The following is a 52,915-nucleotide window of genomic DNA, read 5'->3' as shown; positions in this document are numbered from 1 at the left end:
CGTGCTGTTGTTCCAGAGGTGTAAATTTGATGAATTGTATTTCAGATAGGGCTGCTCGATTATTGAAAAAATAATAATCACGATTATTTTTGTCATAATTGAAATCACGATTATTCAAACGATTATTTGTTGCCTTTAAAAAAATCCATCAAAAAAGTGACAAAAATCCAGCAGAAAAAAGACAAAAATCCATCAAAAAAGTGACAAAAATCCAGCAGAAAAAAGACAAAAATCCAGAAAAAAAGTGACAAAAATCCAACAAAAAAAAGACAAAAATCCAGAAAAAAAGTGACAAAAATCCAACAAAAAAAAGACAAAAATCCAGCAGAAAAAAGACAAAAATCCAGAAAAAAAGTGACAAAAATCCAACAAAAAAAAGACAAAAATCCAGAAAAAAAGTGACAAAAATCCAGCAGAAAAAAGACAAAAATCCATCAAAAAAGTGACAAAAATCCAGCAGAAAAAAGACAAAAATCCATCAAAAAAGTGACAAAAATCCAGCAGAAAAAAGACAAAAATCCAGAAAAAAAGTGACAAAAATCCAACAAAAAAAAGACAAAAATCCAGAAAAAAAGTGACAAAAATCCAACAAAAAAAAGACAAAAATCCAGAAAAAAAGTGACAAAAATCCAAAAATTTGAAAAAAAAAATTGAAATTTTTTTTTTTGAAAAAAATTAAAATATATATTATAATCGGTTTTTTGCGATTATGCTTATTTTGTAATCGTTTACTGTTGTAATCGAAATCGTCATCGGATTTCGATTAATTGCACAGCCCTAATTTCAGCCATTGTTTTTTTTAAGAATCCTATAGGTGAATGTCCCCGTGTTTCCCATGGTCTGACCTGGGGGGGGGGCACGATCCGAATGAACTGTTATAATGGGGGTCGCGGCTCCAAAAGGTTGAGAACCTCTGCTCTAGATCACTCCGCCGCCGCTGTAGCTCATACAACCACGAGCTGACGGACACAGACGTTTATAAGGTGAGTCTCAGGTGCTCTGTGGGTCACACTGTTTTTCATGCAGGCTAGCTGATACCATAGACATGCACTAGCCTAGCATTAGCCTAGCACCATGAAACTCTTCAAACATAAGAACTGCATGAATTACAGATAAAAAAACATCTCCATAAATCAGCAACACTCTGGATAACGAGGACATGAGTCAAACATCCTGAAACATCCCTTTAAGTAAAGCCTGGGTTTGTTTCTGTCTCACTACAAAACTACAAAACTACAGAATACTGCACTTTTCTCTGTGTGACTAAAGTAAAATCGACACAAGCACCAAATCCTTCTGCAACTTTTCAGAAATGTTGCTCAAGTTATCGGGAAAATCACTTCCTAAATAGTGCAAAAATAAAAATAATAAATACAAAAACACTTTTCCATAATTCCCTCGATACAAACATTACAAAATGAACCAAAAACGTTAAAATAAATGAACGAAGCTAAACAACTCCCTGTGACTATGTGAGTGGGAATTAAAGTGCACATGACAGGTTTTAATGATTTTGAAATGATTTGATTTAGACTTTTTTGTTTGAGTGAAGCAGCAAATTAAAGGAGCTAAACCTGATTGTTTTCTTTCATAAGGTGAAATGATTTTTGCCCCATAAAAGTATGTTGTAAAAGTATGTTGTAAAAGTCAGCCTGATGACGTTAGCGCCGTGTTATGATTCGTCGATGTTGTGCCTGGTTCGCCCAAACAGCCAATGACGCCGAAGGACAGTCGGCCATGACGGTAGAAACAACCTTTTCGCCAAATTTGGACTAAAAAGGTTCAAAATGAGGTGTCGTCCCTTTAATGAAGAAATGTTAGGCAGAAAAGTATTTTTATTTTATTTGAAATGTTAAGTTAACGACAGGAAGTGACATAGACGTTTGTTAGTGATGATGTCATGGCTCCACTTCCGGGTCCGGAGTCGTTTTCACTACAATGGGGTTTGGCCGATGTAGAGCCGACTACAAAGAAATGTAACTTTACTCCACATTTTCTTTTGTCTTTTCTGAACTTAATCAAATTATTTTTTTCCAAACACAATGAATTTATTTGGAACAAAAAAAAAAAACATATTTTTTCTTTGTGAAATAGTGATTTATATGATTCTACTCTGGTCTTTTCTCTGCTGTTGTTTCAGGAGACTCGGATAAAGTCGTGTTTCTGGAGCTTTAACAGTCGGAACCCGGAAGTAACGAGTGAATTTCTCCATCGTGAGATCAATAAAGACGATCTTATCTTATTATTGTGTGTGATGTCGCACTTAAAGGTGCATTATGTGACTTTTCATGTGTGAAAAAGGTTGATATTTGTGTGTTTGACCTTGTAGTGCCCAGTGGCGTGTGCGTGGTCCGTGTGGCACCTTTATCTTCAGTCAGTCTCTACAACGCTCCAGGATCCACTGTTCGGAAGGTTCTCCTGCTGCTTTCCTCACCAGGAAACCTACAGAACAATGATCCTGGAGTGTGTAGAGACCACCGTGGTCCAGGCGCCACGCGGACCACGCACACGCCACTGGGGCACTACAAGGTCAAACACACACACTGCAAAAAGTGAATATCAAGCATTGGCTTAAATGACCTGAATTGAGGAAATGTTTCTTGTTTTGAGCGGTTTTCACTCATTTAGACACTTTTCCTGATCGGACCGAGTTTGCTTTGCTTGTTTGAGGACATTTCAGACCAGTTCTCGGGTAAATCTCGCTTGAAATAAGAAAGTAAAATTGCCAATGAGATAAGACCAATGTTCTTTCCCCATTGGCAAAGAAAATGACCTGAAATAAGGACGAAATGTATCGAAACGAGTCAGAAACATCTCAGAACAAGTGAAATAATAAGAACTTCTTAACTCGTCAAAACAACAACAAAAAATTATTATTATGCTCAAACTGAGATGTTTATACTGGTCTAGTTAATTACTTTTTGCACAAATATAAAGTCCGGGATGAAAAGTCGTATAAAGCACCTTTAACAAATGTGTTGGACTCACTCACTTCCCATTGACACGGTCGGCACGGCAACAGTTTAAAACTGTTTGCCTCGGTCTAGGTCACTTCCTGTCACTTCCTGTCTGTGTGCAACAAGGAAATGAAACTCTAAACGTCTCAATAACGGACAAACTAAAGAAAACTGTAGCAAAATCTTAAACATAATTGTGTCAATGTGTCGTATGCACTTTAACCAGGCCTTAAACTACATTTATGTTGGAATAAACTGGGATAAATAAAGGCGCAAACTGACAAATGTGACTCATGATTCCAGGCCAAACTCAGGGTTTATTAGTCTAAAGTTAGCCAGTATTTAGCGCTTTGAGAAACTTGGTAATACCGGCTTGTGCAAGTGTAAGGCATTATATTATTATTATTATTATTAGACTGGGTTCTGGTGGTTTAAGGTCCAAACGTCCTTTGGCAACAATGAAGGGATTTGTGATGAACTTGTTTATTTCTTGCCTCGTGAGTCACTGTTAAACAATAACCTGAGAGGTTCATCGCGTGAATCAACAGTTTGCACAGTAAAAATGAGCTGATTTTATTCCATCATATTTCAGGGGAATCCCGGCCCCTGAGGAGAGCCTATTGTACATGTTTTCTGTGGTGGGAAAACCGGAGCACAGAAGCAGAACATGCAAACTCCACACAGACCCTCACAGCGACTAAACATCCACTTCCCACGGGGTCGTAGTATTTATACTGTGATCCGCGTAGTATTTATACTGTGATCAGCGTAGTATTTATACTGTGATCCGCGTAGTATTTATACTGTGATCAGGGAGATTTCAGAAGTAACTCGTAACTGCCGGGGACGCGTTAAAACAGGGCCGTGGGAAGATGTTTGGGCTGGGGGGGCTGAGAAACAAGACTGCCCCCCCAAAACGCCATTTCTTTGCTTATTTCCTATTTATTTAACCTCTTAACTCCCGCCTGAACCGAGAGCATTTTCTCCAGTTTGGCTTTACCCCAATCCAAAAGCTTCTGGAAAAAAGGTGAGAGAATGGCAACAAAACTGAGACGAAAACAGTGATGGAAATGTGACAAAAAAAGACCAAAAAAAGACAAAAAAGACAAAAAAATAACAAAAAAAATTACAAAAAATAACAAAAAATGACAAAAAAAGACAAAAAAAATGACAAAAAATGACCAAAAAAATGACAAAAAAGACGAAAAAATGACAAAAAAAGACAAAAAAAATGACAAAAAATGACCAAAAAAATGACAAAAAAATGACAAAAAAAGACAAAAAATAACAAAAAAAGACAAAAAAAATGACAAAAAAATGACAAAAAAAATGACAAAAAAATGACAAAAAAGACGAAAAAATGACAAAAAAAATTACAAAAAAAGACAAAAAAAATGACAAAAAATTACCAAAAAAAATGACAAAAAAAAATGACAAAAAAAAGGACAAAAAAAAAATGACTAAAAAAATTTACTAAAAAATGACCCCCCAAAAAAAAAGCCCCTGAGTTCCCACGGCCTTGCGTTAAAACGATGTACCGCACACATAAGCAGCACGTCGTGAGATCAAGGTCTACTTTTTTGGTGGTTCGACTGTGACACCATAACATAAACAAATGAGCCGCTGCAGTCGGGGAACTAGTTTCAGATAAAGAAAAACTATAATATCTAGAGCCCGGGACTCGATCGCCCACAGGAGGCAGGTAAGTGCTAAACGAAGCGGTTTACGGGACCGTGGTGTAAGCAGAGGAATCAACTCGGAGCAGTGCATTACAGGTTTAACTTCAGTTCTCCTCGTCGTTCAATCCTTACGCATTAAAAAAGCAACAAACGCTGTAGTTCAGACCTGCTCTACAAATCTGAGATGCAAGTTATTCTCTACATTGGTTCAGCAGATCATATTTCAGTCTTCTCCTAAACCCAAACACTTGCAATTAGATATTTTCCCCTTAATGGACAAGACAGTACAAAAAATAACGAGTTTAAGCTTCTAGTCTAAGTAAAAAGTGCAAAAAAAACGGTTTGACATTCTTCCCTTTAGACATTATTCCAAAACAAAACTCCAAAATGATTCAATTATAAGCGCTCGCTGCGAATCTGAAATTGTTTTGGGTCAATGCTTTCGATGGATGTCCTCACAAATACAGACGCACGGGTTTGTGTGTGTGTGTGTGTGTTTGTTTGTGTGTGTGTGTGTGGGCTATGGCTCTGGAACAAGTGCAAAATCCTACAGGCGAGAGATCGAGAGGCGACGGCGCGAGAGGCGGAGGCAAACTGCGGGCGAAAGGTCCACGGCGGCTCCGCTCATCGCCACTAGGAGTCACTGGAGCTTATCCCAGCAACTGCGGGCTTTAGGCGGAGCGAGCCGCGGGCAGGCAGTAACAGAATACAAGTGTGGAGTTTAACACGGAGGCGGATACACGGCCTGGGCAGAAGCTAAACTCTGCCTGTGCTACGCTAACAGCTAACAGGCATGCTAACAGCTAACAGGCACCCGTTTGGATAATTACTGCTGGGTTAGCAACGCAGCTAAAGGAAAGTCGTAAAAGTGAATGTAATCTGGCTCATTGTGCCAATATTAAGGCCGTTATGGGAGTCACAACAACATTTTACCCTCTCGATTCCCGCCTTAACCAAGCGCATTGTCTCCAGTTCAAATGTACCCAAATCTAAAAGGTTAAAGGCCTGTCATTTAAACTGATCTCTTTCATTGCTTCGTCACATTTTCCTTGTTCTTTTTGTCCTCTTACTCTTATTCTTCGGTTGCTTTTTTGTTTTGCGTTTTCATCCTCGTTTCCTTCTCATTTTTGTCACTATTACGTCGTTAGTTTTTCGAGGAGGTTAAAGATTTGGGTAAAGCCAAACTGGAGAAAAGGTGCTCGGTTCAGGTGGGGGTGAAGAGGTTCATCTACGGCTCATTTAGCTCCAGTTTTAGCTGAAATCGAACACATTGTTTTGCTCAAATGTTTCTCATCGTGTCCGGTTCGTGTCTGAGGATCATAATTTCCCCCGATCCCCAGTTCGACTGAAAGTTTGCAAATCTCCAGAAACGAAAAATGCAGCAGCAAAACACGCCAGCGATGCCGAACTCGTAACAGTCAGACTCCGGCAAAGCAACTCAGTCTGTGGTTATTCAGAACTAAGCCTTTGGAAAAGATCTAATGTGTGGCCAAAAGATAAAATCGAATTCTTTTACTCAGTTTGGAGATTACGAGTTTAATCCATTTTATTGGATGGATCCTGATCTTTCACATGAAGAAAACTGCTCAGAGTTCTTCTCATTAATATTAAAGCAGCACTAAGTAACTCTTGCCCCTAGAGGCCATAAGCGCAACTGCAGGTGTCGTAGCAAGTTGAGATATTTTAACTTATTAATTGTCTGTGAGAGTAAATCCTGCGCTGACAGGAAAGGCGAAGGGACAGAGATCATTATTTTCACTCAAACTTTGAACTGTAAATACTGTTTAAAGTGACGTTAGCCCACAGTTAGCTTTGCCCCATAGCATGTTAGCTTCTTCTTCGTGATTCCATTAGTGTGTATTGGTGACTCTGACCCGGTGGCAGTTAAGTTCCCAACATGGTTTTCTGTCCAGAGACACCAGGGGGCGATGAAAGACCCCCCAGTCATCCCCTAAACACTTGTATCACCCCCACAGGGACCACGGGGAGGGTTTATTAAGGTAAACACGTTACTTAGCGCTGCTTTAAGATTCATAACACAGCCGACAATAAGGCCCATTAAACATGTCATTTCTGTTTGTCTGCTCTCAAGAGTAAAACTTCTTAATAAGCCTTTAGTTTTATCATCCTGGAGCTCAGCTGTGATTGACAAGCGTCTCCATGGAGACTCAGCGTGAGAGAAGAGACGCCGACCGGGGGAAACTTTGCTTTAGCGGAAAAAACTCGAAAACGCAACACGTGGCCTTGGTGAAGCCGATCGTTAGAAAGTCGCAGGTTCCACTGGTGTCATTTACAAAACAGTTCCTATGAGAGTCTGACACGCATCAGGCGGACGCCATTTTACCATTTTACCATTCAGCCATTTTACCATTCAGCCATTTTCCACATCAGCTGTTTCTAAAAGTATCAGCCAGCCCTAACCTAACGTATTTAAGACAAATAAGATTCAATATAGTTCCCCCTTTTATCCGCTTAGAAAATCCACATTGTTTAATTGTGTGTAATTATACTTTGTAGTGGAACACTTCACGTAACCATATTTAAATAGGGGAAACGTGGAAGAGCTTGGTAGCTTCTATCTTGACCTGTTTTGGAGCTACAGAGGAGAGAGGGAGAGGCTAAATGCTAACGCCGTCTGCGCTGTGTTTACGTGACTGAAGATCAGACAGGTCCTAAAGAACTCGTCACAGCTCAGGTAAGAACATATCTCAGTGTGGAAAAACACTGGCCTGTTCCTTTAAGCTATAATGTGCTAAAAAAAATTGAAAAAATAAAGTTTTACAACACGATTCACAGCGAAAATAATCGTTAGTTGCAGCCCTGATTTAAGATCAATGTTTAATTTGGCCAATATTTCCCCCTAATCAAATAAAAGACTGTATTTTATTGTATCTAAAGGGTAAAGCGTTATCTGGCCACAACATGCAGTAATTATCCAGCGGGAGCTCATGTTCGCAGCTGAAGGTCTTCTTGCAAAGCGGAGACTTGTTTCGTTTTAATAACTGACAGAATCGGGGACAGTTCGTGATTGTCTTACAATGTAAAGCAGGAGCGTGACATTATTGTGCAGAAAATATCACTTTTGTTTCCCTTTTAGTCGCGCGTTCAAATAAAACAGTGAGCCAGCAACATGAGGAGGAAGGCCTGACGAGTGTGGAGGAAGCTAGCGTGTGTGAAGGGCCACCATGTTTTGTTTTATGAGATATAATTACTCCAAAAAAAACACAAAAACACGGGCTCTTTCGAACGTGGGATCCTGTGAGTGTGAATACTGAAACGCCGCCTTCAGTTTGCGTCGCCTCTCGCGTTGCCGCCCCGGAAACCTGCCCATAAAGTCCATAAAAATCTTTGTTAAAACGACGACACATTTCTACTGGACTCCATTGATAAAAACACAACATTGGACCAATTAAAATAGACGTTTGAAGAGGTCCTCACACACAGAAGCACATGTGGGAGTCTCGGCTCGGTTCAGATTTTTTTTTTTTTCTTTTCTCGGTTTTATTTGCGGGGTTAAAAGTGAGGGGGGGCGGAGGTGGAGGTGGGGGGCGTGTTTTCGTCCCGGAGGTTCTCCAGGATGCGCACCAGGCTCTCGAGTCCGAACACGTAGCCTCGGTCGGGGCCGTCGTGCACCGCAGTGTCCCCCCGGAAGCCTTTGAACGTGGAGTGGGCGAAGTCGATCATCCGAACGTCCACCAGGGGAGCGGCGGGGGAGGGGGCGGAGGCCGGGGGTTTGGTGGGGGGAGGGGGCGTGTCCGTGGCACAGTGGGCGGGGCCTGTGTCGGCGGGGGCGGGGCAGCAGTGGGGTTCTCTCTGGTGCCGGGAAGAGTCCTGCGTTTCCTGCGGAGGCACAAGGGGAGGATGAGGAGGAGGTTCCACAATGATTTCAGATACTTTTCTTTACCATACACTAGGGCTGCTCGATTATTGAAAAAATAATAATCACGATTATTTTTGTCATGATTGAAATCACGATTATTCAAACGATTATTTGTTGCCTTTAAAAAAATCCATCAAAAAAGTGACAAAAATCCAGCAGAAAAATGACAAAAATCCATCAAAAAAGTGACAAAAATCCATCAAAAAAGTGACAAAAATCCATCAAAAAAGTGACAAAAATCCATCACAAAAGTGACAAAAATCCATCAAAAAAATTACAAAAATCCATCAAAAAATTACAAAAATCCATCAAAAAATTACAAAAATCCATCAAAAAATTACAAAAATCCATCAAAAAAGTGACAAAAATCCATCAAAAAAGTGACAAAAATCCATCAAAAAAGTGTCAAAAATCCATCAAAAAAGTGACAAAAATCCATCAAAAAAGTGACAAAAATCCATCAAAAAAGTGACAAAAATCTATCAAAAAAGTGACAAAAATCCATCAAAAAAGTGACAAAAATCCATCAAAAAAGTGACAAAAATCCAGCAAAAAAAAGACAAAAATCCAGCAAAAAAAAAGACAAAAATCCATCAAAAAAGTGACAAAAATCCATCAAAAAACTGACAAAAATCCATCAAAAAAGTGACAAAAATCCATCAAAAAAGTGACAAAAATCCATCAAAAAAGTGACAAAAATCTATCAAAAAACTGACAAAAATCCATCAAAAAAGTGACAAAAATCCATCAAAAAAGTGACAAAAATCCATCAAAAAAGTGACAAAAATCTATCAAAAAAGTGACAAAAATCCATCAAAAAAGTGACAAAAATCCAAAAATGTGAACAAAAAAATTGAAAAAAAAAATTGAAAAAAAAAAAAAATTATAATCGTTTTTTTGCGATTATGCTTATTTTGTAATCGTTTACTGTTGTAATCGAAATCGTAATCGGATTTCGATTAATTGCACAGCCCTACCATACACAGGTCCCGGTTCACCTGATTCCACCCGCCCCCCCCCCACCTTTGTCTGGGGAGGGGGAGCACTTCCTGTGTGGGGATTTCCATTGTTGTCAGAGTGAAATTGAAATGGAAAAAAGGCAAAAAAGCTCAAAGGAAACACGTTGGCCAATACAGTGATACTTTCTGTTCACTCTGCATTGATGGTTCGACTGTGACTCTTCAGAAACGAAGCCCATGAGACTTAAAGGAACACTGCGGAACATTTTGGCTTATGTTACACAGTTAAAGATACAAAACATGCTCCCAGCGACTCGTTCAACATAGAAAATGCAGCGGGTCAGAGCCGTGGGAGGATGTTTTAGTTAGGGGGCGCTGAGGGACAAAACTTACCCCCAAAATACTTTTCCTGTGCATAAATCCTGTTTATTAACCTCTTAACTCCCGCCTGAACCGAGAGCATTTTCTCCAGTTCAGCTTTACCCAAATCCTGTAGGCCAGTGTAACGCCTCATTTGAAAGACCTACAAAACTGAATGGATCTTTTTCCTCACGTCACATTTTTTTTCATCGCTTTTTTTGTCGGACAGTCGACTCATTTTCGTCAAAATATTCGCATTTTTTGGTCAAATTCTTATCACTTTTTCGTCACTTTTTTCCTCAAGTTTTCGTCAAAAATTTCTCACTTTTTTGTTCATTTTTTGTCATTTTTTTTGGGTCATTTTTTGTCACTTTTTTGTCACTTTTTCGTCAATGTTTTCTCACTTTCTTCACATTTCCATCCTTGTTTTCGTCTCAGTTTTGTCGCTATTTTCACACCTTTTTTCCAGAAGCTTTTGGATTGGGGTAAAGCTGGAGAAAATGTGCTCGGTTCAGGTGGGAGTTAAGGGGTTAATATTGCCTGCAGTTCACAAACTATCCACCAGGGGGTTCTGCAGCGCCATCAGCACCCTGGGCTCCCACGGCCTTGCAGCGGGTTATCAAATAATAGATTTGGACGGGGAACTATTCCATACTAAACCTATTTAAAAGTGTATTACTGTCATTTCCAGCCTTTAAGCTCCTACTTTTCCCCCACACTTTGAACCCTGCGGCCAATATGACGGTGAGCGGCGTCTCTGGGCCGCTCTGAGCGGAGGCACGACAGCACGATGAAAACCTGCGGCTTATGTTCCAGTTAGGCCTGTGTGTGCACCAGGCCGCACAGTTAGCTGCCGTGGCTGATAGTAAAGAGCCCTTATCTGGCTGAAATTACAGTATGTAACTTTTAATACTGAAAAAGTTCATAGTATTGTGTATTTCACCGTTCAATGAACCCACGACTATGGGGGGTCTTTTGATCCTGATGGCCTCTATGGAGCTCCAGGTTCTATTGTTTTTCAGGTAGTTTTTGGATGGAACGGATCCGTAAACATGGAGACAGATCGATAGTGAAAGCTTAAAGAGGGGGTGTTCTGCTTTAAAGAGGGGGTGTTCTGCTTTAAAGTGGGGGTGTTCTGCTTTAAAGAGGGGGTGTTCTGCTTTAAAGAGGGGGTGTTCTGCTTTAAAGTGGGGGTGTTCTGCTTTAAAGAGGGGGTGTTCTGCTTTAAAGAGGGGGTGTTCTGCTTTAAAGAGGGGGTGTTCTGCTTTAAAGTGGGGGTGTTCTGCTTTAAAGAGGGGGTGTTCTGCTTTAAAGAGGGGGTGTTCTGCTTTAAAGAGGGGGTGTTCTGCTTTAAAGAGGGCGTGTTCTGCTTTAAAGAGGGGGTGTTCTGCTTTAAAGAGGGGGTGTTCTGCTTTAAAGAGGGGGTGTTCTGCTTTAAAGAGGGGGTGTTCTGCTTTAAAGAGGGGGTGTTCTGCTTTAAAGAGGGGGTGTTCTGCTTTAAAGAGGGGGTGTTCTGCTTTAAAGAGGGGGTGTTCTGCTTTAAAGAGGGGGTGTTCTGCTTTAAAGAGGGGGTGTTCTGCTTTAAAGAGGGGGTGTTCTGCTTTTGTCAGTCCCACAGCACCAGTCTATATCACACTACAATGATGACAAACCTTCTGCTGGTCTGTAAATGCAGTAAATTAGAATAACTGCCTTGTATAAAATGTCTCTCTCAAAATGGCTGTAGTGAATGTCTTGAAATAGGCCTCTGTCTCTTTAAGAACCTCTGAGCCTTTAGACACGCCCCCTCCACACGCTGTCTGTGGCATCAGTGGGGAGGGGGTTCTGCTGAGGAGCAGTGGTTGGTTACTCGGCTGGTGACCAAAGCTCGGAGGCGTCTCCAGGAGGTGGGGGCGTTCCTAGGAGGACTCAGGCAAACCTATCCCTAAAATGGCCGCCATCAGAGTTTTTACAGATGACTCAGAAATACGTGAATGTGCCAAGGCAACACTTCAGCCATGTTTTTAACCTCTTAACTCCCGCCTGAACTGAGAGGATCTTTTTCCTCACGTCATTAGATTTTTTTTCCATCATTTTTTTGTTGGGTTTTCAACTCATTTTTGTAACTTTATTTGTCATTTTTTTGTCAAATTTTTATAATTTTTTTGTCATTTTTCATCAATTTTTCGTCACTTTTTTGTCACATTTCCATCATTGTTTTCATCTCAGTTTTGTTGCTATTTTCACAGCTTTTTTCCCAGAAGCTTTTGGATTGGGGTAAAGCCAAACTGGAGAAAATGTGCTCGGCTCAGGTGGGAGTTAAGGGGCTAATGAGGGAGTGACAGAATAACATGATGGAAAGCTTGAAAAAGTCCATTTTGCATAACACCCCCCCTTTAAGAAACCTTAAACTGACAACTTAAATTGATCCCGGAGCGTCCTAGACGCCACCGGGATTAAAAGTAAGTGCTCACCACCAATACAGTCAGTTAAATACACTTATATCAACTTTTTTTCACCTATAATCTCATATTTGGCTTTGGTTATCGTCTCTATGGAGATGAACTGGAGACGACCCAGTAAAGTCACAGTCAGGTCTTGGGAGAGGTGAGCCGCTCACAGCAAACACACTCCTGTCATTTTAAGCTGTTTTTTAATAATAATATTATTTGTAATACAATAAATGCTTGTATTCTATTCTATTTATTGGGTGTGTGGCAGAGTGGCTTTAAGGTATGTCGAAAATCAATCAATATCATATATTAAAGGGACTGGATGCCAGTTGTTTCATTTTATACTCACTACTAGGTCTTATATTATAGCTTCTAAATTAAGCTTGTGGTTGACGGCACTTCGGACCTGAACTAACACCTTTCTGAGTGACAGGATTGTAGAGGCCGTCGTGGTGAACAGGTCTGAGCTCCTTCTACACATCAGGACATGGAGGAACATGTAGGAAAACAGATAATTTTAACATGTTTAAACTCCGTATAGTCCCTTTAAAGCCAACGTCAGCTGAAGGTGGACCTGCAGTTTGGCCACGAACACACGATGGGAGTCACCTTTGATAAAGGTACATCGCTATGGTAACAAGCCCTGGAGCCGGACCAGTGCGAGGTTAAGTTCAGGCACAGGATGAAGCGGCTTTTTGACCAATCACAGGTGAGAAACTGAGCTGTAAACCTTCCCCAAACGAGCTGTTGCTGTGCAGAAGGGGGGGGGGGCCTCAGGCGGTGTGGAAGAGGGGGAGGCAGTCGCTGACATATCAACGAGGGCCCGACTGCATGTGTGTAGCTTCAGAGCCTCAAAGGCCTGCGCTGTGTGTAGCAGAGGTCACATTAACTGAAAATTCTCCATCATTTACGGAATATTTTTTACTTTGACGGAAAATTTCAAAGGCCGTCCGTCATTTTGAAGGATTGAAAATCAAGCCGTAACGAAAATAAAGACGCAGCTCTGCTGTTTTTCAGAGTGCGCGGGGCTCTCTCTCTCTCTAAAGTTTCACACTGCGTCTTACAAGTTCTACCACTGCCTCGCTCGCTAACTTTCCTGACCCGGGCGCTAACAACAACACGGGGAAGAAAACCACGATGCAAACGCGGTTAAAGACGATTAATATGGAGCCGCTCTTCTCACGTAAGTCTCAGGATGAGCCACTCTCTCTCTTTCTTTCCCTCCCCATGTGGTAGCGGCCCGTAGTTCAGTGATGGAACTGGTAAACATTGTCCCGTTCACCCACCGTTTCTTACATTCCGTTAAAATAAAAATAAAAAATGCAAATAATAAGCTCCAGTTTACATTTGTCTGAGCGTAATCTGAGCCTTGATGTTGATGAGCAGTGACTCTGAAAGTCGTCTCCTCTCAGACTTTTACGCACGAGTTTATGCACATTTCTGTTGCAAAATGTACCGTGACTGTTCAGATCAGGTTTAGTTTAGCTCCATTTATCCTGCAATCTCACATTTTTACTAACATATATAACATGCAGCCTATATATATATTTATAAAAAAAAAAAACGCTTATGAGAGATTAATTCATGAAGGATAAAAATTGCTAATGACGGATTTTTTTCAACCCTGTCCTTCAAAATGAAGGAGAGAAATTATCCCAGCGAAACCACTGGTGTGTAGTGCAGCTGCCTGATTCAGCACTCGTTCAGACTTCATAAGGTTTATTGTTTTGGAAAACCTCCTCTAACGTTCTAATGAATGATTTCCCCACGCGCAGCCGCCCTCTGACCGCTCACCTTTCCCTCGTAGATGATGAGCAGAGAGGACGAGTAGAAGCGGTAGGAGGCCTGACGCTCCAGCACGGCCTTCAGACTGCGCAGCTTGTTGAGGATGGATTCGAAGAGGTCCCGTCTGAGCGCCTTCCCGTTGTGGAGGTACTGATGCAGCGCCTCTCTGAAGCCCTCGTTCGACAGACCGCGGCCGTAGTATTTGTTTCTGCAGAGGTAGTGCCCCGTGTTCAGCTGGTACACCTAAACAACAAGGAACATCAGCCTGGGTACAGAACATGCACAACAGTTGATAAGTCAGAGATCAGCGACCGAACCTGCCTATAAAGCACATATGCATATATATAATAGCCACTACACTCCTCCGATGATCCAAACGTGCTTATTCCCTCTCTTTCCCACAGGCAGGTGCGACCCAATGCCCACTGACTGCTCTGCTTTGCTCCGCCAATGCTGTAGTACCTCCATATGCCGCTTCCCCCATAAGAGCCTGGTGCCTGGTGTAGTTTTAGGGAACTTGACACAGCCAGATGTTCCTCCTGTGATGATGCTGGGTTACTATGAAAACCAGCCTGGTGCCTTTTACTGAGAGAAACATTTGACAAATCTCACACTAATGAGGCTCGGACTGTTAGCATTGGAGCAGCGCGAGCTACACGTCACACGAGGGCGGAGTCTACTCTGGATGGATGGATGATGGATGGATGGATGGACTGCTGTTCTAAACAGGGATTTTGTCGATATTGGCATTCAGTGCAACTTTAGCAGGATTAGCATAACATTAGCATGCTGCTTACCTTCATGTTTCGTATTTTAGCTGTTTTAACCCCTACCAGAAGGCAGCATTTGTCCACATTTGTTCTCATCGGGGCTCACAAAACCTTTATGACTGTGCTGCTCATCTGTGGGGGCGCGGGTGTGTCGTGCTATACTGGGTAGAGTCGATACGTGATAATACGGGCACATAGTAGAGCCGTACTATGTGTAACAACGGCTAGAAAGAACTCCAAAGACTGGCTTTGAGAAATTGTCTCATCTCTTTGTCTGTCTATATAGGGATTGTTTACGAGGAATGGAAAATAGCTCTGCCAAAACCAAGTGAAAATGCTCATAGAATGTGATCCAAACAAGCGGAGCTCCTCTGCTTTCAGTGTACTCTGTTCCTCTGATTTCAGCGTACTCTGTTCCTCTGCTTTCAGTGTACTCTGTTCCTCTGACTTCAGTGTACTCTGTTCCTCTGATTTCAGCGTACTCTGTTCCTCTGCTTTCAGTGTACTCTGTTCCTCTGACTTCAGCGTACTCTGTTCCTCTGCTTTCAGCGTACTCTGTTCCTCTGATTTCAGCGTACTCTGTTCCTCTGATTTCAGCGTACTCTGTTCCTCTGATTTCAGTGTACTCTGTTCCTCTGCTTTCAGCGTACTCTGTTCCTCTGATTTCAGCGTACTCTGTTCCTCTGATTTCAGTGTACTCTGTTCCTCTGATTTCAGTGTACTCTGTTCCTCTGACTTCAGCGTACTCTGTTCCTCTGCTTTCAGCGTACTCTGTTCCTCTGATTTCAGTGTACTCTGTTCCTCTGATTTCAGCGTACTCTGTTCCTCTGCTTTCAGTGTACTCTGTTCCTCTGCTTTCAGTGTACTCTGTTCCTCTGCTCTCAGTGTACTCTGTTCCTCTGCTTTCAGTGTACTCTGTTCCTCTGATTTCAGCGTACTCTGTTCCTCTGATTTCAGTGTACTCTGTTCCTCTGACTTCAGCGTACTCTGTTCCTCTGCTCTCAGTGTACTCTGTTCCTCTGATTTCAGTGTACTCTGTTCCTCTGATTTCAGTGTACTCTGTTCCTCTGATTTCAGCGTACTCTGTTCCTCTGCTTTCAGTGTACTCTGTTCCTCTGCTTTCAGTGTACTCTGTTCCTCTGCTTTCAGTGTACTCTGTTCCTCTGCTCTCAGTGTACTCTGTTCCTCTGCTTTCAGTGTACTCTGTTCCTCTGATTTCAGTGTACTCTGTTCCTCTGCTTTCAGTGTACTCTGTTCCTCTGCTTTCAGTGTACTCTGTTCCTCTGCTCTCAGTGTACTCTGTTCCTCTGCTTTCAGTGTACTCTGTTCCTCTGATTTCAGCGTACTCTGTTCCTCTGATTTCAGCGTATTCTGTTCCTGTGATTTCAGTGTACTCTGTTCCTGTGATTTCAGTGTACTCTGTTCCTCTGCTCTCAGTGTACTCTGTTCCTCTGATTTCAGTGTACTCTGTTCCTGTGATTTCAGTGTACTCTGTTCCTCTGCTTTCAGTGTACTCTGTTCCTCTGCTCTCAGTGTACTCTGTTCCTCTGCTTTCAGTGTACTCTGTTCCTGTGATTTCAGCGTACTCTGTTCCTCTGATTTCAGCGTATTCTGTTCCTCTGGTTTCAGCGTATTCTGTTCCTCTGATTTCAGCGTACTCTGTTCCTCTGATTTCAGCGTACTCTGTTCCTCTGACTTCAGCGTACTCTGTTCCTCTGATTTCAGCGTATTCTGTTCCTCTGGTTTCAGCGTATTCTGTTCCTCTGACTTCAGCGTACTCTGTTCCTCTGATTTCAGCGTATTCTGTTCCTCTGACTTCAGCGTACTCTGTTCCTCTGCTTTCAGCGTACTCTGTTCCTCTGACTTCAGCGTACTCTGTTCCTCTGATTTCAGCGTACTCTGTTCCTCTGATTTCAGCGTATTCTGTTCCTCTGGTTTCAGCGTACTCTGTTCCTCTGACTTCAGCGTACTCTGTTCCTCTGTTTTCAGCGTATTCTGTTCCTCTGCTCTCAGCGTACTCTGTTCCTCTGACTTCAGCGTACTCTGTTCCTCTGATTTCAGCGTATTCTGTTCCTCTGATTTCAGCGTACTCTGTTCCTCTGATTTCAGCGTACTCTGTTCCTCTGCTTTCAGCGTACTCTGTTCCTCTGCTTTCAGCGTACTCTGTTCCTCTGATTTCAGCGTACTCTGTTCCTCTGCTCTCAGCGTACTCTGTTCCTCTGACTTCAGCGTACTCTGTTCCTCTGACTTCAGCGTACTCTGTTCCTCTGCTCTCAGCGTACTCTGTTCCTCTGACTTCAGCGTACTCTGTTCCTCTGATTTCAGCGTACTCTGTTCCTCTGCTCTCAGCGTACTCTGTTCCTCTGACTTCAGCGTACTCTGTTCCTCTGCTTTCAGCGTACTCTGTTCCTCTGACTTCAGCGTACTCTGTTCCTCTGATTTCAGCGTACTCTGTTCCTCTGATTTCAGCGTATTCTGTTCCTCTGATTTCAGCGTACTCTGTTCCTCTGATTTCAGTGTACTCTGTTCCTCTGCTCTCAGCGTACTCTGTTCCTCTGACTTCAGCGTACTCTGTTCCTCTGATTTCAGCGTACTCTGTTCCTCTGCTCTCAGCGTACTCTGTTCCTCTGCTCTCAGCGTACTCTGTTCCTCTGATTTCAGCGTACTCTGTTCCTCTGATTTCAGCGTACTCTGTTCCTCTGATTTCAGCGTATTCTGTTCCTCTGGTTTCAGCGTACTCTGTTCCTCTGACTTCAGCGTATTCTGTTCCTCTGGTTTCAGCGTACTCTGTTCCTCTGACTTCAGCGTATTCTGTTCCTCTGACTTCAGCGTACTCTGTTCCTCTGATTTCAGCGTACTCTGTTCCTCTGCTTTCAGTGTACTCTGTTCCTCTGATTTCAGCGTACTCTGTTCCTCTGACTTCAGCGTACTCTGTTCCTCTGACTTCAGCGTACTCTGTTCCTCTGACTTCAGCGTACTCTGTTCCTCTGACTTCAGCGTACTCTGTTCCTCTGCTCTCAGCGTACTCTGTTCCTCTGCTTTCAGCGTACTCTGTTCCTCTGACTTCAGCGTACTCTGTTCCTCTGGTTTCAGCGTACTCTGTTCCTCTGCTTTCAGCGTACTCTGTTCCTCTGCTTTCAGCGTACTCTGTTCCTCTGCTTTCAGCGTACTCTGTTCCTCTGCTTTCAGCGTACTCTGTTCCTCTGCTTTCAGCGTACTCTGTTCCTCTGCTCTCAGCGTACTCTGTTCCTCTGCTTTCAGCGTACTCTGTTCCTCTGCTTTCAGTGTACTCTGTTCCTCTGCTCTCAGCGTACTCTGTTCCTCTGACTTCAGCGTACTCTGTTCCTCTGCTCTCAGCGTACTCTGTTCCTCTGGTTTCAGCGTACTCTGTTCCTCTGCTTTCAGTGTACTCTGTTCCTCTGCTCTCAGCGTACTCTGTTCCTCTGACTTCAGCGTACTCTGTTCCTCTGCTTTCAGTGTACTCTGTTCCTCTGCTCTCAGCGTACTCTGTTCCTCTGATTTCAGCGTACTCTGTTCCTCTGCTTTCAGTGTACTCTGTTCCTCTGACTTCAGTGTACTCTGTTCCTCTGCTTTCAGTGTACTCTGTTCCTCTGACTTCAGTGTACTCTGTTCCTCTGCTTTCAGCGTACTCTGTTCCTCTGCTCTCAGCGTACTCTGTTCCTCTGACTTCAGCGTACTCTGTTCCTCTGATTTCAGCGTACTCTGTTCCTCTGACTTCAGTGTACTCTGTTCCTCTGCTCTCAGTGTACTCTGTTCCTCTGACTTCAGCGTACTCTGTTCCTCTGCTTTCAGTGTACTCTGTTCCTCTGCTTTCAGTGTACTCTGTTCCTCTGACTTCAGTGTACTCTGTTCCTCTGATTTCAGCGTACTCTGTTCCTCTGCTTTCAGTGTACTCTGTTCCTCTGACTTCAGTGTACTCTGTTCCTCTGACTTCAGCGTACTCTGTTCCTCTGACTTCAGCGTACTCTGTTCCTCTGCTTTCAGCGTACTCTGTTCCTCTGACTTCAGCGTACTCTGTTCCTCTGACTTCAGCGTACTCTGTTCCTCTGACTTCAGCGTACTCTGTTCCTCTGACTTCAGCGTACTCTGTTCCTCTGATTTCAGCGTATTCTGTTCCTCTGGTTTCAGCGTACTCTGTTCCTCTGGTTTCAGCGTACTCTGTTCCTCTGCTTTCAGTGTACTCTGTTCCTCTGCTCTCAGCGTACTCTGTTCCTCTGACTTCAGCGTACTCTGTTCCTCTGGTTTCAGTGTACTCTGTTCCTCTGCTTTCAGTGTACTCTGTTCCTCTGGTTTCAGTGTACTCTGTTCCTCTGCTTTCAGTGTACTCTGTTCCTCTGGTTTCAGTGTACTCTGTTCCTCTGGTTTCAGCGTACTCTGTTCCTCTGACTTCAGCGTACTCTGTTCCTCTGATTTCAGCGTACTCTGTTCCTCTGCTCTCAGCGTACTCTGTTCCTCTGACTTCAGCGTACTCTGTTCCTCTGATTTCAGCGTATTCTGTTCCTCTGATTTCAGCGTACTCTGTTCCTCTGATTTCAGCGTACTCTGTTCCTCTGCTTTCAGCGTACTCTGTTCCTCTGCTTTCAGCGTACTCTGTTCCTCTGATTTCAGCGTACTCTGTTCCTCTGCTCTCAGCGTACTCTGTTCCTCTGACTTCAGCGTACTCTGTTCCTCTGACTTCAGCGTACTCTGTTCCTCTGCTCTCAGCGTACTCTGTTCCTCTGACTTCAGCGTACTCTGTTCCTCTGATTTCAGCGTACTCTGTTCCTCTGCTCTCAGCGTACTCTGTTCCTCTGATTTCAGTGTACTCTGTTCCTCTGCTCTCAGCGTACTCTGTTCCTCTGACTTCAGCGTACTCTGTTCCTCTGATTTCAGCGTACTCTGTTCCTCTGACTTCAGCGTACTCTGTTCCTCTGCTCTCAGCGTACTCTGTTCCTCTGACTTCAGCGTACTCTGTTCCTCTGATTTCAGCGTACTCTGTTCCTCTGGTTTCAGCGTACTCTGTTCCTCTGATTTCAGTGTACTCTGTTCCTCTGCTCTCAGCGTACTCTGTTCCTCTGACTTCAGCGTACTCTGTTCCTCTGATTTCAGCGTACTCTGTTCCTCTGCTCTCAGCGTACTCTGTTCCTCTGGTTTCAGCGTACTCTGTTCCTCTGATTTCAGCGTACTCTGTTCCTCTGATTTCAGCGTATTCTGTTCCTCTGGTTTCAGCGTACTCTGTTCCTCTGACTTCAGCGTATTCTGTTCCTCTGGTTTCAGCGTACTCTGTTCCTCTGACTTCAGCGTATTCTGTTCCTCTGACTTCAGCGTACTCTGTTCCTCTGACTTCAGCGTACTCTGTTCCTCTGACTTCAGCGTACTCTGTTCCTCTGACTTCAGCGTACTCTGTTCCTCTGACTTCAGCGTACTCTGTTCCTCTGCTCTCAGCGTACTCTGTTCCTCTGCTTTCAGCGTACTCCGTTCCTCTGACTTCAGCGTACTCTGTTCCTCTGGTTTCAGCGTACTCTGTTCCTCTGCTTTCAGCGTACTCTGTTCCTCTGCTTTCAGCGTACTCTGTTCCTCTGCTTTCAGCGTACTCTGTTCCTCTGCTTTCAGCGTACTCTGTTCCTCTGCTTTCAGCGTACTCTGTTCCTCTGCTCTCAGCGTACTCTGTTCCTCTGCTTTCAGCGTACTCTGTTCCTCTGCTTTCAGTGTACTCTGTTCCTCTGCTCTCAGCGTACTCTGTTCCTCTGACTTCAGCGTACTCTGTTCCTCTGCTCTCAGCGTACTCTGTTCCTCTGGTTTCAGCGTACTCTGTTCCTCTGCTTTCAGTGTACTCTGTTCCTCTGCTCTCAGCGTACTCTGTTCCTCTGACTTCAGCGTACTCTGTTCCTCTGCTTTCAGTGTACTCTGTTCCTCTGCTCTCAGCGTACTCTGTTCCTCTGATTTCAGCGTACTCTGTTCCTCTGCTTTCAGTGTACTCTGTTCCTCTGACTTCAGTGTACTCTGTTCCTCTGCTTTCAGTGTACTCTGTTCCTCTGACTTCAGTGTACTCTGTTCCTCTGACTTCAGTGTACTCTGTTCCTCTGCTTTCAGTGTACTCTGTTCCTCTGACTTCAGTGTACTCTGTTCCTCTGCTTTCAGTGTACTCTGTTCCTCTGCTTTCAGTGTACTCTGTTCCTCTGACTTCAGTGTACTCTGTTCCTCTGCTTTCAGTGTACTCTGTTCCTCTGCTTTCAGTGTACTCTGTTCCTCTGACTTCAGCGTACTCTGTTCCTCTGATTTCAGCGTACTCTGTTCCTCTGACTTCAGTGTACTCTGTTCCTCTGCTCTCAGTGTACTCTGTTCCTCTGACTTCAGCGTACTCTGTTCCTCTGCTTTCAGTGTACTCTGTTCCTCTGCTTTCAGTGTACTCTGTTCCTCTGACTTCAGTGTACTCTGTTCCTCTGATTTCAGCGTACTCTGTTCCTCTGCTTTCAGTGTACTCTGTTCCTCTGACTTCAGTGTACTCTGTTCCTCTGACTTCAGCGTACTCTGTTCCTCTGCTTTCAGCGTACTCTGTTCCTCTGACTTCAGCGTACTCTGTTCCTCTGACTTCAGCGTACTCTGTTCCTCTGACTTCAGCGTACTCTGTTCCTCTGACTTCAGCGTACTCTGTTCCTCTGATTTCAGCGTATTCTGTTCCTCTGGTTTCAGCGTACTCTGTTCCTCTGGTTTCAGCGTACTCTGTTCCTCTGCTTTCAGTGTACTCTGTTCCTCTGACTTCAGCGTACTCTGTTCCTCTGGTTTCAGCGTATTCTGTTCCTCTGGTTTCAGCGTATTCTGTTCCTCTGGTTTCAGCGTACTCTGTTCCTCTGATTTCAGCGTACTCTGTTCCTCTGACTTCAGCGTACTCTGTTCCTCTGGTTTCAGCGTATTCTGTTCCTCTGGTTTCAGCGTACTCTGTTCCTCTGGTTTCAGCGTACTCTGTTCCTCTGCTTTCAGTGTACTCTGTTCCTCTGACTTCAGCGTACTCTGTTCCTCTGGTTTCAGCGTATTCTGTTCCTCTGGTTTCAGCGTATTCTGTTCCTCTGGTTTCAGCGTACTCTGTTCCTCTGATTTCAGTGTACTCTGTTCCTCTGACTTCAGCGTACTCTGTTCCTCTGATTTCAGCGTATTCTGTTCCTCTGGTTTCAGCGTATTCTGTTCCTCTGGTTTCAGCGTACTCTGTTCCTCTGATTTCAGTGTACTCTGTTCCTCTGACTTCAGCGTACTCTGTTCCTCTTATTTCAGCGTATTCTGTTCCTCTGACTTCAGCGTACTCTGTTCCTCTTATTTCAGCGTACTCTGTTCCTCTGACTTCAGCGTACTCTGTTCCTCTGCTTTCAGCGTACTCTGTTCCTCTGCTTTCAGCGTACTCTGTTCCTCTGGTTTCAGCGTATTCTGTTCCTCTGGTTTCAGCGTACTCTGTTCCTCTGATTTCAGCGTACTCTGTTCCTCTGATTTCAGCGTATTCTGTTCCTCTGGTTTCAGCGTATTCTGTTCCTCTGGTTTCAGCGTACTCTGTTCCTCTGATTTCAGTGTACTCTGTTCCTCTGACTTCAGCGTACTCTGTTCCTCTTATTTCAGCGTATTCTGTTCCTCTGACTTCAGCGTACTCTGTTCCTCTTATTTCAGCGTACTCTGTTCCTCTGACTTCAGCGTACTCTGTTCCTCTGCTTTCAGCGTACTCTGTTCCTCTGCTTTCAGCGTACTCTGTTCCTCTGGTTTCAGCGTATTCTGTTCCTCTGGTTTCAGCGTACTCTGTTCCTCTGATTTCAGCGTACTCTGTTCCTCTGATTTCAGCGTATTCTGTTCCTCTGGTTTCAGCGTATTCTGTTCCTCTGGTTTCAGCGTATTCTGTTCCTCTGACTTCAGCGTACTCTGTTCCTCTTATTTCAGCGTACTCTGTTCCTCTGACTTCAGCGTACTCTGTTCCTCTGCTTTCAGCGTACTCTGTTCCTCTGCTTTCAGCGTACTCTGTTCCTCTGGTTTCAGCGTATTCTGTTCCTCTGGTTTCAGCGTACTCTGTTCCTCTGATTTCAGCGTACTCTGTTCCTCTGATTTCAGCGTATTCTGTTCCTCTGGTTTCAGCGTATTCTGTTCCTCTGGTTTCAGCGTACTCTGTTCCTCTGACTTCAGCGTACTCTGTTCCTCTGATTTCAGCGTATTCTGTTCCTCTGGTTTCAGCGTATTCTGTTCCTCTGGTTTCAGCGTACTCTGTTCCTCTGATTTCAGTGTACTCTGTTCCTCTGACTTCAGCGTACTCTGTTCCTCTTATTTCAGCGTATTCTGTTCCTCTGACTTCAGCGTACTCTGTTCCTCTTATTTCAGCGTACTCTGTTCCTCTGACTTCAGCGTACTCTGTTCCTCTGCTTTCAGCGTACTCTGTTCCTCTGCTTTCAGCGTACTCTGTTCCTCTGGTTTCAGCGTATTCTGTTCCTCTGGTTTCAGCGTACTCTGTTCCTCTGATTTCAGCGTACTCTGTTCCTCTGATTTCAGCGTATTCTGTTCCTCTGGTTTCAGCGTATTCTGTTCCTCTGGTTTCAGCGTACTCTGTTCCTCTGGTTTCAGCGTACTCTGTTCCTCTGATTTCAGTGTACTCTGTTCCTCTGACTTCAGCGTACTCTGTTCCTCTTATTTCAGTGTACTCTGTTCCTCTGACTTCAGCGTACTCTGTTCCTCTTATTTCAGCGTACTCTGTTCCTCTGACTACAGCGTACTCTGTTCCTCTGACTTCAGCGTACTCTGTTCCTCTGCTTTCAGCGTACTCTGTTCCTCTGCTTTCAGTGTACTCTGTTCCTCTGGTTTCAGCGTACTCTGTTCCTCTGCTTTCAGCGTACTCTGTTCCTCTGCTCTCAGCGTACTCTGTTCCTCTGACTTCAGCGTACTCTGTTCCTCTGACTTCAGCGTACTCTGTTCCTCTGACTTCAGCGTACTTTGTTCCTCTGACTTCAGCGTACTCTGTTCCTCTGATTTCAGCGTATTCTGTTCCTCTGGTTTCAGCGTACTCTGTTCCTCTGGTTTCAGTGTACTCTGTTCCTCTGCTCTCAGCGTACTCTGTTCCTCTGCTTTCAGTGTACTCTGTTCCTCTGCTCTCAGCGTACTCTGTTCCTCTGACTTCAGCGTACTCTGTTCCTCTGCTTTCAGTGTACTCTGTTCCTCTGCTCTCAGCGTACTCCGTTCCTCTGACTACAGCGTACTCTGTTCCTCTGCTTTCAGCGTACTCTGTTCCTCTGCTCTCAGCGTACTCTGTTCCTCTGACTACAGCGTACTCTGTTCCTCTGCTTTCAGCGTACTCTGTTCCTCTGCTCTCAGCGTACTCTGTTCCTCTGCTCTCAGCGTACTCTGTTCCTCTGCTCTCAGCGTACTCTGTTCCTCTGCTCTCAGCGTACTCTGTTCCTCTGCTCTCAGCGTACTCTGTTCCTCTGACTTCAGCGTACTCTGTTCCTCTGCTTTCAGTGTACTCTGTTCCTCTGCTCTCAGCGTACTCTGTTCCTCTGACTACAGCGTACTCTGTTCCTCTGCTTTCAGCGTACTCTGTTCCTCTGCTCTCAGCGTACTCTGTTCCTCTGACTACAGCGTACTCTGTTCCTCTGCTTTCAGCGTACTCTGTTCCTCTGCTCTCAGCGTACTCTGTTCCTCTGCTTTCAGCGTACTCTGTTGCCTTGTAAACACTGGGAGGCCTTCCTCCTGATGGTTATACTTCGTACCTGCATCCCACAGACTCGGACCCCCAGCGTGCCGGAGGTGCTCTGCTCACACTTCTTCATCTGCCGGGCGGCCTTCTCCTCCGAGGCGTCGTCTCCGTGCTGCCGCGTGCCCATCTTCAGGTCCAGGATACAGGGGAAGGAGAAGTGATGCACCACGTTCTCCAGCAACAGGAACTCTGGGAACGGGCGGTCAAGGAACGACTCATCTAGAGCTTTGTGTCTGTGTCCTTTTCCAGCATATCAGTCAGACAGTATTGATTATAGTAAATAAATGTGCTTTCACGGATGCAAAGTCCAAAAAAACCTAATAACAAGTCCATGTCTCTCCCCAGGTGTGGGCATGTAAACAGGACTCGCTCAGCTGTGTTTTTGAAGCTCTACATCAGAAAGTGAACTATGACCTTCTGCTGAGTGAATCCAGATGTGCCAGCTCTAAAGGAACAGCTGCACACGGCTCACAGACCAGTGCAAGTGAAACATTCAGGCAAAACTAAGATATTATAGGTTGTTATGGTTATCATTGTATAAAGCAACAAGATGGATTTTCATGGCACAACGATTTCGTGTGGTTAAGTCATGTGTCATTTTCATTGTTGTCTGTTCGAAATGCAGACCAAGCCAGTCCTCACTCGTAAAGCGTCTCTTCCACACGTTATTTAAGGCGAGACACTTTAGGTGAAAGTATTGATGTTTCCCGCAGTGGTGGAAGTGGAGATTTGTATCTGTTTTCCTCCCTTTACATCTTAGTTTTCATGTCAGATATAAAAATGATGATGTTTATTTGATGATGTTTTGTCTGCGAGGTGGGGGCGACCCGGAAGGAGCTGCTGCGCCGTCATTTTTTGTCCCATTTTTGTCATTTTTTTGTCACATTTTTGTCATTTTTTGTAATTTTTTTGTCACATTTTTGTCCAATTTTTGTCATTTTTTTTGTCCAATTTTTGTTTAATTTTTGTCACTTTTTTGTCACTTTTTTGTCCAATTTTTGTCCAATTTTTGTCACATTTTTGTCACATTTTTTGTCACATTTTTTTGTCACATTTTTGTCACATTTTTGTCATTTTTTTGTCATTTTTTTGTCCAATTTTTGTCCAATTTTTGTCACTTTTTTGTCACTTTTTTGTCCAATTTTTGTCCAATTTTTGTCCAATTTTTGTCCTTTTTTTGTCATTTTTTTGTAATTTTTTTGTCCATTTTTTTGTCACATTTTTGTCACATTTTTGTCACCTTTTTGTCATTTTTTTGTGGGCGTAGAAAGGCCGTCTTTCCCGCGGGTTTTCATTCATAAATATTGACAGATTTGACATCCACGTGTCCTGCTAAGGGGCCCCGTGATGACGCTTTCACCCAAATATGGTGTTTTTCCTCCTACGAGACGCTGGAGCGGAAAAGTGGAAGAACGGGCCGAGCATGCGCACTCGCTACAAAACTTCAGGGCTGGTTTTCTCTGAATGAGAGAAGCCGCACTCGGGCAGAGCCTGAGCCCTTATAGAAGCTCCCACAGACTCCAAACTTTACAGGCTGAGACACAACAACATTCTGAAGGTTTTTTCAGAGGGATTTTTTAATATCTAATTCCTAGCCTGATTTATTCAGCTTTGAAACCACCTTTTTTGTCATTTTTTGTCAATTTTTTGTCGTTTTTTTGTCAATTTTTTGATGTTTTTTTGTCATTTTTTTGTCGGTTTTTTTGTCATTTTTTCTGTCATTTTTTAGTCATTTTTTGTCAATTTTTTGTCAATTTTTTGTCGTTTTTTTGTCTTTTTTTTTGTCATTTTTTGTCAATTTTTTGTCGTTTTTTTGTCGTTTTTTTGTCGTTTTTTTGTCGTTTTTTGTCAATTTTTTGTCAATTTTTTTGTCATTTTTTGTCATTCTTTTGTCGTTTTTTTTGTCATTTTTTTTGTCAATTTTTTGTCATTTTTTTGTCATTTTTTGTCATTTTTTTGTCATTTTTTTGTCATTTTTTTTTACAGTCTGAGGCCTAACAAGATTCTGAAGGTTTTTTCAGAGGGATTTTTTAATCTAATTCCTAGCCTGATTTATTCAACTTTGAAACCAAACAAACAGGCGGAATTTGAGTTTTTACAGATTTTTTCACTGATGATTAGTTTATTGAAAAACTAAACAAAATATCCAAAATCCCCTCTGAACAAATCTTAGTCACTAATATGTCAATAAAATAAAACCATTTAATCAATTCATTATTTTGATTTCGTTGCCCAAAATATAGGCAATTTTGGCCATTTTAATGCTCAAAATGCCTTATTTTTATGTGAAAACATAAAATGACAGAAAAAATGCAACACATTTTTTCTCATATTTATATCTGTGATGTTCAGCAGAAGCTTCAAATTGACGTCTCTACATTATGTTTTTTCCCCTATTCACCTGCAGTGTCTCGCCTTAAAATGATAAAACATGAAATATCAATGGTGAGGTGCCTAAACTCCTGAGCTCTGACAGTGCAGTGAAGAGTACAGTGAAGAGTGCAGTGAAGAGTGCAGTGAAGAGTGCAGTGAACAGTAAACAGTGCAGTGAAGAGTGCAGTGAAGAGTGCAGTGAACAGTGAAGAGTGCAGTGAAGGATACTGAAGAGCTTGCGGTCCTTGGACTCGCTCCTCATGCGGCTCAGTTGTTGCTTGTGGCAGCGCAGACTCCAGGGGTTAAAACTGATCTTCTCTGAGCTCAGGCCGCTGTTCCAGTCCAGCATCTGAAACGGCACCTCGGAGTGAAGCTTCGGGTCCAGACGGGGGCTTTTCAGCTCGCCCAGACTGAGGAGGAGACACAAGTATACACATCACATTAATATGGACAAGCTAAATCCATGACAAGGCACGAGCCAAAACAATAGAAGAAGTTAAGAAAACAGCGTGTCATTACTTCTCTTGTGAGTCCTGGTCGTGCTCTCGCCGCTCCGTCCTCTCCTCCTTGTTCTCCTTGTACTCCTTGAGCTCTTTGTGCTCCCCCTTGTGGTCGGAGGAGGAGCGGTGCAGGCTGCGTCTCGAATGCTTTCGTCGGGGCTGCTCTCTCTCCGGGGCGTCCCTCTCTTCAGGCTCCTCCCCCACGCTCTCCACGTACGGATACGCCACCAGGTTAATGTAGCCGTCCGAGTCGCCCTCGAAACACACCAGCACCACCCCTGGAGAAAGCAGGAAGTCTGGATGAACATGTCCCTGAGTGTAACCCCCTGCAAGTTGGCGTCTGGTCTGAGATCTCCACAGGCTTCTAGCTTGATTTAATGCCTCTAAAATCAGCTTTTGATAAGATCCATCTCAGCGGTGAGTTTCCTTGTTGCCTTATATTCGGCAGCTGTGTTACGCCGCTGTATATTTGTTTGTTTTCGGTACGGCCGTGGTTGTGATACACATTGCTCGATTGTTATGGTAGTAGCCTAGCGCTCGTAGCGTCGACGGCGTGTTGTGCTATGAAATATCCTAATGAGTTTTTGAACGTACGTACGTAAAGGATTTGATTATTGATTATTGAATGACTGTGTAATTTAGCGCCTAAATTACTGAAATAAAGATGATGAATGGACTCTGGTTTGTTACCGGTAACTGAACTGATGATTTTTCCCTGTTTTTTGACCTTATTTCCAGGTCCGGTTTTTTGTTCACCCTGAAACTCCCATGAACTGAACTGATGGAGCTGGCAGGAACCACCGTTTGTTTTGTTTTACCACGAGGGTCCTCGGATTATGGACTTGTTTTTTATTCCAACTACTCCGATAAGGGTTACAAACCTTAACGAAGGATTACAAACTACAAACTGAACATTTGAACCACACTTTTCAATATTTTCTTGGTCGCTCTTTGCTGTCTGACACTATTATTTGAACTGAACTTTATTTGTGGTTTAAAGTCCACAATATTTTCTTTATTTAATCCTTCTTGGTCTGTCGTTTTTCCCACACCCCCTAAACTCCATAAACCACCGGTTCTCCTGAGTACAGTCATATTATCTAGTCCTAAAACACATAGTGCTACATGAGCAGTAGAAGTGACAGAAGTGTGAGCTGTGGCACCTTTGTACTCGGGGGTGAACTCCTTCATCTCCGGGGGCAGAGACTCGTAGAAGCGCTGCTCCCGGATGATCAGAGGTTTGCACACGGTGTGGTCGTCGTAGCGCATCATGCTGGTGTGACCCCCCACCTGCGCAGACACGGGGGCATCAGTGACATCACAGTGACATCACAGTGACATCACAGTGACATCACAGTGACATCAGACACAGTGACATCACAGTGACATCAGACACAGTGACATCACAGTGACATCACAGTGACATCACAGTGACATCACAGTGACATCAGACACAGTGACGTGACGTATGACAGGGATGAGCCGCACTCACCTGGTGAATGAATGGCTCCAAAGACACGCCCCCTCTCTGAGACGCCCCGCCCACAGACCCCCCCTGTAGTTTGGCTTGGTCCATGTTGTGGCTGTGAGGGGGGCACATGGCTCCTGACGGACGCGCCACACCGCCTGCTGCAAAGGACCATGGGAAACATTAAGATAAGCTGCATTTGTCCCACAGTAGCTACAGCGTCAACAGGAAAACAAACAAAACCAGTGACAAAAACATAAAAATGTACAATTAATGTGGGGAGTCCCCTTCTTTCTTTGTGTTCCTGAACGCAGATATAGTGTCGATGTTGAGCTTAGTATGAGCCCACTTTCAGATCTTGCTCCTTTAAGGCGAGACACTGCAGGTGAGCAGGGGAAAAAGATAAATGTAGAGACGTCAATTTGAAGCTTCTGCTGAACATCACAGATATAAATATGAGAAAAAATGTGTTGCATTTTTTCTGTTATTTTATGTTTTCACATAAAAATAAGGCATTTTCAGCATTAAAATGGCCAAAATTGCTGATATTTTGGGCAACGAAATCAAAACAATGAATTGAGCCAGATTAAATGGTTTTATTTTATTGACATATTACCAGTGTTAATGTCGTCGACTAAAATATTTAGTCCTAATTTTAGTCAAAGTGATATTTTTGTGACTAAAATTGGACTAAAACTACATTAAAAGTTTCTCATGAGACTAAAACTGTGACTAAAATGTCCAGATATTTGAGTCGACTAAAATCAGACTAAATAAAAATGAAAAGGAGAGACTAAAATCATCCAAACTTGTATTGAGCGTCTGAAAGAGCCTCAGATCATGTTTAAAGGATCAGCTCTGAGCTTTGTTCATGTGGAGCAGAAACATGAAGCAGAGGAACAACATTAAACATGATTAGAATCAATATTATCAATGCAAAGTCCACTAGATTAGTCTGAAATTTAGTCGACTAAAACTGGACTAAAATTAAATTGCATTTTAGTCAAAAGACTAAAACTAAAATAATATATGTTGTTAAAATTAACACTGCATATTAGTGACTAAGGTTTTCTCAGAGGGATTTTGGATATTTTGTTTAGTTTTTCAATAAACTAATCATCAGTGAAAAAATCTGTAAAAACTCAAACTCCGCCTGTTTTTTTTTAACAACTTTTTGCGTGAAAGTCGACACATGAGGACATGGAGGAACATGCAGGGGGAGGAAAATCCATCATTTTAACATTTTAAACTCCGTATAGTCCCTTTAAGTGGGAGGTACGAGGGGTGGAGAAACACCCATGACCAATGGCGGTGTTATGCTAGCCTTTTCCTCCAATCAGACTCCGCGGCCGGGATGGGACAGGGGGGAGGGAGAGGGGTTGTGGGGGAACATGTGCTTTTGTTTTGTTCGTGTTAACGCAACAAGTGCAAACTCGCGCCACAGCGGGACCGGCTGTAGTTCGGCATCCGCACAGTAAAGTGAAGATTACTGTGCGGATTTGGAACTACTCCTGGTATTATTACGCCTTACAATATAGTTCCCCTTTTATCCGCTTAGAAAATCCACATTGTTTAATTGTGTGTAATTATACTTTGTAGTGGAACACTTCACGTAACCATATTTAAATAGGGAAAACGTGGAAGAGCTTGGTAGCTTCTATCTTGACCTAGGGCTGTGCAATTAATCGAAATCCGATTACGATTTCGATTACAACAGTAAACAATTACAAAATAAGCATAATCGCAAAAAAACGATTCTAATTTTTTTTTTTTTTTTTTCAAATTTTGGGATTTTGGGATTTTTGTCACTTTTTTTCTGGATTTTTGTCACTTTTTTTCTGGATTTTTGTCACTTTTTTGACGGATTTTTGTAATTTTTTTTGATGGATTTTTGTCATTTTTTTGATGGATTTTTGTAATTTTTTTTGATGGATTTTTGTCACTTTTTTGCTGTATTTTTGTAATTTTTTTTGATGGATTTTTGTAATTTTTTTTGATGGATTTTTGTCATTTTTTTGATGGATTTTTGTCACTTTTTTGATGGATTTTTGTCATTTTTTTGATGGATTTTTGTCACTTTTTTGATGGATTTTTGTCACTTTTTTGCTGGATTTTGGTCACTTTTTTGCTGGATTTTGGTCACTTTTTTTCTGGATTTTGGTCACTTTTTTGACGGATTTTTGTAATTTTTTTTGATGGATTTTTGTCATTTTTTTGATGGATTTTTGTAATTTTTTTTGATGGATTTTTGTCACTTTTTTGCTGGATTTTTGTAATTTTTTTTGATGGATTTTTGTAATTTTTTTTGATGGATTTTTGTCATTTTTTTGATGGATTTTTGTCACTTTTTTGATGGATTTTTGTCATTTTTTTGATGGATTTTTGTCACTTTTTTGATGGATTTTTGTCACTTTTTTGATGGATTTTTGTCACTTTTTTGCTGGATTTTGGTCACTTTTTTGCTGGATTTTTGTCACTTTTTTGATGGATTTTTTTAAAGGCAACAAATAATCGTTTGAATAATCGTGATTATTATTTTTTCAATAATCGAGCAGCCCTATCTTGACCTGTTTTGGAGCTATAGAGGAGAGAGGGAGAGGCTAAATGCTAACGCCGTCTGCGCTGTGTTTACGTGACTGAAGATCAGACAGGTCCTAAAGAACTCGCCACAGCTCAGGTAAGAACATATCTCAGTGTGGAAAAACGCTGGCCTGTTCCTTTAAGTGTGACCAGCCTCAGTCCTCTCTCTCTCTCTTTTTATAAGCAACGCCCTCTTGCAACGTCCGCCAATCGGAAGATAACCACAGCGCTTGAAGCTTACGCTGTCCTCGCACCAGGCACAGGATCTGGCCCAAAAACCAAAAAGACAAACTAAACACCGAACTTTGCCCAAATTTGCTGTTTGAAAATGGACGCCAATATTATTATAACAGGAGAGGAGTGGGAATACATATGCACATCTCAGTGGAGAAGTACAAAATCTCATATTTGGAAAGAATTCTGTTGGAAAAGTGTAACACATTTCTTTATAACACCTCATCAAAGTGCACACTTTTCTCAAGGAAGCAATGGCTGCTGGAGAAACTGTGGTTGCCAGATAGCGCATCATTACCATGTATTCTGGGATTGTCATATTCTACAAAAGTATTGGTTTGATGTTAATAATGCCATAAAGCATATTTTTCACACTCACATTCCCCTTGACTTCAAAACCATGTTTTTGGGTTATAAGACCGAAGAAATGCAAACACTAGATGGGTATCTTTGGAATATTCTCTTGGCTGCAGCTAAAAAAGCTATTACAAAAAAATGGAGAGTACAGAGAGAACCAAATGTCCAAGACTGGGCCCATATAATTATGGGCATTTACAAAATGGAAAAGATCACTTTCATTGTGAACCTAAAGATGGATTTATTTGTTAAACACTGGGAAAAGTGGGAAAGATATGCTAAACAATATATGCCTGAAATGACATAAACTACTGTCTGCTTTTAGTTGATAGGAGTGCTGATCATCATTTATAATATATAACTACTTGAATTAATCCCAATCCGGATAGTGATTTACTGCTTCTGTTTACTCTCTGGGTGTTCAATGGTTAAATTTTGTTTTTTGTTTTTTTCACTTTATTTTATTTTATTATTTAAAAAAAAAGGGGATGGAGACAAAACAATATGTATGTATGTGTAGGTATGTGTGTATATGAATATACTCGCCATTATGTCTAAACAAATATGATTGCAGATACACTACTTGGCAAACTTGCAATGTACCGTCTCATATCTCTCAATAAAAACATAATTGAAAAAAAAAAAAGAAAATGGAGGCCAATGTGGGCTGAGCCTGGAGGACCATGTGTCAGTGCCGCGAGGAACCGCTGGGGACCGTTTTGGACCAAAGAAGTGAAGAATACACCAGGTTTACACTAACATGACAAACAAATGGAGTGGGAACAGTAAACAGCTAAACAATAGATATAAACAGGAAGGACAGATTCACCTTGTGCATGGGCTCTGGTGAGCAGTGAGGGGGAGGGGGCCTGCTGTGAGCGCACGCCGGCCCCGGGGGGAGGCGGCGCCAGACCGGAAACCCACCGCGCAAATCCTCCAATCAGAACGCTCCAATCCACGGTCAACCAATCAGAGCGCGCCAATCCACGGTCAACCAATCAGAGCGCGCCAATCCACGGTCAACCAATCAGAGCGCGCCAATCCACGGTCAACCAATCAGAGCGCGCCAATCCACGGTCAATCACGACGCTGAACCAATCGGGACGCTCCAGTTGCCGGCCTGGTAATCACAGCGAGGTCATCCAGAGAGTCTGAGAAACACACACAGGAAGTTAGTCTCTCATTACAGGCACAGCATTGATATTTAAGGTTTTATTGTTTGAAAATCATGTGAAACGTAAGGAAAAAGAAAGCAAGGAGTTTGAAACAGGGCTCGTTCTGATTTCAAGTTGGCCTGGGGCGCCCTCTGCAGGCAGCAGTGAGAATGACATGTGATAAAATGGTGACATTCGAGCAAACTGAACCTCTCAGAAGGTCAGTGCGAGATGGTCTGCTCGGGAGGGACAGTCTGCTGTGAAAACGTGAGATATCATGACACACATGAAGGTTAGGGCCAGGGTAATGGTTAAATGGTTTTTTGTTGGGTATTCAACTCATTTATGTCACTTTTTTGTAATTTTTTTTGGTAATTTTTTGTTATTTTTTCCGTCCATTTTTAATCATTTTTTTGTCACATTTTTGACATTTTTTGACATTTTTTTGAAATGTTTTCGTCAATTTTTAATCATTTTTTTATAATTTTTTTGTCACATTTTGTCACATTTTGTCACATTTTTGTCATTTTTTCGTCATTTATGTGTCAATTTCTTGTGACATTTTTGCCACGTTTTCATAAATTTTTCCTAACTTTTTTGTCACATTTCCATCATTGTGTCAGTTTTGTCGCTATTTTCACAGCTTTTTTCCAGAAGCTTTAGGATTGGGGTAAAGCCAAACTGGAGAAAATGTGCTCGGTTCAGGCGGGAGTTAAGGGGTTAACCCCCCCTCTCAGAAGGGTCCGCTGATGAATCATGGGCTTTAAAAAAGACAATTCTGTGTTCCAGTCACGACAGAATCCAGGACTCGCATCTTAAACCGTGGAAGAAGAAACAACCACAGTGAGAAGGATCATTGAAAACTATAGGTCTGGTCCTGTTTTAGTCCCTGGGGTTTAGTCTGTGAGGCAGGTCCGGCCTCCTCGGGGAACGAGCGGTGAATCATGTGGAGGAGCAGATGCCCATCACTGAACGCTGCAGCTTCTAAAAATAGACTTTAACAGGAAACATCAGGCTGAATCTGCCTCAGAGTAATCACATCAGTCAAGACACACTTCAGTTACACGGCAATTACCAAAACACACAGCGGCTGATCACCGGGGTCTGGGCTGCGTTCGGGGCAGACTGAGAAACGAAACATGGCAGTAAGGACTTCTATTGTTCTGGCTGAGGAACACTGGAGAATTAAACAGATTAGTGGATGGTGGAAGACTGTTGTGGAGCGGAGGGAGCTGCGCAGGAGGAAGAGGGAGGAGGAGGTGGAGCTGACCAGTGCAGGACACCAAAAAAAAAAGGAAAAAAATAAATAAAAAGTCTCTCCAGCGTGAGCTCAGAGACGCTGAGAGTCGGTCAGAGCCCGGTGTCCGAACACCAGCAGACTGAGCGACTACATCTGCTAAAAGTTCGCGAAACTCCGGGAATAAAGTATTTCAACGATAAAAACCAACCAGACTCATGAGACAGTGGAATATTTATGGTGCAGTGTGCAAGGACGGGAGTCGGAGGCGGAGTGTCAAAAGAGGATGCTTCTTTTAATGACATGAAGCCTTTTGTTTAACAACGGTTGAACTCAATCTTAAGTCTCTCACATCACGAGTGAACAGGAAATGTCCCACTCTCTAAATTGTCCCCCCCGGAACTCCGGAACTCAACTTGGGTTCCCTGTGTGAATCATGTAAACCCACTACAACGGATAAATACGAGTCGGATACGCTTTTACTTCACATGGATTTTACGTGAATGGCTTGGATTATTCCAGAGGAAGCTGTCGGTCATTTAACAGCTCCAGCTAAAGGCTAGCAGCTAACGTTAGCATGAAGCTGTCGGTCATTTAACAGCTCCAGCTAAAGGTTAGCAGCTAACGTTAGCATGAAGCTATCGGTCATTTAACAGCTCCAGCTAAAGGTTAGCCGCTAACGTTAGCATGAAGCTGTCGGTCATTTAACAGCTCCAGCTAAAGGTTAGCAGCTAACGTTAGCATGAAGCTATCGGTCATTTAACAGCTCCAGCTAAAGGTTAGCAGCTAACGTTAGCATGAAGCTGTCGGTCATTTAACAGCTCCAGCTAAAGGCTAGCAGCTAACGTTAGCATGAAGCTATCGGTCATTTAACAGCTCCAGCTAAAGGTTAGCAGCTAACGTTAGCATGAAGCTGTCGGTCATTTAACAGCTCCAGCTAAAGGTTAGCAGCTAACGTTAGCATGAAGCTATCGGTCATTTAACAGCTCCAGCTAAAGGTTAGCCGCTAACGTTAGCATGAAGCTGTCGGTCATTTAACAGCTCCAGCTAAAGGTTAGCAGCTAACGTTAGCATGAAGCTATCGGTCATTTAACAGCTCCAGCTAAAGGCTAGCAGCTAACGTTAGCATGAAGCTGTCGGTCATTTAACAGCTCCAGCTAAAGGTTAGCAGCTAACGTTAGCATGAAGCTGTCGGTCATTTAACAGCTCCAGCTAAAGGTTAGCAGCTAACGTTAGCATGAAGCTGTCGGTCATTTAACAGCTCCAGCTAAAGGTTAGCAGCTAACGTTAGCATGAAGCTATCGGTCATTTAACAGCTCCAGCTAAAGGTTAGCAGCTAACGTTAGCATGAAGCTATCGGTCATTTAACAGCTCCAGCTAAAGGTTAGCAGCTAACGTTAGCATGAAGCTATCGGTCATTTAACAGCTCCAGCTAAAGGTTAGCAGCTAACGTTAGCATGAAGCTGTCGGTCATTTAACAGCTCCAGCTAAAGGTTAGCAGCTAACGTTAGCATGAAGCTGTCGGTCATTTAACAGCTCCAGCTAAAGGTTAGCAGCTAACGTTAGCATGAAGCTGTCGGTCATTTAACAGCTCCAGCTAAAGGTTAGCAGCTAACGTTAGCATGAAGCTGTCGGTCATTTAACAGCTCCAGCTAAAGGTTAGCAGCTAACGTTAGCATCTTTTCACTGTAACCGTTTATATTTAGGTCGTTTATTCCTGAGAAACACAAACACTCGACTGAAACAGCTGATTTACTTCAGTCGTGTTTAGTTCACAGACCTGTCTCTGTCAGGCTCTTCTCCCACTCTCCCAGTGCATTGTGGGAAATATTGACCCGTTTAGTGACCATCACTACTTTTCCAGATGCATTGTGGGAAATTTCGAGTGCACTACTTTTTTCTCTCTGGACATTCGGACACGCCTACAACATGTGACCACTATATAGTGACTATATAGGGAATAGTGCGGACATTCGGACACAGCCATAGAGGCCGTCGTGGTGAACAGGTCTGAGCTACACATGAGGACATGGAGGAAAATGGAGGAAAATACATAGTTTTAACATTTTTAAACTCTGTATAGTCCCTTTAAAGAGTTATTGCTAATTAATGGTCATCTGAATTGTCATAATGACACTTTATAAATGCGTGTGATTCTTGTCCAGCCCTGAGGACGTCACAGTGAGCACAGTGTGAAGATGCTGAGGTGCTGCTCCATGTTTCCTCCTCACAGGACACGAGTTCCTCCTAAACGGTTCCACTTTGGGTCCAACAGTCCACCAGATCCAAGTGCTCTTTAGCAAACCAAAGTGGAACAGTGGAACTCACCACGTCCTGTGAGGAGGAAACATGGAGCAGCACCTCAGCATCTTCACACTGTGCTCACTGTGACGTCTGGAGCCTCAGGGCCTGGACCACGTGCTACCATCAATAAATGAACGTATTCACCAGTTTATAAAGATATTCATCACATAATTCACATTCCCTTGTATTAAAGATCTGCTGACTCTTCTTTTACAGCAATATCTGCTTCCTGTAGTTTCAGATCAGACGCTCAGACGACCTGGAAGAATCTTAGACCTTTCCTCAAAACTGCTGCAGTTCAGCGAGATCTCACACACTTTTCCCACATGTTATGGCCAATAAAAATATGATCAAAGGTAAATGTTTGGGTGGTGTTAGTTTAAGCAGACTCTGTTTCTTCATTCTTATGATTTGGATGAAGCTCAGACCACAAGTGTAGAAATTGCAGAGCGTTCACTTGTTCCTCCCTCTGTATTAGTTGAGCGTATTTCAGTCTCGCCTCAGACGTTTTCGCTCCTGGACGTGATTAAAGTGTGTTCTGTTGACTGAATATGAAGCATAAATCCAGCCGTGCCTGTGATACTGTGATAGATTTAGTCCTTGTTTACCTCCATGTTCCTTCCTGTTGTACTTGTGTGTCCTCATCCTCTTGACCAATCAGATCTGAGCGTCACTGAAAGCCGCCTCTGATTAAGTTTCTATTCCTGACCAAGATCTCAGCCACAACACTGCCTTAAAGTCACTCACTCAGCTCAGTCACACTGTGTGGTTGTTTCTTCTTCTGGAGCTTCGAGAGCGAGCGACTCGTTCCTCTCGCCCAGTTAGTCACAACCGTCATTTATGTCTGAACTGCCCCATTCATGGAGACCAATGGTACCATTACAAGCGACCCCAGGAAGAGCAGCTCGTCCTCGGTTTACGATACCGACAAAACAATACTTTAGCCACTTTACTTATGCCAAAACTAAAAGATTTGTCATCAAGAACCAAAAAACAGAACAATGATGTCGATTTATTACAGAAAAATACTATTTTTTCTAAAATGGTTTCATTTATTTGAGGAGAAACAACCAAGTAACTTCCCTGGATCAAACAGGCATCAAAGTACCTGCTGTTCGGGCGGGCGATATACAGATATTTAAGATATATCGATATATTTATAAATGAGATATGGAATTAGATCATATCGCGTATATTGGGATATTTCAAATTCAGATAAGTTATTAAAGGAGCTAAACCTGATTGTCCAAACTCAAACTTTCCTAATGCTTTTACAACATCAACATTCATCACAGATCACTGTAACAAATGCCCAGCCTGTCATTTTATGACTGTTTAAAGGCTTTAAAACCAGTATTTTCAGGATAAATGTCGGCTTTTACAATATACTAAAGGACAAAACACATTTTATTCCAATAACAGATAATTAAAAAATCAAGGAGAAACAGGTCATCTCTTTATATAGAAACGCTGCCCTCAGAAAAGATTGACCTGTTTTATTTTATAGACTATTTCTATGTAAGATATTGTTTTATTTAAATGTGCATCAGAGCTTTGTTACACAGTGTTTGTTTACATTTTAATGTGAGTTTTCAATAAAACTACTCGTATTTGGGTTTGACTTCATTTCACAGCTCTCACTTTGAGGAAACACATGGTGATATATGTCGTATATCGACATTAAACCTAAATATATGGGGACATGAGTTTGGTCCACATGGCCCAGGCCGACCTGCTATTTATATATTTATACTCTCATTGTTTCAGTATCAGTCGCACCTGCACTGTGTTAACACCACACTGGCATCGTTTAACCCAGCCCTACAGGCACAGCTAAAGGAGACAGACTAAACACCCTTCAGCCGCCTCGTCCTAACAGGGTCATGTGACTTGTGTGATTGGTTAGAGCAGAGGGAGTGGATGAGACATTTAAAGCATATTTCAACGCCTAGAAAGCAAAACAAAACATACAATTACACTGAAAAGCACAAAATAATCATCATTAAAAGTCCCTCATTACAAATGCTCTGTAGATGCCCCGCCTCCTCACATACAACTTATGTTAGGGCTGTGCAATAAATCGAAATCCGATTACGATTTCGATTACAACAGTAAACGATTACAAAATAAGCATAATCGCAAAAAAACAATTATAATTTTTTTTTTTTCAAATTTTTTATTTTTAAAATTTTTTTTTCAAATTTTTGGATTTTTGTCACTTTTTTGATGGAATTTTGTCTTTTTTATGCTGGATTTTTGTCACTTTTTTCTGGATTTTTGTAATTTTTTTGATGGATTTTTGTCACTTTTTTGATGGATTTTTGTCACTTTTTTGATGGATTTTTGTCACTTTTTTTCTGGATTTTTGTCACTTTTTTCTGGATTTTTGTAATTTTTTCGATGTTTTTTTGTCACTTTTTTGATGGATTTTTGTCACTTTTTTTCTGGATTTTTGTCACTTTTTTCTGGATTTTTGTCACTTTTTTCTGGATTTTTGTCACTTTTTTTCTGGATTTTTGTCACTTTTTTTCTGGATTTGTGTCACTTTTTTTTCTGGATTTTTGTCACTTTTTTGATGGATTTTTGTCACTTTTTTGATGGATTTTTGTCACTTTTTTGATGGATTTTTGTCACTTTTTTGATGGATTTTTGTCACTTTTTTGATGGATTTTTGTCACTTTTTTTTCTGGATTTTTGTCACTTTTTTTCTGGATTTTTGTCACTTTTTTGATGGATTTTTGTCACTTTTTTGATGGATTTTTGTCACTTTTTTGATGTTTTTTTGTCACTTTTTTGATAGATTATGGGCTCTCGGGCTCTCTGGCTCTCAGGCTCTGCTCTCTGGCTCTCGGGCTCTCGGGCTCTCGGGCTCTCGGGCTCTCGGGCTCTCGGGCTCTCGGGCTCTCGGGTTCTCGGGTTCTCGGGCTCTCGGGCTCTCGGGCTCTCAGGCTCTCGGGCTCTCAGACTCTCTGGCTCTCGGGCTCTCAGACTCTCTCACAGACAGACTTCATGTCCTCTCTCCCTACTTTAGCGTCAGCACCAACATCTGCGTTATCAGACAGAGCAGCACAAACGTAAAGTGCAGGAGTCGCCACTAAAGCCTGTGAACTCGCCTCGTCTTAGAAAATACTGAAGAGTTTGCAAACGGTCGAGTGACTCTGTTCCACCGCCAGCACCACAAAGGCCTGCGTCGGTATAACGGGGAGGGGGGAAACGGGGAAACGGTCCAGGGAAAAGGAGAAGGAACGTAAAAATCATCACTAAATATTCTCAGAAAGTATTATTATTTTTATTTATGGGCTGAAATGTAAAGAAATCCCTATAACCCTCTCCCTGGACAGCGAGTGATAAATGGAAACTAAATCATCAGGATCAACTTTAAAGTTCTTTTAATGGTTTTTAAATGTCTTCATGGTCTTGGTCCTTCTTATCTTTCAGAGCTGCTTTGACCTCATGAACCTTCACGGCCCCTTCGCTCGTCCTCAAGGGGCTCCTGGTTATTCCTAAAGTCACACAAAGACTCACGGCGAGTATATTATTATTTAGGATTGCAACGATTAATCGATAAAATTGATTAACTCGATTAGTAAAATGCTTCGAACATTATTTTCCCGCTTCGATTATTCGCTTTATTAATATTTCTCATTAAAACCGCATGAAACGGGGCCGCCTACGCGCCCGGAACCGTACAATACTGACAACTGCATCAGTGATGATTTACCCTCAGCACGATCTACACTTTCATCCACTGTTACTTCAAAGTGTGACATAAGGTATGACGGCGAACTTATCTCTTCCCCCCCTTCACCAAACACAGACTTTTACATCCTACTGTATCTACTTCTCCGTTGCTGCAAAGTTTTTTGCGCTAAATATCTTTACGCTGTAGCTACGATTTAAATCAAGATAAATCCACAGATCTAAATAGAGTGACCACCTGTCCCTTTGACTGTCCTGCAGAGCCTGGTCCTTCTCTGTTCCTCCTGCTTCACAAGTTCCACTATTTTATTGAAGCCTAACTCATGATTTTTTTGATGATCATTATTTTTTACATCCAATTGCTTTGTAATATATCTGTTGCTCAGTGTTATATAAGTTGCAATAATAAAAAGGTGTTTTTTAGTGGGATTAAAATGCCTGATCTATAAGAAATAATAATAATAATTTCTCTGTCCTTCAAAGTTCTGCCAAATTGTCCCACTGGTCTGTTTAAATTATTTAAGGTGGTCACACTATTTCAGAAGCAGAATAAAACTCCAGCACAGTCACACTGTTTCATCCGTACTTTAAAGTTTTGCAAATTGACACATTGATCCCTGCTATAGCAATACTATGACAAAAATAATTAAAATGTTTCTCCTCTTTTAGGAAACTCCTCTGGTTGAGATCCCGGCAAAGAAATCAATCACCTGAGCTTCAGCAGAACATTTCAAGATTCTGTCTCCAGTCAGGACCTACTTCACCTGAATAAGAATAAAAGTACTCATTTAAAAGACACTCTGAAGCTGCTCTCTCTCCTCATCATGGACATAAGGACAGGCGTCTCTTTATGAGTGAAATGTTGCTGCTTTTGGGACAAACTGATAAGAAATTAAGAATAAATAAATGCTATTTCTAGCAGAAAAATCCTTTGTTTAAAATTGTGTTTTATTATCCGATTAATCAATGTAAATAATCGATAGATTAATCGATTACTAAAATAATCGATAGTTGCAGCCCTATTATTATTATTATTATTACTATATATATATTGACTTATCGTTCAATAAATAACAGATAAATAATAAATCTTTGGGCTCGATATTTATCGTCTGTACATTTATTAACATTTTCCCCTTTTTCTTTCTTTGAAAAACTTTAACTGCACTTTTAGAACAAAGGTTTACTGTCATTTTTATGCCTGAGAGTTGACAGTATTGAGTATCATTAGAGTCAATAATATCGTTTATCACGATACTTTCCTGCCTCAATATATCGAACTTCAACTTTGTTATCGTGACCAGCCTAATATTACGGCCCTCACCTCTGGAGCTTTAACTGACATCTACTTATTTAGTCCTAATATATAATGTATATGGAGGTTGTGCAGGCGCATTGTTTTAAATGTTTTATCTGTAAAGCACTTTGTGAGACCTGACTGTGTGAAAAGCGCTTTATAAATAAAGTTTGATTAAACGAAACATCAAAACACGGTAAACAAATGTGAACTCAGGACCTGACAGAGACAGGGGCGGACCGGCCACATGTCCGTTCTGGAAGAGCACAGAAGGGCCACCGGTCCCGCCTCAACCGAGCTTTACCCAAATCTAAAAGCTACAAAGAAAAGCATCAAAATAGCGAGAAAAAAGGGGATGAAAACAAAGCAAAAATGTGCCGGAAAAGCAACAAAAAAGTGACAAAAAATGTGATGAAAAGGCAACGAAAACGTGAGAAAAACACGGACAAAAGCGTGAGAGAAATAAAAAAAAAAGATACAAAAAATAATGAAAAAAATGACGTGACAAAAAGTTTCCATCACATTGACAAAAAAGTGACAAGAAATTGACGAAAAAATGAGGAAAATTTGATGAAAGTGGCAAAAATGTCACAAGAAATGTACAAAAAATGACCAAAAAAAATGACAAAAATTCGACAAAAAGTGACAAAAATGCGATAAATATTTGACAAAAAAATTACAAAAAATGTGATGAAAAATTTACGAAAAAATGACGAAAAAGTAACAAAAATGAGTGAAAAATCTGATGACGTGAGGAAAAAGATCCTCTCGGTTCAGGCGGGAGTTAAGAGGTTAAAAAACAACAAAAATGACTTGTAGGTCTTAGCTTTCAAATGAGGCGTTACATTGTTGCTCTCCAGTCGAGAAGCTTTTAGATTTGGGTAAAGCCCAGTATAAAAAACATGAATCTAAAAGGAATTCCGTGGAGTATGGTGCACCACAAGGGTCAGTTTTGGGACCGTTATTATTTATTATTTACATTAATGATTTTGCTTCTGTTTCTACGACCGCCTTTCCCGCTCTTTTTGCTGATAACAATAAAAAAAACAATAATACCTGAACGGATCCCATTTTCTCCAGTTTGGCTTTACCCTAATCAAAAAGATTATTGGGAAAAAAGCACCAAAAATGTGACAAAAATTCAACAAAAATGTGACAAAAATTCAACAAAAAGTGACAAAAATTCAACAAAAATTCAACAAAAAGTGACAAAAATGTAACTAAAAAGTGACAAAAATTCAACAAAAATTCAACAAAAATGTGATAAAAAGTGACAAAAATGTGACAAAAATGTGACAAAAATTCAACAAAAATGTGACAAAAATTCAACAAAAATTCAACAAAAAGTGACAAAAATGTAACTAAAAAGTGACAAAAATTCAACAAAAATTCAACAAAAATGTGATAAAAAGTGACAAAAATGTGACAAAAATTCAACAAAAATGTGACAAAAAAGTGACAAAAATGTGACAAAAATGTGACAAAAATGTGACAAAAATTCACCAAAAATTCACCAAAAATTCACCAAAAAGTGACAAAAATGTGACAAAAATTCAACAAAAATGTGACAAAAATTCAACAAAAATGTGACAAAAATTCAACAAAAATGTGACAAAAATTCAACAAAAATGTGACAAAAATTCAACAAAAATGTGACAAAAATTCAACAAAAATGTGACAAAAATTCAACAAAAATGTGGCGACGTGACGAGAAGCTCTCCAGTCGAGGCGCTTTTAGATTTGGGTAAAGCCCAGTATAACAAAACATGAATCTAAAAGGAGTTCCGTGGAGTATGGTGCACCACAAGGTTCAGTTTTGGGACCGTTATTATTTATTATTTACATGAATGATTTTGCTTCTGTTTCTACGACCACCTTTCCCGCTCTTTTTGCTGATGATGCGGATAAAAAAAATAAAAAGCCGAACTGGGGAAAATGCACTGGGTTAAGGCGGGGGGTCAGAGGTTAAAATATGTCTTTGTGGAAGTGTCACATTTACGCTAATTTGGGCCCGGCTGGTCGGAGTCCAGGGCTGTGTTTCAGTCCCAGTCCGGCCCTGGACACAAAGTCAGCGAATACACAATCAGCCACAGACAGATCCAAGCCAAGCGTAATCTGGACCAACCAATATCAAACAAGGTCAAAAACGAGGAGCGAATCTAAAACTGGACTGGAATAAGGATTCAATTAACGAGGCAATCACAGAACGACGCCCTCTGGAGAGACTCAGGCACCGTGATGGAAATGTGAGTGAGCTAAAAATAGCCCCATTGTTGTTGTTTTGGTTGTATTTGTCGCATTAGTTTCCCTTTAAACCACATTAATAACCAGCTGTGGTGAAACTACAGAGAACTGTCCGTGCGTTATGAGCTTAAGGATGTTGTCATTTCTCCAACTACGGGAAACAGCTGCAATAATACAGTTAAAACATATATATATATTTAGAGAGAAGAGACAGTGCTAGGGCTGCTCGATTATTGAAAAAATAATAATCACGATTATTTTTGTCATAATTGAAATCACGATTATTCAAACGATTATTTGTTGCCTTTAAAAAAATCCATAAAGAAAATTACAAAAATCCATCAAAAAAGTGACAAAAATCCAGCAGAAAAAAGACAAAAATCCATCAAAAAAGTGACAAAAATCCATCAGGAAAAAGACAAAAATCCATCAAAAAAGTGACAAAAATCCATCAAAAAAGTGACAAAAATCCATCAAAAAAGTGACAAAAATCCAGAAAAAAAGTGACAAAAATCCAGCAAAAAAGTGACAAAAATCCATCAAAAAAGTGACAAAAATCCAGCAAAAAAGTGACAAAAATCCATCAAAAAAGTGACAAAAATCCATCAGAAAAAAGACAAAAATCCATCAAAAAAGTGACAAAAATCCAGAAAAAAAGTGACAAAAATCCTAAAAATTAAAAAAAAAAATTGAAAAAAAAAATTATAATCGTTTTTTTGCGATTATGCTTATTTTGTAATCGTTTACTGTTTACTTACTAATTGCACAGCCCTAGACAGTGTGCACAAGACAGTAATAAAACGCAGAAACATTAAACAGGCTCACGTTCACACTGGACCATTCGCAGCCAGTCAAATGTGTGGCTTTTTGAAATCAAATCATGAAATAACGCCATTATCAGAATAGTGAAAACTTTACAAGCAAATAAAACATTGCATTTTCACCCTGTTGCAAATGATATAGGCTGCAATGTGGCAAAAACTAATCAATAACGTCACTATTGGCTTGTTTGGCACATAACACGTTTATACGGACTTCTGTCAGCTTCTTGACCTTAGCTTGACAACATGCTAACATGCTAAACCCGTTTTCGCCTTTGAAATAAACATTTTAACACCGATTCGAGGCCCACTGCGCATCGTAAAGACTCCAGGTTACAGAAGAGTGTGTGTGTAATCCCGCTGCGAGCTGTAGACCCGCCAATGCGTCCTTTAAGTGAAACAAATAACGCGCCTCCAGCTAGCCGCGATGCTAACGGCTAACAGCACGGTCCGCCGTTACGCAGCGGGTCTCAGCGCCGCGGAACAGGCACTTACCGTGGGGTCTGGACGCGGGACACGGGGCTGGTTTATGGGGGAGGAGTGCTTCGAACACCGGGCAGGAACACGGGTGTCTGTCCCAGTACTCCGGGCTCATAAACGGAGGAGAAAAACATCCGCGGAGGCTTTCGCGGACAGTTAGCGATGGTTCCGGCGCCCCCTACAGGCTGGGATTGGGATTGCAGTAATGTAATATGCAGGCCCAGGGTTTATAAGTTATTAATAACAGAGTAAACTAGGGCATAACGTGAGGAAAGGGGAGAGGAAATAAAGCGTAGAAGAAGAAACGCAACAAAAGAACCAAATCCACAACAAAAGTAACAACAATAGCAGATAATACAACCCTGACTTTTCTTTAATGTGCCGGTTACAAAGATCATATCCACTATATTCATATTCATGTTTTACCAGGTCTAAACCAGGACTAAATCAGGTCTAAATCAGGTCTAAACCAGGTCTAAACCAGGTCTAAACCAGGTCTAAACCAAGACTAAATCAGGTCTAAACCAGGTCTAAACAAGGTCTAAATCAGGTCTAAACAAGGTCTAAATCAGGACTACATCAGGACTAAACCAGGTCTAAACCAGGACTAAACCAGGTCTAAATCAGGTCTAAACCAGGTCTAAACCAGGTCTAAACCAGGACTAAACAAGGTCTAAATCAGGTCTAAACCAGGTCTAAACCAGGTCTAAACCAGGACTAAACAAGGTCTAAATCAGGTCTAAACAAGGTCTAAATCAGGTCTAAACAAGGTCTAAATCAGGACTACATCAGGACTAAACCAGGTCTAAACCAGGACTACATCAGGTCTAAACCAGGTCTACATCAGGTCTAAACCAGGACTAAACCAGGTCTAAACCAGGACTAAACCAGGTCTAAACCAGGTCTAAATCAGGTCTAAATCAGGTCTAAACAAGGTCTAAATCAGGACTACATCAGGACTAAACCAGGTCTAAACCAGGACTAAACCAGGTCTAAATCAGGTCTAAACCAGGTCTAAACCAGGTCTAAACCAGGACTAAACAAGGTCTAAATCAGGTCTAAACCAGGTCTAAACCAGGTCTAAACCAGGACTAAACAAGGTCTAAATCAGGTCTAAACAAGGTCTAAATCAGGTCTAAACAAGGTCTAAATCAGGACTACATCAGGACTAAACCAGGTCTAAACCAGGACTACATCAGGTCTAAACCAGGTCTACATCAGGTCTAAACCAGGACTAAACCAGGTCTAAACCAGGACTAAACCAGGTCTAAACCAGGTCTAAATCAGGTCTAAATCAGGTCTAAACAAGGTCTAAATCAGGTCTAAACAAGGTCTAAACCAGGTCTAAACCAGGTCTAAATCAGGTCTAAACCAGGTCTAAACAAGGTCTAAATCAGGACTACATCAGGACTAAACCAGGTCTAAACCAGGACTAAACCAGGTCTAAACCAGGTCTAAATCAGGTCTAAACAAGGTCTAAACCAGGTCTAAACCAGGTCTAAATCAGGTCTAAACAAGGTCTAAATCAGGTCTAAACAAGGTCTAAATCAGGTCTAAACAAGGTCTAAATCAGGTCTAAACAAGGTCTAAACCAGGTCTAAACCAGGTCTAAATCAGGTCTAAACAAGGTCTAAATCAGGTCTAAACAAGGTCTAAACCAGGTCTAAACCAGGTCTAAATCAGGTCTAAACCAGGTCTAAACCAGGTCTAAACCAGGACTACATCAGGTCTAAACCAGGTCTAAACCAGGTCTAAACCAGGACTAAATCAGGTCTAAACAAGGTCTAAATCAGGTCTAAACAAGGTCTAAACCAGGTCTAAACCAGGTCTAAATCAGGTCTAAACCAGGTCTAAACCAGGTCTAAACCAGGACTACATCAGGTCTAAATCAGGTCTAAACCAGGTCTAAACCAGGTCTAAATCAGGTCTAAACAAGGTCTAAATCAGGTCTAAACAAGGTCTAAACCAGGTCTAAACCAGGTCTAAATCAGGTCTAAACCAGGTCTAAACCAGGTCTAAACCAGGACTACATCAGGTCTAAATCAGGTCTAAACCAGGTCTAAACCAGGTCTAAATCAGGTCTAAACAAGGTCTAAATCAGGTCTAAACAAGGTCTAAACCAGGTCTAAACCAGGTCTAAATCAGGTCTAAACCAGGTCTAAACCAGGACTAAACCAGGTCTAAACCAGGTCTGAGCCATTTTCCTTGAGTTGACACTGGGAAAAATGATGTACCTATTTGTCCGTTAAAAAGCATCTTCTGTGGGAGGACCTCCAGACCCCCCTTTTAAATGTGTCCCCCCGCATATTAAACTATATTATTAAACAGCTTTTTGTTGTTGTTGTTGTTGTTGTTTTTTAACATCAGCAGCTTTTTACCATCTGAAAAACATGGCTAAGATCAGAGGAATAGTGTCAAAACCAGACTTAGAGAGACTTATCCATGTGTTTGTCTCCAGCAGGTTAGATACTGTAACAGCTACTCACTGGCCTCTCTAAACGAGCTGTCAGAGCTACAGAACATCCAGAACGCTGCTGCTCCAGTCCTGACAAGAACCAGGAAATATGACCATATTAGTCCAGTGCTCCGGTCTCTGCACTGGCTTCCTGTCGCTCAGAGAATAGACTTTAAAACAGCTCTGCTTGTGTACAAGTCTTTTCATGGTTTAGCTCCAAAGTACATCTCTGACATGTTAGAGCCGTATGAACCATCTCGGGCCCTGAGAACTTCAGGGAGGGGCCTCCTGGTGGTTCCCAGAGTCAGGACTAAACACGGTGAGGCTGCGTTTCAGTTTCATGCAGCTAAAATCTGGAACAGTCTTCACGAGGATGTGAGACAGGCCTCAACTCTGACAATGTTCAAATCCAGGCTGAAAACTGTTCTTTTTACCTGTGAATATGACTGAAAGTATTTTATCTGCACTCTCGCCTTTTACTGTAATTGATTCATTTTATGTTGATGTTTTTATTGATTCTATTTGTTTTCTTGTATTTATGCAACTGTGAAGCACTTTGAATTGCCTTGTGTATGAATTGTGCTCTACAAATAAACTTGCCTTGCCTTGCCTTTATTAATTTGTCATTATTTTAAACTAGTGCTATGTTTAAGAAGTTACTACTGCATGTTCAAGTCAAATAAATAAATGAACCAACTATCCTAAACAGCCGCCCCTCAGTCTGTGGTCCCTTTTTAAATCCAGATTAAAGACTCATCTTTTCAAACTTGCTTTTAATACTTAGAGACACTGTTTTTAAAATGTTTTTTATCTTTCTGTGAAGCTCTTTGGTCCTCCTGGTGTTGTTAGTGCTACATAAATAAACTTTGATTGATTGACAGACAGACAGTATATGTACAGATGTTGTTATGGCGCTATTTAAAGGGGGGGTATTCTACAAAATGTACTTTTTCCAGCTTTCCCTCATGTTATTCTGTCCCTCCCTCATTAAAAACATGGCTGAAGTGTTGCCTTGGCACATTCACGTATTTCTGAGTCATCTGTAAAAACTCTGATGGCGGCCATTTTAGGGATAGGTTTGCCTGAGTCCTCCTAGGAACGCCCCCACCTCCTGGAGACGCCTCCGAGCTTTGGTCACCAGCCGAGTAACCAACCACTGCTCCTCAGCAGAACCCCCTCCCCACTGATGCCACAGACAGCGTGTGGAGGGGGCGTGTCTAAAGGCTCAGAGGTTCTTAAAGAGACAGAGGCCGATTTCAAGACATTCACTACAGCCATTTTGAGAGAGACATTTTATACAAGGCAGTTATTCTAATTTACTGCATTTACAGACCAACAGAAGGTTTGTCATCATTGGAGTGAGATATAGACTGGTGCTGTGGGACTGACAAAAGCAGAACACCCCCTCTTTAAAGCAGAACACCCCCTCTTTAAAGCAGAACACCCCCTCTTTAAAGCAGAACACCCCCTCTTTAAAGCAGAACACGCCCTCTTTAAAGCAGAACACCCCCTCTTTAAAGCAGAACACGCCCTCTTTAAAGCAGAACACCCCCTCTTTAAAGCAGAACACCCCCTCTTTAAAGCAGAACACCCCCTCTTTAAAGCAGAACACCCCCTCTTTAAAGCAGAACACCCCCTCTTTAAAGCAGAACACCCCCTCTTTAAAGCAGAACACGCCCTCTTTAAAGCAGAACACCCCCTCTTTAAAGCAGAACACCCCCTCTTTAAAGCAGAACACCCCCTCTTTAAAGCAGAACACCCCCTCTTTAAAGCAGAACACCCCCTCTTTAAAGCAGAACACGCCCTCTTTAAAGCAGAACACCCCCTCTTTAAAGCAAAACACCCCCTCTTTAAAGCAGAACACGCCCTCTTTAAAGCAGAACACCCCCTCTTTAAAGCAAAACACCCCCTCTTTAAAGCAGAACACCCCCTCTTTAAAGCAGAACACCCCCTCTTTAAGTAAATATTGATTGATTATGGGGACCCTGAAAACACTTTAGCCCGGGCTCATTTTACTTAAATACGGCCCTGATTGCCTGCCCCTCCCCATAGCCACCTAATCTTCCCGGGTGTCTTGCCCAAGGATACAACAACAGAAGGCAGTGAATTAAACGTGTGGAATCAATGCTCCAGTGGTCCCCGAGGGGAAACTAATCAATACAAATTTGACTGGATGGGCAGTACGACAATTTTTTTTTATTTTTATTTTTTATTTTTTTTTTTTTTATTTCCTTATGTGTTATTTGGAAAGACGTTTAGTTGAAGTTGTTAATATAAAATGTAAAATAAATAAATAAATAAATAACAAGCTGTCAGCGGTGAAATTTAAACGGTGAGCATAGTGGCCTGTGATTGGCTGAGCGTAGGATTCACGAGCCAATCAGCGCCGTCGTTCTTGGCTGTTGTCAGTTACCAACGAACGCCCTGAAAACGAACGTGCTGCGGCCGATGTGAAGGAAAAACGCACTTTTAAACTCGATGAAAAGCACTTTAATACATTTATTCTCCATCCTCGGGTGGGACATGACCTGTATGTGAACCAGTGAAGCGGCGCCAGTCAGTATGAACCTGGGGTGAGTGTGTGGTTTGGAGTTAGCATGAGGGGCTAGTTACTGTCAGGTTGTTGTTGTTGCGGTTGAAACAGCTGTGAATGAATCAGGCTCATAAACCTCCCGTAAAGCAGATCAATGTACTGATCTACAGGAGGATTTTGTAGTATTTTCGTGAGGTAAATGGTGAATGTAAAACTGATTATTTCTATGTGATGTGCAGTGAGATTTAACATTTATTAACCTCTTACTGAACCTGAACCAAATGCATTCTGTTATATAGGTCTGTGTAACACCTCATTTGAAAGCTAAGACCCACAAAACTGATCTTTTTCCTCGAGTTGTTGCTGAGTTGTGTCACCTTTTGTATGTTTTTATTTTCTTTATTTTTTTTTCCATTTTTGTCACATTTTTGTTGAATTTTTGTCACTTTTTTGTAGAATTTTTGTCACTTTTTTGTAGAATTTTTGTCACATTTTTGTTGAATTTTTGTCTAATTTTTGTCTCATTTTTGTCTCATTTTTGTCTCATTTTTGTCTCATTTTTGTCACATTTTTGTTGAATTTTTGTCATTTTTTAATTGAGTTTTTGTCACATTTTTGTTGAATTTTTGTTTAATTTTTGTCATTTTTTAATTGAGTTTTTGTCACATTTTTGTTACATTTTTGTCACATTTTTGTTGAAATTTTGTCACATTTTTGTTACATTTTTGTTACATTTTTGTTACATTTTTGTCATTTTTTTAATTGAGTTTTTGTCACATTTTTGTTGAATTTTTGTCACTTTTTTGTTAATTTTTTGTCACATTTTTGTTGAATTTTTGTCACTTTTTTGTTAATTTTTTGTCACATTTTTGTTGAATTTTTGTCATTTTTTGTTGAGTTTTTGTCATTTTTTTAATTGAGTTTTTGTCACATTTTTGTTGAATTTTTGTCATATTTTTGTTGAATTTTTGTCACTTTTTTGTTGAATTTTTGTCACTTTTTTGTTGAATTTTTGTCACTTTTTTGTTGAATTTTTGTCACTTTTTTGTTGAATTTTTGTCACATTTTTGTTGAATTTTTGTCACATTTTTGTTGAATTTTTGTCTATTTTTTGTTGAATTTTTGTCTAATTTTTGTTGAATTTTTGTCACATTTTTGTCACTTTTTTGTTGAATTTTTGTCTAATTTTTGTTGAATTTTTGTCACATTTTTGTCACTTTTTTGTTGAATTTTTGTCACATTTTTGTTGAATTTTTGTCTATTTTTTGTTGAATTTTTGTCTAATTTTTGTTGAATTTTTGTCACTTTTTTGTTGAATTTTCTTTCTAATTTTTGTCTAATTTTTGTTGAATTTTTGTCTAATTTTTGTTGAATTTTTGTCACATTTTTGTTACATTTTTGTCACTTTTTTGCTGAATTTTTGTCGCGTTTACATCCTTGTTTTCTTCTACTTTTTGTGGCTGTTTTGGTGCTTTTTCCCCAAGAATCTTTTTGATTAGGGTAAAGCCAAACTGGAGAAAATGGGATCCGTTCAGGTGGGAGTTAAGAGGTTCAGGACAACACAAAATCATGATACTCTGCCCTGTCTTTCATTACTGTTTAAAGAAACATTCAGTTCTGGTCTGGTTAAGCGTTGATGAATGACACAAATGTTCCCTCTACAGAGATGGTTTGCTGTTTGAACTAGAAAATGGAAAACCCAAACTCATTCTTCTAACCCGTGGTGAGTCTGTCAAAGGTTTGGACTTTTGTTTGTTTCCTGGTCGATGATTTTTCAGTGATAATCATGTCCCATAAATGAACTGTTGAATGAAGTGTTTACTAATGTCTGGTGTCGTCTCTTTATGTTGCAGGAGAAAAGGTTCAGAAGAATCCTGTGAAGGTAGGGTTTGTTTTGTGTATGTTTAATAGGGATTTCTCCACCTCTCTTAAAGCTCAGGGTTTTTACTGTTCATCATCTGAGCAGGTCTGTCTCAGTCTCTGCTCATCTGCGTCACATACAGTGGGGGGGAAAAAGGATTTGGTCAGTTTCCCATAGACTTTCTATTGGATTATGGACAAATACTTTTCCCCCACTGTATCTAAAAAAAAATAATGATATTACTTCATTTGTTAGTATTTTTCTTCATCATCATACTAATGAATTCTTAGATACAAAACTGGAGGAATGTAGACAGAGTATTTCTTTGAGTGTAGAGCATGTGAGCCTCTTCTTAGCTCTTTAGGTCAGAAGAGGCTTCTGTGACTAGAAGCGAAACGTCAATGAAATAAGGTTCCTTATCCACATAGTTGAGGAGTTTGGGATGGAATAGTTTAAATCAGTGTTAATTTTGACAACATATTTTTATTTCGTTTTAGTCTTTTGACGAAAATGTAATTCGATTTTAGTCTTGTTTTAGTCGACTGAATTTAAGACTAATGTAGTGGACTTTGCATTGATAATATTGATTCTAATCATGTTTAATGTTGTTCCTCTGCTTCATGTTTCTGCTCCACATGAACAAAGCTCAGAGCTGATCCTTTAAACATGATCTGAGGCTCTTTCAGACGCTCAATACAAGTTTGGATGATTTTAGTCTCTCCTTTTCATCTTTATTTAGTCTGATTTTAGTCGACTCAAATATCTGGACATTTTAGTCACA

At 41.4% G+C, this 52,915-nt stretch overlaps 2 protein-coding genes across 2 annotated transcripts in view; one reads left to right on the top strand and one right to left on the bottom strand.

Annotated features, from left to right (window-relative positions):
• Positions 1 to 7,867: 7,867 nt before the first annotated feature.
• ip6k1 (inositol hexakisphosphate kinase 1) lies at positions 7,868 to 33,083 on the bottom strand. The gene is made up of 8 exons (XM_079556668.1): positions 32,879 to 33,083; positions 28,903 to 29,039; positions 28,574 to 28,700; positions 27,430 to 27,688; positions 27,139 to 27,320; positions 24,551 to 24,726; positions 14,062 to 14,295; positions 7,868 to 8,476 (listed from the first exon to the last, which is right to left on the bottom strand). The coding sequence occupies exons 2-8, from the start codon at positions 29,008 to 29,010 to the stop codon at positions 8,150 to 8,152; spliced, it is 1,413 nt and encodes a 470-aa protein (XP_079412794.1). The 5' UTR covers positions 29,011 to 29,039; positions 32,879 to 33,083; the 3' UTR covers positions 7,868 to 8,149.
• A 17,076-nt stretch (positions 33,084 to 50,159) lies between these two features.
• Positions 50,160 to 52,915, top strand: part of ccdc66 (coiled-coil domain containing 66) — a gene marked incomplete at its 3' end in the record, with an annotated part of 40,167 nt that continues 37,411 nt past the window's right edge. Inside the window, exons 1-3 of the mRNA XM_079556549.1 lie at positions 50,160 to 50,313; positions 51,938 to 51,996; positions 52,127 to 52,155. Coding sequence (XP_079412675.1) covers positions 50,303 to 50,313; positions 51,938 to 51,996; positions 52,127 to 52,155 — 99 coding nt within the window. The 5' untranslated portion in view covers positions 50,160 to 50,302. The remainder of the gene's footprint in view (positions 50,314 to 51,937; positions 51,997 to 52,126; positions 52,156 to 52,915) is intronic.

Source organism: Gobius niger (genome assembly GCF_951799975.1).
Source record: "Gobius niger genome assembly, chromosome: 5".
Taxonomy (NCBI): domain Eukaryota; kingdom Metazoa; phylum Chordata; class Actinopteri; order Gobiiformes; family Gobiidae; genus Gobius; species Gobius niger.
This window is presented reverse-complemented; position numbering and strand designations above follow the sequence as displayed.

Bases quoted from the DNA above. Each gene is read 5' to 3' on its own strand.
- ip6k1 (XM_079556668.1), bottom strand. From the start codon at position 29,010: ATGTGCCCCCCTCACAGCCACAACATGGACCAAGCCAAACTACAGGGG. The intron at 28,701-28,902 runs GTGAGTGCGGCT...GTGTCTGCGCAG, and splicing joins TGGAGCCATTCATTCACCAG to GTGGGGGGTCACACCAGCAT. The intron at 24,727-27,138 runs GTATCCTTCACT...GCCCGTTCCCAG, and splicing joins CAAGGACCGCAAGCTCTTCA to AGTTCCTGTTGCTGGAGAAC.